This window comes from Panicum hallii, chromosome 9 (genome assembly GCF_002211085.1).
Source record: "Panicum hallii strain FIL2 chromosome 9, PHallii_v3.1, whole genome shotgun sequence".
Lineage (NCBI taxonomy): Eukaryota > Viridiplantae > Streptophyta > Magnoliopsida > Poales > Poaceae > Panicum > Panicum hallii.
Window position 1 is genome coordinate 34,110,966 of NC_038050.1, and position 72,089 is coordinate 34,183,054.

General features: G+C 49.1%; 1 pseudogene; it reads left to right on the forward strand.

The window, feature by feature from the left end:
- Positions 1 to 6,221: 6,221 nt before the first annotated feature.
- Positions 6,222 to 35,604, forward strand: LOC112873016 (annotated as a pseudogene).
- Positions 35,605 to 72,089: the final 36,485 nt, after the last annotated feature.

A 72,089-nucleotide genomic window follows, 5' to 3' on the forward strand; every position in this document is an offset into this window, starting at 1 on the left:
CCAACAAGAGTTACTGTTCTTACTCTATATGGCAGAAGGAATAAGCAGTCTCAATCTCAGTGAGAAATGGATGATTCCGAATTGAGTTTCATAACCTTGCAAGGGTAAATCTAATTCACACGCTTGGAACATCCAACGATCGTTCCAAAGCAACCGATTGCCTTTCATTCCGACTCATGGACCAGGGCCACCACAAGCGACTGTAGGACCATACGCACATCCAATGTGCAGAACATACGTCTGTAGCGCGTCTACATGATCGTAGTCCTGTCCGCTACGCGGAACGTACTCCCGCACGTCGGTGCGTGTGAAAAACCAAAATACGAGTGGTGGGAGGTATGTCCACTCCTCGGGCCGATTGGTTACTAGGCTTACCGTTTACCATATTTCGCGGTATGTGGCTAGTACTTTCAAACGCTTAACCACAGCTACCACACACTGCAACCTTAACAACTTTTATCAACAGAGACGGGGTAACCTTTCAAGTCACGATATTACACATGACCCCGTCCATCATCCTTATAGTGATTGCAGAATAGTAAACATTTAACTCCTATATCGTGCGAGTGACAGGAAATCACTCGACTTCTGCCGGTCCTATTAGCACAGCATCTATTTGATAAGGACTCAGACACAATACAAAGGTTCCTACGATTCATGCATCTAGGGTTCCATTTCAACTCCTAGACTTAATGCATATTATAGATATATAAAGATAAAACTGTATAAGTAAAGTAATTTAAAATACTAAGTTATGCATCGGGGCTTCCCTTCTTGAGTGGGGCTAGGGTCAGTGATGTCAATAACTTCCGAACTTTGGTTTGGGGCTTCAGTTATATCCTTAGCGACGTTCGCCTGGTCTTCAGAAAATCCTTGCTTGGTTTCCGGGACTAACTCGTAGTCTCCGTCGTCAAGTGTCGTTGATTCTATATGATATGCAATGATTTAAATTAGATGGCTCTTGAGTTAAGAATTTTACTTCACGATAAATTTGCAATCCAACCAATTGATAAACATATTTTCATAAAGCAGGAAGTTTGAATTCAAAGCCACCATGTGTACTTTGATTCAATTATCAAATTAATTTATTTAATTGAATTAAGTTAACAAGTTTGATTTTTATTTTGAAATCCATAAAGGCTATGGTCTTGTATTTTTCTGAGTAAGCTTATTCCTAGTGGATGAGCTTACTATGAATTTTTCACAATTTTCTGAAAATAGAAACTAAAGTGTTTGAATTAAGTTCAAATTTCAAGTTTAAATGCAAACCTTAAGCAAAACAGTGTTGTAAATTCCTAAAATATTTACTATGAACTACTCTATTGCAGAGCATCACATGGTAAAAAGATCTGAGCATGAAAACCTTAGTAACCTGCTTGAATAAATTTAAACTATTTCTAGCTTGATTTGCATAAGTTTAAATTAATTCAAACTAGGGTTCAGTACTGTACTTGAAATTTGCACACAAGCTTACTCATACCCTAAATAGGCTACATACCAAAAATCACAAACACTAGAGCTAATATGCATAAGTTATAGTCAAGATACACTTTTGCTAATCTTTATAATAACTCTAAAAATATTTTGTTTCATACTGTACTTTAGTAACAAAAGTTGTAGAGCTAAACTTCTGAAACACAACAAAACTAGTTTGGTAATTTTTGAATTTTTCTACAAATTCCTATGAATTTTACAATTTGGCTAATTTGAATTAGAGGGGGGGTACTTATTTCCTACGGAAAGGCCCCTGGAAAGATTCAAATCCTTGCAATTGGATCCTTGGCCGGGCTACACTGGTAAGCCGATCGGTGCCGATCAAATTCCGGCGAGGGGGCTCACCGGCGGCGAGGGGAAAGTGAGGGGAAAGGTTCAGGAGCTCACGGCGATCACGGGGGTGGCCTGTGTTGGGGAAGAGAAGGGCCGAGGCGGCGGGTCGTCGGTGAACAGAGACGGGCGGCGGAGCTCCGAGGGGCGGCATCAGCGTTCCGGTGGCTAGAGTGCCGGAGGGCGGCGGGGAAGTAGATGGGAAGCTTCTAAGTGATGATGTGGTGCTAGTGGTGTGCTTGGCCGGGGCTAAGAGGCAGTAGATCGTCGGGACGACGGTGAGGCCGAGCGGCGGTGGAAGCTCGAGCTCACCGGCGTCGTGGTCTGGGCGATCTAGCGCGGGAGAACGAAATTGGGCGGGCTTGTGAGCTTCAGTGGGTCGCGGTGGTGCTGCTAGAGCACTGGATCGGGGGTGGGAGGCAGTAGCGGCGGCTGTCGACGGTGAGCCGAGGCAACGGCGGGGCTCCGGCGAGGTGGGGTGCTCGGGAAAGCGAAAGGCAGTAGAAATGCACGTGTGTGAGCGCAAGAGTGAGTCCGTGGGTAGTTCCAGGACGTACTTCAAGTCGATAAAGAGGCACGGCGGGCGAGAGTCGCTGCTGGCAAGCCTGCGGCACGCGTGGAGGCTCGGGCGGCGGTAGCGCGACGTGGAGCAGCGAGGAAAGGGCCAGCGTGGGGTGGGGAGCGGCGGCGCGAGTGCTGGGGCGGCACATGGCGTAGAGGGAAGCGGCGCGGGGGCAGCTGGTGCTCGGCACATGGCCGGCGAGGGCGGCGGGGGTCGGGCAGAGAGAAAAACAGAGCAGGGGGACTGGAGGTAGACGAAGGAGGACCTGGCTGCAATTTGTCAAAAGTGCAGGGACTCCACTGTAAAGCAAGGTTAACTTTCAAACCATAGCTTAAATGAAAATATGCCCAAAATCAAAAGTGTACAGTTCAACAAGATCTATAACTTTACTTTAAGGTTCAGTTGCAAAAGAGCTAAGGATTTGAATCTACTTCAAAACCTGGCAAAGTTTTAAACTTTAAAGAAATCCTATTTAAAATCTACACTACACTTGCATCCTTTGGGTAGTTTCACCTCTATTTGTGGTTTAAACATAAGTTCTTGACTTTTTGCAAAATAACCTTCATATGTTTTGATTTTACCTCCCATTCTCACCCATGTTACACTAAAAGACCTAAATTTTCCAGAATTACACAAATACCCTTTTCCCTTTGCATTAAAGTTTTAGCACACATACATAAAATCAAACATACACACTTTATACTAGAATCTAGAGTGTTTTAACCCTAAATACCTGAATGTCGCAAAACAGCTGGCCATTGGCCATGTACAAGTACAAACAACTTAAGTGCTACCACGTAGGGTAGTGCCAAGAGTCGTTCGAGGTCTGCTTCAGCAGGGGCGCGGGGCAAAACAGACGGCTACATCACAGTCCATCCCCTAACAGCGAAGCTGTCTTGAAAGCAGGAGTGGTACGCGGTTGTCGACGCGTACATCTCGTACCACCTCGACGTGCACCTCTCCCACCGCGAGGCTACCCTGGTGACACTAACAGGGAGGATGAGGAAGAGGGAAGCCAGGTGAGGCCGTACGGCACCGAGCGGAACCGGCATTCTTGCATGAAATCATGGCAGGTGCGGCAAGGCTTGCCTCCGCCTCCCTACGGGAAGGAAGTAGGGAGGCTCGGGCAAGCCGCCACCTACCCAACAATTTCATGAAGAGTAATGAATCCGCCTCTGCCCTCATGAGGCACCGGCACCGCAACCGAGGCGATCGCCTGACGATGGCGAAGTCGAGGATCGGGACGCTCGAGTTCTCCTTCCTCACGCTCCTCCGCTTGCAGTCAATTCACTAACAGCAACCGATGAAGGATCGGGATCCAGCCCGAACGAGACAAACCGGGCTCTAGGAGGCCTAGCTCTACCACGCATTATTGGAGGTTTTGCCGGTTGGACTTGGTGAAACAATTAGGAGCCCAACGTCGCTATTTATAGCTGCGCCCGGGCAAGGCGTCGTCGTGGGGCTGGATAGGCCAAAACCAAGAGACCAGCATTAAAAAAGCTTACCTTCCCCGATTCCCATGAACGACTGCAGGTCCGAAGGGATAGCGCAGGATAAGACGAGGCGGGAAGGCACTGGCTGAGATAGGATTAGGCGGCGGGGATCCGCGAGCCCCAAAGCAAAGCAAGGATGGGTGTAGCTGAAGAACCTGCGCGAGACAATTCGACGCCTGCAAAGGCTGCTGCCGGCCACAGTCGGCAGAAACAAGACTTGACGAAGGGGCGCTCGGACCAAGGCGTCACCGCGGAGTACCCTCTAAATACGCTAGCTAACCCTCTGCACAAATCTCTGATTCGCCCAGAGGCTTGGGGGCTACACGCACTAGGTGCGCTCGCGCGCACCCACATGAGTCAAGTGGAGGGAGATCTCTCACCGGTCGCGTCAATCATAACACGGGGGCGAGCGCGCCAGCGGAACCCTCTGTGCGAATCTCTGATTCGCCCAAATGCTCAGGGGCTATAGCTAGTGAGTGCGTGCGAGCGCACCCACATGAGCCTGCAGGAAGAGGACACCCCCAACTCACGTCAACCCGGATGTGAGGCTGGGAACGCATTCGACCCGGTGTGAAAGACGATGTCCAGGTAAAACGAAGCCCCCGCACGGGTCTCAAACCCGCGCAGGGGCTCGGGGGCTACTGATGGGGGTGAACATCATGGAGCCCCCAAAGTGTGGTCTTTAGGGAGCTGATCACGGATAGGCCCTCCCAAACTGTGCAGTTCGGCCTGACCGGGCAATCACGCGGCCGCAGATGGCCCACCGGCTGGAGGAGCATTGATGGCCCAGTATCAGGCCTAGACGTGGAGCATGAGCCGCCTCGCCCGACCCCTTTGGGAAGGGCTCCGCCTCGCTCGACCCCAAGGGCGCGGGCTCGGCCTCGCCCGACCCTAAGGGCACGGGCTCGGCCGTACCCATCTCAGGGATGGGGGACCCTCAAGGTCCTGCAGGATTGAATGCTCATGTCGGAGGTCAAGCCTCTGACGCGAGAACAGGCGACCCTTGCCCCTTGGCTTATAAAAGGGAAAGGGAGGACCCCCGTAGTGGGGACCGAGCTTTGAGAGACTCACGCACTCACATAGTACTTTTCCACTAGAGACTTGGAAGCCTATTCCTTCTCTCGACCATTTGTTTCCCCTATTGCAAACTAGTGCAAGAACACGAGTAGCTCGAACTGGACGTAGGAACATTCTGCCCGAACCAGTATAAACTCTTGTGTCTTCCTTGCACACCATTCGAGCCGGAAGTGCAATAAAAAATTCACTTGCACACCATTCGAGCCGGACGTGCAATCACAAATTCACTGGTCGGCAGTTCGAAACACCGACAAGATGTGATGTATAGTCTAATAAAAAATATAATGACTGAGGTGTTATGTTCCATTTTGCTCCCATTTCCTTTTTTTTAATGGTTGGTTGATGAACAGATTGCTGGTTCATAATACAAAGTGACCTGGATTACTTCCTGGCGTTGGCTAGGGATGCAAGTTATATTTATTTTGGATTATTGGATCGATCAAAAACTTGATAAAATGAACTAGAATGGCATTGCGTGTAATTAATTTAGGAGAAAAATAAACTAGGATAGCATACCATCGTAATTATTTAGTTAAAACGCTACCCACTTTCATCCCTGGCGTTGGTGGTTCGTAACATAAAACCCACGGATGCCTGTGCAAGTTATAAAGTTACTACAGGCTCCATAATCGGCAGGGATAATGGTTATAAACTGGTAGGGGATCAATGGTTTTGTAATAGTGCTAGTTTAAAACAATGGATTACAATTTTCATGCTAAAAAAACAAATTGCTGCAAAAACTTAGGAACACCCAACAGATGGAAATGGGACAAAAAACCATGGGAAAGAAACCATGGGAGTATGAAGCAAGAATGATTCTCTTTTCACGGGCTTCAACTATGTCACTCAAACGAAACACTTGTTTTCTGCCTGATAGTTTTAATAAATCTGTTAAATAGCACAGCAACAGTAGCTATTCAAGATGTCAACTTGTCAAGTAGTTACCTGTTTCAATATTATTCATCCAAATATAAATAAGTATTAACGTTGACACACAAACATATATATGTGCCAGTTATTATACTATCCGGTTCTCCACGAGTTTGGAGCGTATCCAGGATATTGATAACCAGTGGAGTGAGATGTGGTACAATCCTATTGTTCAATTTTCTTCATGCCACGAGTACCATAACTAAGTACTAGTTATTACTTATTAGATAACTGTACTAACTTGAGAGCTTATCGGCACATAAGGTTATATACAGTTGGTTGCATCGTTTTCTTCCCCAAGAAACCAAACCTCACGAGTTAGACAATCTGCATCCATGGAGCTAAGCACAATCTCCCTCCTCTTCGTAATAATACTACCTCTCATCTCCCTGCTAATCCTTGCATCATCACATAGCCGCCGTGGCGAATCCAGAGCGGAAACCAACAAGAAAAGACGCCCCCCTGGTCCATGGGGCCTCCCCTTCGTCGGAAGCATCCACCACCTGCTCACCTCGATCGCAGCCGCAGGCAGCCCTCCGCGACCTGGCCAAGAAGCACGGCCCGGTGATGTACCTGCGGCTGGGGCAGGTCGATACCGTCGTGGTCTCCTCGCCGGAAGCGGCGCAGGAGGTGCTTCGGGCCAACGACATCAGCCTCGCGTCCCGGCCAAGCCTGCTCGCCACCGACATCATCTGCTACGGCAGCCTCGACCTGGCCTTCGCGCCCTACGGCGACTACTGGCGGGCGATGCGCAAGCTCTACACGCTCGAGCTCCTCAGCGCGCGCAAGGTGAAGCAGTTCGCGGGCATCAGGCACTGGGAGACCATGTCCCTCGTCGCCGAGGTCCAGGCCGCCGCCGGCGGCGAGCCGATGAACCTCGGCGACTTGCTGGTCTCATGTACCAACTCCATCACCGGGCTGGCGACGTTTGGTCACAGCTGCAGCGGCGAGAGGAGGAAGCAGTTCCTGTCAGCGATGAACGTGGCGCTCAGGCCTCAGGATTCTGCGTCTCGGACCTCTTCCCGTCGATCACTGGTACACAGACGCCTCCCATTCTGAGCGCTGGCGGTTGGTATCGAACGCTGCCAGTACCGGCGGCCGGCTATGGACCGCCTGCATTAATACATTTGTGCTAGCGGGTCAACCGGTTGTTTACGTGGCCCGCCAGTACAAACAGCCTATGAAAATTAGGAGAATATAAGTTGCATCTGCATGTCTGAATTCAAGTAGAAAACTGTGAAAACTATGTTCACATATCATATATGGCTCAAATCCATCCAACATAAATCAAACACGAAGTCTGCGTCAACACAAGTCTCATCCGTCGCATATACAAATAGTCCAAGTTCTACATCTCACAATTAGAATAGAAACAACAAGCCTAAAATATTAGTACAATCCAGCTACATGAGTCTAAAATAACAAGCAAAGAGGTATGCCAACACACCAGCAAGTAAATCCAAAACAACTACAAGGGTACTAATAAATACAACTCCATTCTTGTTCAAGTTATGGTTCAAGTAAGCAATATTTCGAGATGTTTTTTCATTCTGCTCTTCATTTGATATATTTCCATCCTCATATCACACATTTGCATCTTTAGGTCTTGAAAGTTCATGCTCATACTACCGGTAGTTGGTTCAACTCTTTGAGGCTGAACAAGACGCGGCTGACTAGTCCTGATGTGGCTGCTGTAGTCTGAGCATCAACTGCGCTGCATGCACGGACACTAGATCCATGGCGATTAAGCAACAATTCTGGGTGTTTTTCTACCAACCATTTCAACTAGATATTTTCATTCCACTAGTAAGACGGACAAGATATCAAATTCTTCTACCAAAATTTGAAAAATATCTAAGAATATGCTGAAATACACTAACCGGAATAATCTAACTAAACAAGCAAGTTAAGATAAATATGTAACACTAGTGAACTAGCAAAATAACCTAAGACAAATAAGACAACAAGCTCAGATAAATACCTAACATTACATTGATTAACTAGAATCTAACTTAACAAGAAAGATAAGGCAAATAAGCTTAGACCAACAACTTAAAATAAGCAACTTAAGTGATGTCAAACTAGCAAAATATGATCTTAATGCGTAAATACTCACTTTGTAGTAGTTCGGACACTTGTAGAAAATCTCGCCTGCCCTGCTCCTTAGATAAATGATCTTGGTTTGACATGACGGGTTGGGACAGTCAGGAAGGGGGAGATCCACGAACTAGGAGCTGGTCGGCGCTGTGGTTGGGTTTGCCTATGGTGCTTGCCATGTGGACCTCACCTTGAAACTCAAGTGGTGTCGATGAACTAGAGGTGGAAGAGAAGGTCGATAGGTTTGCATCGGCGGTGGCCATGGCGGCGGCGTGGTGAAGAAGAGGTGGCGGCGTGGTGGCGAGTGGCGGAGCCATGGGGAAGGGAGTGAGGAAGGAGCGGCAGCGGGGAAGCGGTGGCAAAGCGGCGAAGCGATGGAGGATGCGGCGCAGCGGCTGCGAGCGGCGGGGAAGTGGTGGCAGCAGATGGGGCGGCAATGAGCTCATACACAATAAGCTAAGAGAGGGAGTGTGTTATGCCGTTTGGACAATGAGCTCGTACACAACATGTTTTAGTTTGAATCTCACATTTGTGCTGGTGGGACCTTAAGCTGCCCGCCAGCACAATCATTTGTGCGGGCGGTTTCCATAAGCCGTCCACTAGTGCAAATCAATTGTGTTGGCGGACGGCTTAAGGACCCGCCAGCCCAAATAATTTTTAGAATAAGCATAGAAAATTATTTAATCCCTAGAAAATGATAAATAAGTTTAAAAATTATTAAATCTCCTAATCCAAGATTTATTTTCTGTAAAGTACCTGTAAAAAGTAGGTTGAAGTTCATATCACTTGAAACACTTCTAATTTAGTGTAACCTTGAATGTTTCCATTAAGGTTCATGTAACTTCAAGGGAGATGTGTCAATTTGATACACATATATGCATTGATATTTTGTAAATGAGCTTAGTATTTTTATATATGGTCATTGACCTATGAAGGTATCATGGAATGTCTTAGTTTTTTAGCATATACAAGATTTCTTATTATTTTTTCAAATTGACTTGTAAATACAAACTTGGTTTATGTTAACATTAATTTACTTATACAAATCACCTTTCTATACTATTTATATTATCTATACAAATTTTCGTGGTTCCTAGTGCGCAATCTAACAGATTGCGCGCCAGGCTGCCGATTTTTTTCCCTCCTCCAGCCCTCATCCCCACCGACCGGCCCTCATCTTCTCCGCGCTGCCATGTCCTCGTCCTCCACGCTGCCGGCCCCTCATCTTCCTATGCCGCCACGACCTCATCCTCCGCGCCACCAGCCCCTTGTCCTCCTGCGACGCGCGACCTCGTCCTCCTCCGACGCGCCGGCTCTTCTTCACCGGGTAAATTGATTTTAGTCAAGTGCACTACAATCTATCTATTCAAATGTGTCATTTTGTTTATAAATAGTGTAGAATTTTTTATTTGAATGAAATTTGATAGAATGTGTGAGTGTGACTTGATTGCAACTTGTTATTTGAATGAAATTTGATAGAATGTGTGAGTGTGACTTGATAGCAACTTGTTATTTGAATAAAATTTGATAAAATGTGTGAGTGTGACTTGATAGCAACTTGTTATTTGAATAAAATTTGATAGAATGTGTTATTGTTACTGTCAGTAGGATTCTGTTATTTGTATGAAATCTGCATAACAACCCTATAAAATTGTTCATGAATAGAAATATGGTAAGTCGTGGCTTTGGTCGTGGTAGTGTCGGTCGTGGCCTTGGTCGTGGTACGAGGTATCAGATTACCCTTTACCTGTGGCTCGCCCTCTAAGCATCATGTTCAGCAGAGTCAACCGAACTAGTCCGACTCGATTTCCCCAAGCAATCGTACCATCTCCAGGAATAGTAAGATCTTTTTTTCTTATTAAGATCATTTTAATCCTTATTAATGTTACATTACCTCTAATGCAGCGGATCAATAAGTTTACATGGCTTGCTGTAACATCCTAGTTTTCATCACTATTGAAAGAAATGCAAGGCAACCCTCTAGAACATTCTCCACTAAGCAACAGTGAGATATTTTCCATGGAGTACTCTAGAATTAGTAATAAGTAAAATTTTGAAAATGTTAGAATATTTTGGAATTCTCTAGAAGGGGGACACTTGTCCCAATACCATGGCTCCCCTTGACCTATAAATAGAGCCCCCTCCTTGCCATGGCATCCATCCATGAGCAAGGTAGATGAGTTGTGGTAGGGCTAGAAGGGTGAGTGCTAGGCTAGCCACTTAAAGGTGTGTGTTCCTTTGTAACTTTGTTGCTCCAATAAGGTAAATGTCTTTATAAGTGTTAGTCTCCTGGTTAAACTTAAGTACTTAGTGTATAAGTTGTGATCCATCGAAGGTTGGCTCTGTCACCCAGGATCACAAAAGGGTCTGGGCTTCATCGAAGGTTGGCTCTGTCACCCGGAAGCCAGCTTCATCTGTTGGTAGGCTCTACCTCCCGGAAGCAAAAGGCGGCTCTGCCGTCAAAAGGATCCGGTACACTAAGTAACTAGAAGCTGACCGACTCTGAAGTGAGTTGGTGTGTCATAGGAGTAGATCCTCAACCTAGTGGGTATTAGGACCACCTCAATTTCCAATAATCACTAAAATAAAACTTATGTTGCAATTAAACTAGTAACGTAAAATAATACTAACGTTATATGAGGTATTACATAACTACTAGGCAAACTATTTTATACTCTTGCCTTGCGTTAGTACATTCATTCCCTTCAGTAACAAGCATATGCATGCTTGCACCTACGACAAAAAAATCATCTCGTCTCTTTCCATAGAAGCCTCTCGAGTCACCGTACCACGCCATAATTCCCAGACAATCATGCCAGCGCCTACCTTCTTCGCCATAACTTCATCATCCCCTGGAAGCCACAGAGTACCCACACCATTGACCTTGAAATGACCCGTCATGGCAGCACTCGCTCCAATTCCTGGAAGCCGGCAAGAGTGCTCACAATATTAAATAATCCGTCATGCAAATATGGCGGCAACCACCTCGCCATAAATCGGGGTCGTCGCGCACAGTGCCGGCTGAGATTTTTTTTCCGCCGCACGAACCGCCTCACCTCGTCTATAAAAGAAGCCGACGCCCCATCCCTGCCGTCCTCACCCGCGCTCGCTCTCGCTCGCGCACGTGCGACACGCCGGCCCCATGAAGGGACCGCGCACTGCCGTCGGCACCACGCCGTGCCGCCCACCTCCGCGTCCCCACCTCGCCCACACCGCTGCAGCGTCCTCGCCGGCTTTGCCGCCTCGACGCTCGCGCCTTCAGCGCTGCCACTGTTCACGTTGACGACGAGCTGCCGCAGCCCACACCGTCGCCCGTCCGTACGCGACGCCGCTGCTGCTCTCCTCGCCTATAAAAGGAGCGAGGTCGTGACGAGCCCCATCATCAGCCCAAGCGCACCGAGCCGCTTCGCTCCGCTAGCTGAACCACTTCTCACGAGCCCAGCTCACTCACGAGACGAAGCTCCAACAGTTGACCCTCTTCCTCGAGCTGTTCCACGCCAAGGTGAGATGGCAGGCAGCTCCCCGACCATTAACTCCGCAATACTAATAAAGGCTCAAAACACCCACCAGGCCGTGAGCACTTAATCCAAATCATTCTATTTTCGGAATTAAATACCAACCAATACTGTAAACTCAATATCTCCTTCATATCAACTCCTTTTCATGTGACTCTTTTTTTCCTAAACTCTCCTCAAATCATATACTATCTATTGCTCCTATTTTTATCTCCATTTGAGCTTATTTTATCGCTTGCTTGTGTTTGTTTGCCGGTTGTGCCATTTTCGCCCGTAGATCACGGAGTGACCGAGGAGGAGCCTGCCAAGGAGTACGAAGGCCAGTACCGCGAGCCGGAGCCAGAAGACCCATACCGCGAGCAGGAAGCCGCCGCCACCGACGCGTACGTAAGCGAAGGCAAGTTTCATCGACCCCTACATGAGCGGTTGCATCCATGTGAGGACGTCTAGTTATAGCTCTGGTTTAGGATCGGTTACATATACTAGTACTTGAGTGATTGAATGTGCTCATAGATGCATATGAGTAGTTATGCATATCCAGAGTTGAGATTAGGATATGAAGGGATTTGGCTAAGGCTAGGGCAGCTGGGTATGCTGGAGCCGGCGCTACCGTGGTGGTAGACTGGCAGGTGAGTGCTACCGTGGTGGTAAGCTCGAGTTGACATGTTGAGGGATGGTTGCTGCCCTGGTGAACCATAAGGACCCAGTTGTTTTGACATCTCACCTAGCTTACTTTAGTACGACCACAGGTTCCGGTATGGGCCGGACTTAGCCTAATCCCACTGGTTAGCCTGACGGTCGCAGGGACGGTTTATGGGTATAGACCATTGGGGTCAGAGTCCGAGGGTTTGTGCAGCCGGGCTGGGGCGTAACTACGGCTGGGTGTCGGCTATGTCAGTTGTCCGTTCGGGCAGTCAAGCTTGTGGGTACAGTGTACAACCTCTGCAGAGTGTATAATCCATTCGAATGGTCCGTGTCCACAGTATGGACAGGCTACGGTATGGTCCTCACAACTTGTGAGCTACCTACTGTGGGTTGTGTCGGGAAGAGTTGCATACCATGAGTTGCATTGATAATGCATTGTGCTTAATGTGCATCGTGCATGTCATTCCCCTCCCGTAGGGTGAGGTGGAACTTGCTGAGTACTCTTGTACTCAACCCTTGTTGATTTTTCTCCAGAGGATCCTGACTTTGTGCTAGAGGACTGCGAGTAGATCGTGTCCGCACCCAAGCTGATCGAGTGGAGCCATGATGGATGAAGAGCTAGTCCTCCATGCCGTCATGCTAGTCGTTATCCTATGGTTGTGCTGTGTAGCTCTGTGTTGTCGCTTTACCCCTCGTGTACATGTTGAATAAAGCTCTGTATGACTCTGGACTCCACTTGATGTAACATGTATTATGCCGGAGACCTCATTCGGTAATTAATATATGGTTTAGCCTTGACCTTTGGGTCAGGGCGCTTCAGGTGGTATCAGAGCCATGCTTGGCTGTAGGACATGAACTGGTAGTAACGATGACCGTAGGAGCCCTAGGATGGTCAATCCTTGAAACCCTATTACTCCTTAAAACTTTATCCTTATTATGCTAACCCTACCTTTGTAAGTCAGATGGCGGATGACTGGACCACCACCTACTGCATCAACGAAGATGGATTCCCCAGGGTGCTTTATGCTGCCACGGTGCGACTTGGTATTCCGGAACGACCAGAGTACGTGGGTCGTGAGTTCATGGAGCATGGCACCGAAAGCTATGAGGTCACCATCCATATTGGCGCCAGTGATAAGTACTTGGAGATGCAACCCTGGAGCGTCACCGCCACTGGAGCCCGTATGCCTGACACCATTCAACTTGCAGCTCGCAAGGCACTCCGGTACCTGTGCCAGATGTTTGAATGGCACTTGGGTTCCACTCCCATGAAGTACTTTCCACCATTGGATCGTAGCCGTCCTGCTTGGGCGGCGAGGATCCGCAACCTGGAAAGTCCCGCAGGGATAGAGAAGAACCCCACAGTTGTCGCTATGTCTGGCTATTTGCTTAGCCTCGACGATTTGTGCTGGTCAACGTGTGAGAGTTTTAATCTAGCGTGCTGAGGGAGCGGAGTCCCGTTGGCGTAGGGCTAAACTGGCCGTAGCCCAGGCAGAAGCCCGAGGAGCCGAAGCTGAAAGCCGCCTTACCGTGGCCGAAGAGAACCTTAGGGAGCAGGGAGATCGCCACAGTCAGCTCCTTAGGGGTGTCTACCTAGTGGACCGTGCCAAGCGCAAGGAACGCCATCCCAGGACTACCGCGGAGCCGCCAATCCTAGAGGGAATCCCAACCACGCAGGAGGATTTGTGAATCAGTGCCGCCCATGCCTCCCGCGTCTCCCCGAGATCCCGGAAACAGTGACCCCGAAGACCGTGTTGTAGGGTTCAGTAGTCGAGTCGTCCTGGACGACCCTTAAAAGTCGAGCCGCGTTATTGTAATCCGTCGTATCCCTACTTGTTTGAATGAATGCTTGTGTGGTGCTTGAATGATTCGTTTGTGTTGTGTGCTATTATGCATATGCAAATCTACCCCAGTAATAAATTAGGAGAGCCACCTAATCTTACCTTATCCCTCCTTGACCGCAGATGTCCCATCGTTCGAGCTGAGTCCAGGGACTCCATGCTCAGGAAGACGGTGACGAGGTCAACCCGAGAAACCAGGCCCCTCTGAATGTAGCCCCAGAAGCACTAGAAAATGGACACCTACCGCCGCCACCTCCCCGTGCCCCAGCACCCATTGATCTGGCAGCCATCCTGCAGCAGCAGAACCAACTCCTTCAAGTTCTTGTGACCACTCTCACAGCTCAAGCTCAAGGCAATCTTGGCAACAATAGACCTGCAATGCATCATAATGGCAATGGCAGCAGAATTGCAGATTTCAACCGCTTGCAGCCACCTAAGTTTGGAGGATCTGATAACCCTATTGAGGCAAATGATTGGCTGCGAGAGATTGAAATGAAGCTCGAAGTGGTCCATGCAGATGACAGAGACAAGGTTTTGCTCGCAGTACAGCAGTTAAGGGGACCAGCCCTTGCTTGGTGGCAGAGTTACCGGGAAATAAATGAAAACGCTAACGAGATGGTATGGGCTGACTTTGTCAAGATCTTCAGAGAACATCACATTCCCAGCAGTGTTATGAAGCTCAAGAGGGATGAGTTCAGAAAGCTTCGTCAAGGTGGTAGGAATGTGACAGAGTATCTTCATAAGTTCACGGAGTTGTCTCGTTATGCACCAGAGGATATCAATGATGACGAAAAGAAGCAAGAAGCTTTTCTTGGTGGGCTTAACCCTGAAATCAGGACCTTGGTTGAAGTCACCACCCACAGTGACTTTAATGCCATGATCAACAGGGCTATCACCACCGAGAGAAATAGGAAGTCAGAACTCAGTGAGCACAAACGACGGTTTGAAAGCAAGAAGCCCCAGCAGATGGAGAAGTTTCAGAGGACTCAGTATCCGGCTCACTCAGGCTAGAGGAGCCAGGGTGCCTTCTCATTCAAAACGCACCCCGGTTCTTTCCAGAAGCCAGCCCAGTCAGCTCCTGTTATGAAGACCTAGAATACCTTCCACACCCAACCGACTGGTGGAAGTCAAGTGACCAATGCGAAGACCTGTTTCCACTGCCACGAAGCCGGACACTACAAGGCCAACTGTCCGTATCTCAATCAGCCCGCCCCTTCTATTTTCTCCAACTCTGTTCAAGGACCAAAGCAGCCGATGGGAGCCAACAATACAGCACCAGCTAGGACCCAGCAGCAGTCCTTTGGCAAGGCAAAGGTGAACCATGTGTATGCTGAAGAGGCAGAGGATGCACCAAGAGTGATTTTCGGTGAGTTTCTGGTCCAATCAGCTCTAGCCTCAGTGCTCTTTGATTCTGGAGCATCGCATTCCTTTATGTCCTCCCACTTTGTGGAAAAGCATGATATACCTACTATAGCCCTTAAGACACCGCTAATGACACGTTCGCCTGGAGGTCATATACCTTGCCACTTAGGTGTCTTAGATATCCCTATAAACCTAAGTGGGGTAGTATTACTTGCCAACCTAGTAGTCCTTGCTTCCAAAGGGATAGATGTCATACTCGGTATGGACTGGCTCACCAAGCACCGAGGAAACATAGCCTGTGCTGAGAGAGCAGTGATAGTCACCAACCACCAAGGGTTAACAGTCACATGCCTAATCCATTCTAGCCTATTAGACTCCATGGTGAACCACATTCAAGCAGAATCCCCAGAAGATGTGCCAATAGTTCAGGAATTCGTAGATGTGTTTCCAGATGAATTACCCAGTATGCCTCTAGGAAGAGATATAGAGTTCACTATTGACTTAGTCCCTGGAACCAAGCCTATAGCAAAGAATGCCTATCGGTTAGCAGCCCAGAGCTTGCCGAGTTGAAGAAGCAGCTTGAGGAGCTTCAACAAAAGGGATTTATTAGATCTGCTTCTTCTCCGTGGGGAGCCCTAGTGCTCTTTGTGAAGAAGAAAGATGAAAGCATGAGACTTTGTGTGGACTACCGTGACCTGAATACAGTCACCATCAAGAACAAGTACCCTCTGCCTCGGATTGATGACCTGTTTGATCAGCTGAAGGGAGCTAAGATCTTCTCCAAGATAGATCTGAGGTCAGGTTATCATCAGCTCAGAGTGCGACAAGAGGACATCTCTAAGACAGCCTTCAGGACCTGTTATGGCCAGTATGAGTTCACAGTGATGCCTTTTGGTCTAACTAATGCCCCTGCCTTTTTCATGACCCTCATGAATAAGGTGTTTATGGAGGAGTTAGATCGGTTTGTCATGGTATTCATAGATGATATACAGGTCTACTCTAAGAGTGCTGAGGAGCATGGACAACATCTCAGAGTTGTGCTGGGAAAGCTCAGAAAACACCAGTTGTATGCCAAGTTTAGTAAGTGTGAATTCTGGTTGTAGAGAGTCAGTTTTCTGGGTCATGTCTTAACAGCTGAAGGTGTTGAAGTGGACCCAGAAAAGGTCAAGGCAGTATTAGAATGGAAGCAACCAACCTTAGCCTTGGAGATCAGGAGTTTCTTGGGATTAGCCGGCTATTACCGGAGATTCATAGAAGGTTTCTCTAAGATAGCCCGGCCTATGACCGAGTTGCTCCGGAAGGACACGAAGTTTGTCTGGTCTGAAGCTTGCGAGAGAAGTTTTCAAGAGTTGAAGAGGCGACTAACTTCTGCCCCGGTGCTAGTCTTGCCAGATAATCAGAAGAGCTTTGTCGTTTATTGCGACGCATCCCGACAAGGATTGGGTTGTGTGTTTATGCAAGAAGGAAGAGTTGTAGCTTATGCCTCAAGACAGTTGAGAACACATGAGCAGAACTACCCCACCCATGACTTGGAGTTAGCCGCGGTGGTGCATTTCCTCAAGATTTGGAGACATTATCTAATCGGGAACAAGTGTGAAATCTACACGGATCATAAAAGCCTGAAGTACATTTTCACCCAGTCAGATCTCAACCTTAGACAGAGAAGATGGTTGGAGTTGATCAAAGACTATGATTTGGAAATTCATTACCACCCTGGAAAAACTAATGTGGTGGCTGATGCGCTGAGTCGTAAAGCGTATTGCCATCACCTAGTTACGCAAGCCCCAGAGCTGAGTGAAGAAATGAGGAAGTTGAACCTAAGGGTTATATGCCGCTCCTGCAACCACAATCTTAGTGTTCATCGCATCCTGGATGAGCAGATCACGGAAGCTCAGATGGAGGATGAAAGATTGGTATGGATTAAAGATCGCAACAGTGAAGGTAAAGCCCCACATTTTGGGATAGATAAGGATGGAGACTTGTGGTTCAAGAAAAGATTATGTGTGCCTAAGCAAGGTCATTTTCGCAGGACCATCTTGGATAAAGCCGATAACTCCACTTATTCCATTCACCCCGGCACTACGAAAATGTACCTGGACCTTAAGGAGAAGTATTGGTGGAATGGTATGAAGGGGGATATCGCTCGATTCGTCGCTCATTGTGATGTGTGCAAAAGGGTTAAGGCAGAGCACCAGAAACCCTGTGGATTACTTCAGCCGTTGCCAATTCCAGTATGGAAGTGGGATGAAGTTAGTATGGATTTTATCACCGGTCTACCAAGAACCCAGAGCGGCCATGACTCAGTTTGGGTAATTGTCGATCGACTCACTAAAGTGGCACACTTCATCCCAGTGTCAGACCCGGGGCCACGGGGCTGTGTACATCAAGAAGTCCATATTGGGCTAGGGGATAGGACGTGTCCTGTACCTTATTTATGTAGTATTCTACCCGCATGCGGAGTAGAACTGAAGGAAACTACTCGAGTTGTACTTGAGTATGATTCCTAAGCTAGAATCCGGCTAGGATTCATGTAACCCTGTCCTCCCGGATATATAAGGGCGGGCAGGGACCCCCTCAAAAAAAGAGATCACCAGATCAACATCAAGGCAATACAAACTATCATACAGGACGTAGGGCATTACGCATATTGCGGCCTGAACCTGTCTAAATCTTGTGTTGTCTGCACCTTCGAGTTCCTGATCTCGGCGCATCCCAACCCAAAACCTACCACCTTGGGTATACCCCTTGGTGGGCAGCCGGATAAAACCCGACAGCTGGAGCGCCAGGTAGGGGAGCGCATCAGAGATCCCCTGGAGAACTCGATGGCTTTTTTCAAGTTCCCCAGTCCCGTGCTCCCTGAGGGCACAACTTTTGTTTTTGGCTCATGGGTCTGCGTCGCCAACGGCGCAGGCGGATTCCGTCGGCACATCGTCGACGACACCATCAAGCTAAAAACACTCACCGAAAGGCTCGACAATTTCGTCGATGATCTCGACGAGTTGCCGTTTTTTGATTTTGCCAGGGAAACCGAGGCAGAGTCTGTCACTACTGTTCCTTTCCCCGCGTTGGAGAAGGACTTGGACTCTCTGCTCCAGACTGGGGGTTCCGACGCCACCGCATGTCGGGGGGCTAAGGATCACCTGGCCACTTGCGGGCTGATGATCACCACCACCTCCGAAGGATGAATCATTCATTGGAAGAGGATGGATCTGTCCGATTTACTCAGGCATGAAGACCGCTTGGTAGCCCACCTTGAACCTCTGCCCTTTCAGGAGGGCAGGGCGTTGGCTACCATCACCGAGGGCTCGACTGAACTAGTCGAAGCCCCCTCTGAAGAACTCGCAACCCGCCAGGTGCTGATGGTGGAGGAGGGGGACGATGATGCCCTCATCCCCATCGGCACGCTTGACGGGATATCAGAAGACGAAGACACTGCCGATGCTGTCGACGAGAACGACGCCGAACGCGATGCACGGCGTGCAAGGAATAGAGCTCGTGCGGTTCGTAGAAGGCGGGCCAACGAGCGCATACGTTCTGCATAGTGCGAACTCGACGCTGAATTCGCTGCTGCAGATGAACGAGGCTTCAGGACTCCTGTGGCCAACATCGCTCGGGTAACAGCGCCACTCGAGCGAAGTAATTATCCCAACGTTCGACAAGCGCTCCGTTATGCCCAACAGGCATGGGTCCAGCTGGACCAGCAGGCCCCGGCATCACTCATCGGGGACTAGCGCGTCGGAGACAGCCGGAGCCAGGCCCCAAGTCGAACAACAGGCGATCGCCCGCGACCCCAACGCAGCAATAACAACGATGGTGCGGGTGGGAGTCAAGCCACCGGAGGGAGGCGGCAGCCACCTCCGGCGAACAACCCGAGGCAGCCCAACCGCCCACGCCAACAACCGGACCTTCGCTAGAAGATCAATGAGGGGCGCGACATCCGGTTAGTCCTCGACTCGAGGCGACGGGAATATGAGGTAGCCGAGCGGGACGATGCTGACTGCAACGATCGTTTTCCTGCGTTCACTGCGAGATTCAACAGTTACAAGTACCCGGAGGGTTTCAAGCCAATCGGTATTACCAAGTATGACGGTAAGCAGGCCCCCCAACAATGGCTCCGCTGTTACTCCACTGCCATTGAGGTGGCTGGTGGCTCCAACACTACCAAAGTCATCTACTTTCCGATGGCTTTGGAGCCTGCACCGCTGACCTGGCTGGAAAGCCTCCCCAACGACTCCATCGACTCCTGGGAAGGCCTCAAGAAGGTTTTCATCGACAACTTCCAGGGGGCGATAACCCAAGCAGGAACCCGGCACGACCTCGCCCAGTGCAAGCAAGAGCGTAATGAACTCCTCCGATCCTACACCCGCCGTTTCTTCGATGTGCGGGCCACCATCGCCAACATCTCGGAGGAGGACATCATCGGCTGCTTCTACAACAGCCTAACAGACCCAGGTATATATCGTGATTTTGGGCATAAAAGGCTGAAAACGGTTGCAGGACTACGTGACATGATGCACGACTGGTCCGAACAAGAAGAAAAGATGCGCGAGAGGTTTCCAAGACGCACCGACCTCAACCAGAAGCGCAACAACGACAACCGGGCTGACAAAGGCCAGTGGGACTTTCCTGGTTCTTCCCGAAAATGCAAGCCAGATGATCTCGTCGCGGCTGTGGAATGTCCTTCGCGGGGCAAGAAGTCGACCACGCAGGAGCAGTTTGAGAAACTCCTGCAGAAGAAGTGCCCATGGTGCGTCAACTCCAAACATGCAGCGATCGACTGCTTTTAGCTCAAGCGCACCTTTGGCTCCCCTGGAAACGGCAAGAAAAACAAGTCGACGGGCAAAGAGCCCAAAGACGAGGACCAAGAAGATAAGTCTGAGACGGCCAAATTTCAGGATGCCTCCAAGACCGTCAATGTTATCTTTGGTGGTGATGAAGATTTTTGTTCCAAGCGAGAACAGAAGTTGCTGCTACGGGAAATTCTATCCATCGAGCCGGCGGTACCACGACCACTCCGATGGTCGGAGATCCCCATATCATTTTTCCATGCTAACCAATGGACCAGCTTTTCTGAGCCTGGGAAGTTTCCACTGGTACTGGACCCCGTGGTCGCAGAAGTCAAGCTCACTCGGGTTCTCATCGATGGTGGGAGCGGACTTAATCTTATCTTCGCCAGTACGCTGAAGAAGATGGGTCTGGACCTGACCAACAAGCTTACTCCGAGCAAGGCTCCTTTTTATGGTATTGTCCCTGGCAATGCCGCGCACCCGCTTGGAACGGTCGTTCTCCCAGTCACTTTTGGGACGAGGGAGAATTACCGAACCGAGTTCATCAAGCTCGAGGTGGCCAACTTCGAATCTTCCTACCACGCTATACTGGGGAGGCCGGCGCTCGCCAAGTTCATGGCGGTGCCGCATTACGTCTATTTACTTCTCAAGATGCCAGGACGCAGCGGCGTGCTCACGCTCTGAGGCACTTAAAGAAGTCCTACGATTGCAATCAAGAGGCCATCCAGTATGCATCGACTTCCCGCGTGCTAGATGCTTCCGGAGAAGTACTCGCGGCCTCACAGCAACTTTCTCAAGCCGAGCTGGACATCCCGACAAAGAAGGCGAGCCAATCAGGCCTCAAGTCGACAGGCGACGTGGCTCTCAAGTCGATCCAGCTCCAAGAAAGTGACTCATCCAAGACAGCCATCATCGGCGCGGGCTTGGGTGACAAATAGGAACTCGCGCTCGTTAGTTTCCTGCGGGCTAACTGAGACATATTCGCATGGAAACCATCGGATATGCCAGGGGTGCCCAAGGAGCTGATTGAGCATAGTCTTAATGTGTATCCACAAGCCGTACCAAAGAAGCAACGACTTCGTCGTTTTGCCCCTAATAAACGGGAGGCTATCAAACGGGAAATAGCTAAACTCCTCGCAGCCGGATTCATTAAAGAAGTAATCCACCCAGAGTGGGTAGCTAACCCTGTTCTTGTATTGAAAAAGAATAAAGAATGGAGAATGTGTGTCGATTATACCGATCTCAACAAGCATTGCCCGAAGGATCACTTTGGGCTCCCTCGCATCGATCAGGTAGTCGACTCAACCGCAGGTTGCGTACTGTTATGTTTCCTTGATTGTTATTCAGGGTACCATCAGATTGCACTCAAGGAAGAAGATCAGATCAAGACCGCGTTTATCACCCCATTTGGAACTTATGCATATAAAACCATGTCCTTCGGGTTGAAGAACGCAGGCGCTACCTATCAGCGCGCAATTCAGATGTGCTTTGCCGATCAGTTACACCTGAACATGGAGGCCTACGTGGACGATGTAGTCGTGAAGACCAGAAGTCCCGAGGGCCTGATCGCGGATCTGGAGGAAACTTTCGCCAGCCTAAGGAAATACCGATGGAAGCTCAATCCGACCAAGTGTGTTTTCGGCGTCCCATCGGGTAAATTGCTCGGGTTCATAGTCAGTAACCGAGGCATCGAGGCCAACCTTGAAAAGATCACCGCCATCACTGATATGGGGGCACCTGCCACAATCAAGGATGTGCAGAAACTTACAGTGTGCATGGCAGCTCTTAACAGATTCATCTCCCGGCTCGGGGAGAGAGGACTACCCTTTTTCAGACTCTTAAAACGCCAGGATAAGTTTCACTGGACAGAGGAAGCTGAGCAGGCCCTGCAGGATCTCAAGCAACACCTACAGTCACCTCCGATCCTCACAGCTCCATTGCCGGGTGAGACCCTCTTACTTTATATTGCGGCGACAACTCACGTTATCAGCAGTGCCATTGTCGTTGAATGCTCCAAGGAGGGCCATGCTTTTGGCGTGCAGAGGCCCGTGTACTTTGTCAGTGAAGTACTCTCAGAGTCTAAGGTGCGGTACCCGGCAGTCCAGAAGCTTCTCTACGGCATACTAATCACTTCAAGGAAATTACGCTACTACTTCGAAGAGTACCAGATCACTGTGATCATAGACTACCCGCTGGCGGATATCCTACATAACCAGGATGCCACGGGTCGTATTTCAAAGTGGGCCGTAGAACTGGGGGCTTTGTCGATCGACTTCAAGCCACGTACTGCAATCAAGTCCCAAGCTCTAGTCGACTTTATGGCAGAGTGGAGGGAAAATCAAGTTCCAAATCCAGTGGACAAGCCAGAGCATTGGACCATGTACTTCGATGGTTCTCTCAAGCTCGATGGCGGCGGCGCTGGAGTTTTATTCATTTCCCCAAGACGCGAACAACTCAAATACATTCTCCAAATCCTCTGGGAGGTATCCAACAATGAAGCCGAGTATGAAGCCTTGCTTCACGGGCTTCGTTTGGCGATATCACTAGGGATCAAACGACTACTTGTTTACGGCGATTCACTTTTGGTCGTTCAGCACGTAAACAAGGAGTGGGACTGCAACAAGGAGACTATGGAAGCCTATGTACAGGAGGTACGCAAGCTAGAAAACAAATTTTCTAGCCTAGAAGTTCATCATGTGCTGCGGGAGCACAACGTTGCCGCTGATGCCTTGTCTAAGCTGGGGTCAACCCGAGCACAAGTCCCAGCAGGGGTATTTGTACAAGAGTTGAAGCAACCGTCCATCAGCCCTTCACCACAGGTCTCCACCGGCACTGGCTCTGTACAGCCAGAACGGGAGGTTATGCTGGTTGGCGAGGACTGGAGAGGACCCTTTATCGACTACATCCGAGATCTCATATTACCGGCAGGGATGGACCCCAAGAGCGCTGTTGCCGCCCGCATCATGCGACGGAGCAAGGGGTTCGTCCTAGTCGAGAACAAACTTTATCGGCGCGGCGCACGATCTGGAGTGCTCATGAAGTGCGTCACAACAGAAGAAGGTCTGGACATATTGCGGGAGATACACGAGGGCGTGTGCGGCAACCACGCATCGTCAAAGTCACTGGTCGGCAAAGCATACAGAGCCGGTTTCTGGTGGCCCACTGCCGTGTCCAACGCCGAGGATCTGGTGCGAAGATGTTAGAACTGCCAATTCTTTGGCAAGCAAACTCATGTCCCAGCCCACACCCTCATTACTATACCGCCTTCCTGGCCGTTCGCTTGCTGGAGCCTCAACATGATTGGGCCCTTCACAACGGCGCCAGGAGGCTTTACTCATGTTTTGGTGGCTATCGACAAGTTCACCAAGTGGATCGAGTTCAAACCGATCGCCAAACTTACTCCAGACAGGGTGGTCGACTTCATCTCTGATATCTTGCATCATTTCGGCTTCCCCAACACTATTATCACTGATTTGGGTTCAAACTTCATGGCCAACCAATTCTGGGAATTCTGTGAAAATTCATCCATCGAGGTCAAGTACGTTTCGGTGGCACACCCAAGGGCAAATGGGCAAGTCGAGCGGGCAAACGGCTTGATCATTGACGGCCTCAAGAAAAGACTCTACGACTCCAATAGCAAGAAGGGTGGGAAGTGGATTCACGAGTTGCCACATGTCATCTGGGGGCTCAGGACCTAACCATCCAAAGCCACAGGGCAGACCCCGTTCTTCCTTGTCTACGGCTCCGAGGCGATTCTTCCAGCGGACATCATGTGGAAATCCCCAAGGGTCGAGATGTATAACGAAGGCGAGGCGGATGAAGCACGACAGCTGGAGCTGGATTCTGTCAAAGAGGCTCGCTGCTCTGCTCTCGTTCAGTCAGCCCGTTACCTACAAGGGATCCGGCGATATCATGATCGCAATATTAAGGAACGGTCGTTTAGCATAGGCGACCTCGTCCTTCGTCGCGTTCAGGATGAGTCGGGTTTGCACAAGCTTAACTCACGATGGGAAGGACCGTTCATCGTCAGGAGGGTTACAAGACCAGGATCTTATCGACTTCAACACCCCGACGGTCAGGATGTACCCAATTCATGGAATATTCAACACCTGCGATGGTTCTACCCCTAAGCAGACTCGTTTTCAATTCCTGTGCGTGCCAAGGGCACATTTTTTCTTTTCTGGGTCAATATGGCGGCTTTGTGCCACATGACCCGAAATGTAAATTCTTGAATACAATGCGGAGGCTTTGGCCACGCTCAAGTTTTATACAAATCGACTACTTGCTACAGGCATATGGGTCGTCGCGATGATAATCGTGTTTTTTCAAACTGCTTAGGCCCGTCTGGCTCGGGTTCTATCTAACTTGTTTGACATGTCCACATGATGGGCTATATCAACTACTCCTGAAGTCGTTGCACTCAGGGTAGTTTTTGACTGTTTGCTACGGGCATCCTAGTCGTCGCGCCACAAACCGCGCGTTCCGAGCACGTTGGATCCCCCCGGTCGGATTTTATCTAGCTTACCCGATGAGCTCAAGTGAAGAGTTATATCGACTACTCTCTGAGTCGCTGCACTCCGAGGTAGCATGTCCCTGCTACAGAGCAGACGAGGCTCTCAGACTTCATATAAGGCCACAGGAGGACTAAGGTGGTTTCTTATATTACAAATGTCATAAATACTAACGGTTCAATCCTGAACCATGTTTTCTACAATTTTTTCAGCTACTGGCCGAACCTCTAGCAAGTACTCACGGAAGTTTTCATCAGTACAATCAGCAGCTGTACCCCCTGCGAGTACTTCTAGCCGAGCCTTTGGCCAGAAGGACTTCACAAGGCCTAAAGCATGACCCACGTATGATGTGGCGGCCTCGGTGACGAAGTTGAGGATCTTTTGCGGTGCCCCGCGAAGTCGATCCAGCAGTGGTGGCTCATCTTCAGCGCCGTCTTCCCGAGGGTCCACCATCTCTACGAGTTCCTGGGCTGCTGCCTTTAAGTCGTCGAGTTCCTTCTGGCGTTGCTCCTTCTCCTCGCCTAGAGTCTTGATCTGCTGAAGGCAGTCGATGAACTGTTTCTTCGTGTCGGCCATCACCTTCCGCAGACTCTCGACTTCAGCTGCGCGGCAATTCAGCATGTTCTTCAAATCAGTAAGCAACTCCTCTTTATAATTTAAGAGTTTTTTAAGTTCTGCGGTGATAAGCAGGTTTCAGACCATGGAGTTATTGACTACGAGTACGATTTCGAGAATGAAACTCAACGTACCTTGATGGGTTTTTCGCTGCTCCTTGAGTTGGCCTTGGAGCTCGGTGATGGTCTGCTCGAAGCCGGCCCGCTCCTGCATTAGCTCGTCAATTCGCTTGGCGGACTCTTCCAGCTTCACAGCCCGCTCATCGGCGTTCCGGCTCGTATCCTGCACATTTCCGGACGTCAGAGACAGACAACTCAACCATACAGCTACCAATGGTTTCATGAAGATTTACCAGGGCAAACTTATCGATCGCCTTGATCATTTGCCGCACGCGGCTTAGGTCGTCCCTTGGGAGGCCCATCACTTGGAGTGCGTCATCGATCTCTCCTACAGGGGTTGGCAGCACAGTTGCTTCGCCAGAAGTACCCGCACCCTCCAAGACTGATGGCTGGGGGCTGGGCAAAGAAGACGAAGGATTGCAAAACAGAGTTGTTATCAGTATTCAGCAGAACAACTCGATATCTTTATAGTTTGACAAGCACTTACCCGGCGAGGTCAGCGGTGCTGGCTTTGCGTTTCCGCATCTCCCGGCGCCGCTGGGGAATTAGAGGTGCGTCGTCAGATAATTCCACGGATGATCTGGAGGAGTTGTTTGCTTGCGCCCTCTCCCCGGTCGCCCGGCTGCCCTCGGCCGACTCGTTGCCAGAAGTCTTTGCTCTTTTTGCTCCGGCCGCAGCGCTGGGCAACAAGTGATATGGTCGGGGCAGATCAGGTTGCGGCGGGTAATTCCGGTATAACGGCGTTCGATCCTGTGACAAGTTTATTAGTCAGTTATACTTCACAACATCAAAAAAGAAGTCAAGAAGTCGACTACATACTGATGGTGGCCAGTTCTGGGCTGAAAATCCTGCTGGAACGTATGGCACGGTTTCCACGTCCAGTAGAATTCGCTTGACGCAACAAGCGCTGCATCGTCTCCGAGTTCCTCTGCGCACATACGAGATGGGTCTTCAGTTCCCATGTACTCGAATCCTAATGTGTGGCGCTGTTGGATGGGTTGGATTCGGCGTTTGAAGAATGACATCATTACGGATGCCCCGGTTACCATCGCCTCCTTGTGCGCGGTGATCAACTCTAGTAGCTCCTTCACCTGGTCCATCTCTGCCTGAGCAGGCTCCAGGGTCCACTCGGGGCGCTGAACGGGAGATCTGCCTGAACGCGCAGGGAGTTGGGGGGCGTGGTTCGCAATATAGAACCATTGCTGCTTGCACCCGGGGACATTGGACGGGAATTTGTAAGATATGTATTTCTCACTGGCATGTTGCCTAAGCTGGATGCCAGCGCCCCCTATCGCAGATGGATCTTTTGAGGTGGGCTGCGGCTTCATGTGGAAAAGATAGCGGAAAAGAGCCCAATGGGGCTCAATTCCGAGGAAGGCTTCACAGAAGTGGATGAAAATGGAGATATGGCAAATTGAGTTAGGGTTGAGGTGTTGCAGCTCAATCCCGTAGAAATAAAGAAGGCCACGGAAGAACGAACAAGTGGGGAGGGCCAATCCCCGTTCAGAAAAAGAACAAAAAGAGACGATCTCGTCGACATTCTCCATGGGGAAAGGGTCACGAAAGGAAAGGCGCCAATTGATGAGATCCCTTTCCTGAAGAAGGCCACCCAACACCAGATTTGCGAGATTGTGGCGAGAACACTTACTAATTGTCCACTCGCTGGTTGCCGCTTGCGCTTCTTTCAAGTCCTTCTGGTTGGTTTTCTTCGGCGCCATTTCGAATCTGTTAAGCCACCGGTTGTTCGTACAACGCTCGGGGGCTACGGTCGCAGGCTCGAAGGATTTCGACTACGCAGGGCATTGGAGGGGTGACAGCAAGGGGAGATCTAATTGGGGTTTTGTTTTTTCTCTGGCGGCGGCGAAAGATCTGAAGGCATGGAAAAAACCCTAACTAACTGTGGGGTTAAATAACCAGCGGTCAGGCAGTGGTTTACTGTGCGAAAGGTGAAGCGTCGCACAAGGGGAATACTTGGAATACGAGCAGTTTTTTGGTGGATTTTTTGGGCAATTATTTGATTAAACCATTTTTTCAGGATTAATTATCCCGAAAAAAGAGGTTTTTCGAATTTCGAGTTCAATTTCTGCCAATTACATCATCTTGGATTATATTTTCTTAACAGGGAACATTTTTGCCACGACTCTTGGGATCCTTTTTTCCAAATTTGAGAGATTTGGATTCAAGGCTCGGGGGCTGTGAGACACGTGGCATCGACTACTTATTTTTCGAAAGTACTCGAAAAATAAGAAGAGAAGACTCAAGACTAATTTGACCCTCAGCCTGATTCTTCGATTCAACCTAAGGCTCGGGGGCTACTCCATATGAAGTGCGATTATTCATCGCACCCCATATAAAAGAAGGAATTCGAGGCATGAGCACCTCATAGCTTCGATGCAGCCAAAGGAGTACTCGAAGAAGGATTTCAATACAGAGCTTCGAAAGAAGTCGAAGACTACTTCAGAAGTATTCGAAGAGCCTGCAGTGCTCAGCTACGAAGAACTCGGGGGCTTGTCAGACCCGAGGCCACGGGGCTGTGTACATGAAGGAGTCCATATTGGGCTAGGGGATAGGACGTGTCCTGTACCTTATTTATGTTGTATTCTACCCGCATGCGGAGTAGAACTGAAGGAAACTACTCGAGTTGTACTTGAGTATGATTCCTAAACTAGAATCCGGCTAGGATTCATGTAACCTTGTCCCCCCGGATATATAAGGGCGGGCAGGGACCCCCTCAAAAAAAGAGATCACCAGATCAACATCAAGGCAATACAAACCATCATACAGGACGTAGGGCATTACGCATATTGCGGCCTGAACCTGTCTAAATCTTGTGTTGTCTGCACCTTCGAGTTCCTGATCTCGGTGCATCCCAACCCAAAACCTACCACCTTGGGTATACCCCTCGGTGGGCAGCCGGATAAAACCCGACACCCAGTGCGTACCAATTATGGAGGTGATAAATTAGCCAAGTTATATATTGAGCGTATTGTGAAGTTGCATGGAGTACCTGAGAGGATTGTGTCAGATAGAGGCACCCAGTTCACTTCGAGATTCCGGAGCAGGTTACATGAAGCACTTGGTACAAACTTGGACTTCAGTTCAGCCTATCATCCTCAGACTGATGGCCAGACCGAAAGAATTAATCAGATCCTTGAAGACATGCTAAGAGCCTATGTTCTTACTTATGGCAAAAATTGGAAAGACAGTTTGCCATATGCGGAGTTCTCTTACAACAACAGCTACCAGTCCAGTTTGAAGATGTCGCTGTTTGAAGCCCTCTACGGGAGGAAGTGTCGCACACCTCTCATGTGGACCGAAGTTGGTGACCGCATTATTGAGGGCCTAGATTTTATTAAAGAAGCAGAAGACAAGATAGCAGAAATTAGAGAGAATCTAAAGGCAGCTCAATCCTGCCAGAAAAGTTATGCTGATAAAAGAAGACGTACTCTCAGTTTCGAAGTTGGAGACTATGTGTACCTTAAAGTTTCCCCAATTCGCGGCACACGCAGATTCTAGGTACAAGGAAAGTTGGCTCCATGTTACATTGGACCTTTCCCAATTATCAGGAAAGTGGGAACGGTAGCCTATAAGCTTCAGTTGCCAGCAGAGATGTCAGATGTGCATGATGTATTCCATGTGTCCCAACTCAGAAAGTGTCTGCGAGTACCAGAAGAACAAGTGGCCCCAGAACAATCGACCTGCAGGATGATCTCAGATACCATGAAGTACCAGTAAAAATTCTAGATACTGTGACGCGAAGAACCCACATCTCAGCAGTCAAAATTTGTCGAGTCTAGTGGCGTAGACATTCGGAAGTAGAAGCAACTTGGGAGAGAGAAGACGCGCTCCGAGCCGAGTTCCCCAGTCTCTTTAGTAGTGAAGCTGAATCTCAGGGACGAGATTCAACCTAAGTGGGGTAGGTTTATAATATCCTAGTTTTCATCACTATTGAAAGAAATGCAAGGCAACCCTCTAGAACATTCTCCACTAAGCAAGAGTGAGATATTTTCCATGGAGTACTCTAGAATTAGTAATAAGTAAAATTTTGAAAATGTTAGAATATTTTGGAATTCTCTAGAAGGGGGACACTTGTCCCAATACCATGGCTCCCCTTGACCTATAAATAGAGCCCCCCTCCTTACCATGGCATCCATCCATGAGCAAGGTAGATGAGTTGTGGTAGGGCTAGAAGGGTGAGTGCTAGGCTAGCCACTTAAAGGTGTGTGTTCCTTTGTAACTTTGTTGCTCCAATAAGGTAAATGCCTTTATAAGTGTTAGTCTCCTGGTTAAACTTAAGTACTTAGTGTATAAGTTGTGATCCATCGAAGGTTGGCTCTATCACCCAGGATCGCAAAAATGTCTGGGCTTCATCGAAGGTTGGCTCTGTCACCCGGAAGCCAGCTTCATCTGTTGGTAGGCTCTACCTCCCAGAAGCAAAAGGCGGCTCTGCCGTCAAAACGATCTGGTACACTAAGTAACTAGAAGCTGACTGACTCTAAAGTGAGTTGGTGTGTCATAGGAGTAGATCCTCAACCTAGTGGGTATTAGGACCACCTCAATTTCCAATAATCACTAAAATAAAACTTATGTTGCAATTAAACTAGTAACGTAAAATAATACTAACGTTATATGAGGTATTACATAACTACTAGGCAAACTATTTTATACTCTTGCCTTGCGTTAGTACATTCATTCCCTTCAGTAACCAGCATACGCATGCTTGCACCTACGACAAAAAAAACATCTCGTCTCTTTCCATAGAAACCTCTCGAGTCACCGTACCATGCCATAATTCCCAGATAATCATGACAGCGCCTACCTTCTTTGCCATAACTTCTTCATCCCCTAGAAGCCACAGAGTACCCACACCATTGACCTTGAAATGACCCGTCATGGCAGCACTCGCTCCAATTCCTGGAAGCTGGCAAGAGTGCTCACAATATTAAATAACCCGTCATGCAAATATGGCGGCAACCACCTCGCCATAAATCGGGGTCGTCGCGCATAGTGCCGGCCGAGATTTTTTTTCCGCCGCGCGAACCGCCTCACCTCGTCTATAAAAGAAGCCGACGCCCCCTCCCTGCCATCCTCACCTGCGCTCGCTCTTGCTCGCGCACGCGCGACACGCCGGCCCCACGACGGGACCGCGCACTGCCGTCAGCACCACGCCGTGCCGCCCACCTCCGCGTCCCCACCTCGCCCACGCCGCTGCAGCGTCCTTGCCGGCTTTGCCGCCTTGACGCTCGCGCCTTCAGCGCTGCCACTGTTCGTGTTGACGACGAGCTGCCGCAGCCCACGCCGTTGCCCGTCCCTGCGCAACGCCGCTGCTGCTCTCCTCTCCTATAAAAGGAGTGAGGCCGTGACGAGCCCCATCATCAGCCCAAGCGCACCGAGCCGCTTCGCTCCGCTGGCTGAACCACTTCTCACGAGCCCAGCTCACTCACGAGACGAAGCTCCAACAGTTGACCATCTTCCTCGAGCTGTTCCACGCCAAGGTGAGATGGCAGGCAGCTCCCCAACCATTAACTCCGCAATACTAATAAAGGCCCAAAACACCCATCAGGCCGTGAGCACTTAATCCAAATCATTCTATTTTCGGAATTAAATACCAACCAATACTGTAAACTCAATATCTCCTTCATATCAACTCCTTTTCATGTAACTCTTTTTTTTTCCTAAACTCTCCTCAAATCATATACTATCTATTCCTCCTATTTTCATCTCCATTTGAGCTTATTTTATAGCTTGCTTATGTTTGTTTGCCAGTTGTGCCGTTTTTGCCCGTAGATCACAGAGTGACCGAGGAGGAGCCTGCCAAGGAGTATGAAGGCCAGTACCGCGAGCCGGAGCCAGAAGACCCATACCGCGAGCAGGAAGCCGCCGCCACCAACGCGTACTTAAGCGAAGGAAAGTTTCATCGACCCCTATGTGAGCGGTTGCATCCATGTGAGGACGTCTAGTTGTAGCTCTGGTTTAGGATCGGTTACATATACTGGTACTTGAGTGATTGAATGTGCTCATACATGCATATGAGTAGTTATGCATATCCAGAGTTGAGACTAGGATATGAAGGGATTTGGCTGAGGCTAGGGCAGCTGGGTATGCTGGAGCCGGCGCTACCGTGGTGATAGACTGGCAGGTGAGTGCTACCGTGGTGGTAAGCTCGAGTTGACATGTTGAGGGATGGTTGCTTCCCTGGTGAACCATAAGGACCGAGTTGTTTTGACATCTCACCTAGCTTACTTTAGTACGACCACAGGTTCCGGTATGGGCCGAACTTAGCCTAATCCCACTGGTTAGCCTGACGGTCGCAGGGATGGTTTACGGGTATAGACCATTGGGGTTAGGGCCCGAGGGTTTGTGTGGCCGGGCTGGGGCGTGACCACGGCTGGGTGTCGGCTATGTCGGTTGTCCGTTCGGGCAGTCGAGCTTGTGGGTACAGTGTATGACCTCTGCAGAGTGTATAATCCATTCGAATGGTCCGTGTCCACAGTATGGACAGGCTACGGTGTGGTCCTAACAACTAGTGAGCTACCTACTGTGGGTTGTGTCAGGAAGAGTTGCATACCATGAGTTGCATTGCTAATGCATTGTGCTTAATGTGCGTCGTGCATGTCATTCCCCTCCCGTAGGGTGAGGTGGAACTTGCTGAGTACTCTTGTACTCAACCCTTGTTGATTTTTCTCCAGAGGATCCTGACTTTGTGCCAGAGGACTGCGAGTAGATCGTGTCCTCACCCAAGCTGATCGAGTGGAGCCGTGATGGATGAAGAGCTAGTCCTCCATGTTGTCATGCTAGTCGTTATCCTATGGTTGTGCTGTGTAGCTCTGTGTTGTCACTTTACCCCTCGTGTACATGTTGAATAAAGCTCTGTATGACTCTGGACTCCACTTGGTGTAACATGTATTATGCCGGAGACCTCATTCGGTAATTAATATATGGTTTAGCCTTGACCTTTGGGTCGAGGTGCTTCACTTGCCGACATAGTAAACAGCTTAGGTGGTACACCTCCTCAGGTGCAAACCATGGAACGCCAACAATTCAAGAAATTAACAATCTCTTTTGTGATACCAGCAAGAGAAGATCTAGGAACCATGATTCCAATAGTGGCTAGTGGTAAAGAAACACCTATCAAGATGACTTATGAAAGAAGTGTCATGGGGGAGTGGTTGGCCTGTACGGCAAGTTGACTCCGGCGTGCATCCTTATCCGCCACACCTACTCTCGGGGCCACTGGTATGCAGGGTTCGGCTACGCGTAAGGCGGAGCCTGGTTGGGGGATCTCAGTCGGAGCCGTGGTACGGACCCAGTCCCCGTTCGTCTCCTAGGTCGGGGACGCGAGCCATGCTTTTCCCGACCGGCCGGTCGGTCGGGATCATGGCCTTGGGCGGCCTAGACGAATCTATGGCCCGCAAAGATGGGCGTTCGTTCCGGGTTCTATATTTGGGCTAGTCTGAATGTCAGCGGAAGCCGGGTCCGCTAGGATCTTGGGTCCCTAGACCCGTCAGAGACCCCCGAGCGGCTTTACAATTTGTTTAATCGTGAAGGCGCTTTTTCGTGCCGCACCGTATTTTAGCTCTGAGTGAGTAGTCGCATCGTGCTCTCCAAGTCGCAGGGAGGCACAGCGTGCGACGGGTTACCCTTTACGACCGTGGGTCAATTGAGGGTTGCTCTTGTATGTCCGTGAAATGAAGACGCTGTAGCGGCAGCGGCCGTCTGCTTTTGACATGGAATCGCGAGGCCCACCCGAGGCGGCGTGGGTGTTCAGTCGGCAGCAGATGGACTGCTCGCGGTCGTCCCCTGCCAAGGCGTCCTTGAGGGAGGGGGTGCAAGAAGAAGACTTGCGAGGAAGATATTCCTCCCAGTCTTCCCATACTTGGAGCAGCCCTCCCAAAGTTACCAGCCACCTGGTGGTGGTAACAGGTTTTTCGTACTTTGTAACGGCCATAGGCTGACTGTACTTTGTAATACTTATTCGCCAGGAATAAAGCGCGTTTATCCCGAGGTGTATTGTATCTGCCACGCCCGTCCATAAATCCGGTCGGGGGCTTGAATTTTTTCAATTTTTCTAAGTGGAAATGCGGTGCCTTGTCTCGCCGCACCTTTGCTACGAAGGAGGGCGGTCGGGTCGACGGCATCGTGTGCATATGTGTGGAGGTGGCTCCGTCGGCGGTCTCCATGACCGGAGGGGTTGAATCGGCGTCACTTGCCTCGATGGCTCGAGTCACGGGCTCAGTGAGCTCCTAACGGGTGTGCCCAGGTAAATTTTAGGCGTCCGAGTGGAATCCGGGCCCATCGTTCGTGATAGGGACGGCATAGCCCGCAGATGGCATTACACTGCTCAGCGATCCACCTCCCGGCATGGTTATCTAATTCCAGACTTGTCATGGTTCAAAATCAGAGCGCTTCAACAGAATGAACATGATATTGTTAGTCTCTGTGAGAGTACTTGCATAAGAAAACTAAAATGACATGGTATGTGAGTTTTTGCCAATTTAACAATATATGGTACTTTTTTTTATTATGTGAAGCAGTTTCTAATATTTGTCTACCATCCCTGTTATAGGATATGTTTGGTAACACCTTCACGGCGATGAGTTTCCAAAATATTTTATATCAAGTTTTAGAGAAATTAGGTTATCATTGGTACGAGTTAGGGACACCCTATACTGGTGAAGGCCTGTACCAGACTTCTATTGAGGTTCGATCTACCCCATCTTCTATTGTGGAACCAATGTTCACCATTTACGGCAAAGCACTTCCTCGTTGATGTGAAGCAAAGGACAGTGCATTTATCCGTGCTTTGATTTTTATTGATGAAAGCCTGGGGTATAAGGTTGGCGATGTTAACTATGTTCAGTACCTCTTGTTTAAGAATAATATCAACTAGATGATGTAATGTAGGCATGCAATTGGACATTTGTATCTTGGATGGAACAATTAGAATGTAATATGTATCGGGTTTATCAAATATTTCAATTGCTTTTATATTTGGGGTCATGCAGCGTGATGTGGTTGTATATGGATATCAATCTATTTATATATATTTGGGGATTGATCAAGCATTTATACTGGTGGGTTACCAACCATCAGCATATCATCTTTGTTGGTGGTCATGAACCGTCAGCACAAATGAATCATATTGGCGGGTTTGACCAACCGCCAGCAAAGATCGGTCTGTGCTAGCGGTCATGAACCGCCAGCATAATTAGCTATTTATGCTGGCAGAGAGTTCCTAGCGTATACTCGAACCGTCAGCATAATGCCAATTAGACCGTCAGCAAAAGACCTTTTATGTACTAGTAGATGTGGTTCCTGGACATCATCACTGGGATGAGACACCGGCTGCGAAGGGCGCACCGTCAGCTCGACCAAGTATCCGACGAGATCATCGAAGAGTGCGAGGCACGGTGGAGAAACGCCCAAGGAGAAGACCGTGAGGGGGAGCACGACCTCCTCGGCGTCTTGGTGAGGATACGAGAACATCAAGGCGATCATAATGGTAAGTGTTGTCGTTGCACCTTTTATTTTTGCAGGATGTTTAATATCGAAATTCTAACCGAGTTTGCATCATACGATTTTCTTGAAATGGTTTAGGATTTGTTCATAGCAGGGACGTTGACAACTTCATCCGCCGCTGAGTGGGTCATGTCAGAGAACCCGGAGATGATGGCAAAGGCGCAAGCAGAGGTGCGGCAAGCATTCGACAACAAGAACCCGTTGGACCATGAGTCCAACGCGTTAACCATCTGCACTACTTGAGCATGGTCATCAAGGAGACCATGAGGCTGCACCCACCCCTCCCGCTCCTCCTCCCTCGTCTCTGCCGGGAGACCAGCGATGTCGGTGGGTTTGAGGTGGCCAGAGGCAGCAGGGTGATCGTCAACGCATGGGCGATGGCTAGAAGCCCGGAGTATTGGAACGACGACTCTGAAGAGTTCAGTCCTGAAAGGTTCGAAAAAAGTGTGCTCGACTATAAAGGAACACAGTTTGAGTACCTGCCGTTTGGTAGTGGGAGGAGGATGTGTCCTGGTTCCGGTTTCGGGTTGGCCACCATGGAACTGATCTTGGCACGCCTCCTATACTATTTCGACTGGAGCCTTCCAGCTGGAATGCAGCCGCTAGAGCTTGACATGGACATGACAGTTGGAGCAACAGCAAGAAGAAGCAACCAATTACACCTCGTGGCATCACCTTACTACAAAGTTATTACATCGAAGAGTTGAATATCGATCTTGTGAACCAATTGAACTACATTTTACTTGATGGCTGCATTTGCAGTTTTCTTCGGTCTTGTGGGATTTTTAAGATGGTAAATAAATTTGAGTGAGCTAAGAACAACTAATGGGCCCACTGATGTAAAATTTCTAAGACTGGATTGAAGTGCATGGGGGTGTGTTCTGTTTCACAGTGACTAGTGTAAGGAATGTGTGTGCTTTGCATTGATGTTTTATTTTGCTGCTGTGAAAAAAGGTTTGTTCTGTCGATAAAAAATGGGCCCTGGCCCCCTGGCAAGTTGTTCAAGTTCAACCGTATGGTTTTCCAGGTAAGTGATCTCTCTCCAGCTCGTGAATTTGAAGTATTGGAGTAATCCATTTTAGATTGAAGTAACCATTATTTTTTTTTCAGTTGTGTCTGTTCCCCAAGGGCATCTTTGTTTGTTCCATATTCTGTTCCACCTATGGGCCACTCTTCGATGACTTCTGCAAATTGTAAACAACAGGCACTGACCAAACTGTGAATTCAAGGAGCAGCGTGCTCCGTGCATCCGGCGACAAAAAGATAAACAAAGCTTTGGAACCGTGGAACGGAGAGGCATGTGTGCATGTCTTAGGTGTAGTTGGTTTCCTAAACGAAGATAATTAAGCATTACACCTTTTACTAATCCTGTGTTGTTGACTGGACTTAGAGAGTGTATGGATGAGATCTATTGTTTGGCTTGCTGATAGAGTCAGCGTCCATGCTAGTTCATCTCGGCGTAGGGCGAAACGCCATACTAGTTCATCTCGGGCATGGCGAAACGGTGGCGGCCGAATCCTTTGCCAAAAGTTTGGCACGCCGACACGTTGGTGTGGTAGATAAGAGCATAAAGTCATGAACCAAACGGCCAGTGACTTAGCAACCGGCGGGCTTTGCAGCTTTGTGCATTGCTTTGATCTCTGTTGGTTGTATGACTTGTGCGTTTCTTCAATCTCTGTCGATTGCATGCTTTGTCTTCAGGTTGTGCGTGAGACTTTTTTTGTGTGTTTTTCTTCTGATTGTTAGAGCAACTGTTGTTTCAGGAGGGGTTTTGGTCTTTTGGCCTCCTTCCCTGGTGTCTCTCGTTCAAGGGCTGGCGTGTTCTTTTCTTCAAATTAATAGCATGTAGGCAGTAGACAGCCAGCAATTGTCCTTTCCCTGGAACGTTATTTTGTTAGGTTGATCAAAAAATTAAACCATGCTTCAACTAAAATAAAACTAACTCGGCATCTCAATGAACCATTGGTAACTTTGACTTAACAAGTTGGTCCAATTGAAAAATATCAAAGCAATATGATTTATCTAGAAAGACTGTGAACACATTAAAATAATGATTTTCTTGTGAGGCACCTCCAATTTTCATGCTTTTGAATCATGGAGGTCTAAGTGCTATTCTTTTTCATATATACTATTGAAAGCAATTATAATGAGATGACAAAAAATTATGACATGAAAGACTTCAAATACAGAAGCTGTTTTTTATTGGGCATATATCAGCATTTTAATGAAAAAAATTTCCAACAACAAAACATCTTAACCAATAGAATCAGATTTGATATATTTGTACCTTTTTTTCCTATAAGTATGAACATGAATGCAACAATACAATTCAATCTGGTATCTATTGCCAGACTCAGTGTCAAGTTATTTTGAACTTAGCTGAACACTAGATTTGGACTTGACCATAATTAGGAAGATATTGCGACCATCAGAAATGGTTAAGTGTGGGAGAAAACACACACAATGCAATGTATGTTGCTTCAGACAAAAAAGAAGTCAGATACTGAATTCAGATAGCTAGAATGTGCTTGATCCTGTATTAACAGTTGAAGGAAGGTATGCAGCCATGCAGGGATAATATAAAGACTCGTGGGTACAAAATAAATAATGCTGATTTGGTTCTGGTAGGCATGAGCTTCACGTCTAGCGATGGTTCAAATGAACAGTTAGTTGAATTTAAACTTACCCTGGCAGTTGTATTTAATTGCCTCCTAGCTGAATTTACCATGCAAATTTTCTTTTGTTGCTTTGAAAGTTATCCTAGGTATCCCTAATTCATGTTCAGGCTTGTGGCAGCAACCAACATTTATAGTTGATACGAAACTGAATAACCCCATGGCTATCCAAAACCAAGAGCAAGGTTGCAAACAATAAAACTTCTGACATCTTCCTTTTCCATGCCACCAATACGAGGGAAGTGATCAAGATTCAGAAGCACTAACAACTAGGTCAAACTCATGCAATCTTTGTGTCTGAACAAAGCAAGTGATTTCAGTATCATCAATCACACTACATGCTAATGAAAAAAAAATCAACCTCTGAAATATGGGTTTCCCATGTTCAGCTTCCAGCACATGATGTTTGAACTCAGCTCTTCTGGTTGTTGTCATCGCCACTGCTCACACTCTCAACGGGTGGAATAGTCTACAGGAGCAGAAATGAAGCAAAAAATTAGCAGGTTCTCATCTAGAAATTTTGCTGAAAAGCTGGTGTGCTGTGTGCATGACAAATTGACAATCAGTGGACAGGATAGACACCAACAGCTAACCATATCAGGTTTGTAAATGTTGTGGACAATAGAGGCACCAGCTAGGAGAGAGCCAACAATCACAAATGAAGACAATGCAAGGGAAGGAGTTCCTGTCGGTGGGCGCCCGCCGCCAAACTTCTTGCCGGAGTCCATCCTTGCTCTCATATTTAACCTCTTCTGCTTTCAGCAAGCCGTGACTGCCTGCAGGGATATGGAGCAGGGGAAGAACTAATTAATGGCAGCCTACAAGCCTCACTTGATTGCAATTAAACTGTATATATATTCTAATCAAAGTGCACACACATTAAAACAAGAACTATGGAACTAGTGTACAGTTTAACAGAAAATTGACAGAAAGAAATTGTATTCTAGCTAGATGCCTACATACATACCCAGTAAAGGAAGATTTGGGCTTAATTGTATGTTATGAATAGAATGCTCAACATAATTGGGTTATCTTGATCTTAGATACATATATAAACACAACTTTGTTTCAGAATTGCTTACAAAAATGGGCTTAGGCCTGTTTCTTACAACTTCTTTCTGAGCAGCTTTTCAGAGAAGCTGTGCATGAAGAAGCTAGATGTTTGGAAATCTTGCATTTCATAAGTTTAATTGTTTATACTGAGTGTGAAAAGACCCAGATGCCCCTGAAGGGTAGGTGCCTTTTTTGTGCTAATTTTGTGGAGGCATCACTGTCCTCATTCTTTTATTAGTATTTTTGACAAGTGAAGTGAGAATATCACACTAATAGTGACTCATCCCACACGAGTACTCCAAAGCATGGTATATATAACTCCAAAGTTTTATATGGGTGGCTCATAAGATTTTTCAGATATGAATATGAGGTTTTTTGGACATGCACATTCAGAAGTTATGGATTATAGATATACCTGTCAAAAGTTTTATATAGTCAACTGTAAAGTGTTGTATATATAACTTGAAAGCTCGAGAAAGATAGAGATTTTCAAGTCATGTAACTTAATTTTTTAACTATAAATGAATTTTTTTAAATATATGGACCATAAGATTTTCAAATATAATTATAAAGTCTTGAATATGTATATTGGAATGAGGAAGAGAATCACAGCATGAGCTGACCAGGGGAACCGGTGGGTGAAAAAATATTGCGGAGAGATAAAGTTGCTAGTGCATGGAAGCCTGAGGTTGGAACTAATACGGTGGGAGGATGATATTCACCGGTGGTGGAAGGAATTAGAAAGAAAACGTATTTGCTACCAACTATTCTGTATGCATGCCACTAGCAACAAGCAACGCTCATTCGTCGGCAGCGCGTGGCGGCAAACAATCGCCGGCTAGCGGCCCCGCAGTTAGAGATACACGAATTATCTAGCCCTTCGTCACCTCCTGTTTCCTCTTCATACTCAAGTCATGTTACTTAGGTCAATCAATTATGAGCAACCACTTCTTCAAACAAATATCTATGAAAATTTTATTTCACATTGAATCCTAAACTGCTTTGGGCTTGGTGCTCACAGCATAGAGAAAATTAGGGTGTTGCTGTCTTGTTCAGATAGCATTGTGTGCATGCCAAATAGATGCAACAGTAAATTTTATCTAATCAAAATAAAAGTTGCATATTATGAAGTTTTATTTTCCAACACTCGAAACTCATTATGGATCAACCTCCAGGAGTCTGCTTCAACAATTTGCCAACACTCAAAACCCAATGTTAGATGTCGGAACATCATCTCTGAACATTACAACCCCATGTTGCGTTCTCTGAACATGTACCATAGGTTGAACATTTTCCCAGAGCATCAATTAAATGTCATCACTGAACATATATACCAGGGAGCAGTATATGGTCGTTACCATCAATCTGTCAACCAACCCAAATACTATTCACCTAAGTCCTAAGGCCGTGACTGACGAAAACAGATCAACCCGCGCTCAGACAGCAGATCTGAGCTCAAAAATGTGAGGGGGTGTAGGTACCTCGGATTGAGGAGAGCTGCTTCCGGATGTGGCGGCGACCGCAGCACCCAAGAGCAAGCGGAACGGAATTGGCGGCGGCTGGTTACGTTAGGTGCGGCGACCGATTTGGCGTCTGGCGGCCGGAGGCCGGCAGAGGCGGAGCAGAAGCGACGTCTAGGCCGTCGGAGATGCCACCGGAGGTGGTGGAGACCGGTGGAGCGGGCGGCGAGAAGGAGCGCAGAGTCGCCTTCTCCGTCCAGTGGCGAGTCGGGGCTGCGATTGGGGAATGGAGGCGGGGCCCACGACTTAGGGTGTGTTTTGTTTTATCTTAGCCACGTGAGGGGTAAAAATTGATTGCGGATAATTTTCGAGTTTCAACTCAATCGGAATTTCACGGATACGGAGAAGAGATAAATATGAATAATCCAAATTCGATTATGTGCGGATGAGAAGTAGGATATGATATTATCAAAATTTGATGATCATAAATTATCTGATAATTGAACATAGATTATCCTAAACTTATAATAGGATATCTGATTATATTAGTGAGCCTAATACCGTACAAGTCGAGAAGCTTTGCTTAATTAAAATTTTTTATTTTATTTTATATGCTTACTCTATACAAGTCTAAAATGTCATTGTCAACTTTATGAAGTATTTTTCATACTCGTACAAACCTAATATATTCTAAATGTATCTTTTGGAAAGAAAAATATTAAATTTTCTAAGTTTTCATCCTTATGGTCCATATAAATAGAATTGTAGCAATTATACAAGGTAAATGGCTCATAAAATTATGATATATGTCAACATAAACTTAGTGTTTAGCAATTCTGATTATTTTCGGCCGATTCTCTTATTGAGTGGTAAGATGTCTGAAGTGCACCCGAGACTGATGATATCTTATTTTTTACTAAATACAAGGAGATGTCAATAATTTTTTTATTTTTTTATCTTGAATAGATATACAATACATTTATAAGAAATTAAAATAATAATTAGTAGTCAATCCATACATCAACTTTGCACTACTGGTCCATTAACATATTTAAAATCTAATGAATCTTTAACAGCACCAATAAATTACAATAATCGCATCACAAATTTTCTTGTATTGTCTGTTCAGGGAGAGTGGCTGGGAGAAAGCATTTGGGCGGGGCGAGGCGACGCCGGGGCTGGCGGGGCGGGGCGAGCCGTGGCAGGGCCGCGCCGGGCGGGGCGGGGCGGTGAGACGGGGCGGCGCGGCGCCGGGGCAAGCGGGGCGGGGTGGGGCGGGCGGCGGATAGGGCGAGGCGGCGACGGGCGGGGTGGGGCGGGTGGCGGGGGTGGGATGGGGACGGGAGTCAGACGGCTTGGGGAGATTAGAAGGAACCATTTTTTCATAACAAGTGGCAGGTGGGTAATTTTTTATTCCAAAAGCCACTGAAAGCCGGGGAAGAGATGCTTTTGCATTTGTACTAGCTGAAAACTGTTTTTGGGCAAAAACAACTAGGGCGTTTAAGCGCTTTAGTTGGCTTTTGACTTTTGCAAAATCAAAAGCAGATTGCAAAGTCCAACCAAACGCACTGCTTTGTTTCTGAGTTACCTATGGTTACACGTAAATATGTATTATTGCACTATTTTAATCTGCTTATGCTCTGATATCGACCGACTCCACGCCATTTTTTTATATTCTAAAATATGCATATTTGTAAACACATTTATGTAATATCCATTTCGCTCCATTTCCGATAAAAATAAATAGATGAGGTATGCTTCGATCTGATCCCATTTTCATCCCTAAGTGTAGGGCGAGGTCGGACGAATTGGATCATATATTTTTTCTCTCGAAGAGGAACCCACATGATTTCATATTAGATCGAGCAATATCACGGGACACTATAATCTCAATACGGCTTGGCACTACTGTTATTACAAAGGTAAAATCATCACAAATGGTGGATCCTAAGACTACCAGCTCATCAGTTCCGCTGTTATATTTTTTAGAATATACTCCTTCCGTTTCACATTATAGATCACTTTAAATTTTTAAGTACATAAATTTTATCATATACCAAGATATAGCTTATATCTAGATTTTGTTAGGTGAAGATCAGAGACACGTCATATCTTTATCCATTACTAATTTTATAATGGTATCACGGTTTGTTTTCGCGTCACTGAAACGAGTATCTCTTTTTTCCCCTCTAAATTTTACGTAGTGATGAATCCATCTCCATACGATTACGCGAGGCTGGTCGGACAACTGCACATCCTGGATAGCATCCCACAAGATCACAAACTCAGCTATTTCATTTATAGTGTTCGTGCGCCATAGACCTCTGGTCTAGTTATAGTTTGTGAAATACTTTCTCATCGTACCGTCATGTTTTTTCTCCATGCCAAAACATACTCTTGTCGTGATCACAGGTGATGAAGGGATAAAAGAATAGAAATACCTCAATCAAAACTACTTTGCGTCAAAGGACATAGTTCATCTGACTTTGACAACACCAAGCGTATTCATGATTTGACACGCAATGTCAACCTTGGAGGCCGGCTTCTCTCCTCAAGTCAACCTAGGCCCGTTTGGTGCGCATTACTACAAAAAGGATTTATAGCAACACATCGAATTTTTTTTAAGGACGGATCAAAATGTCACCCGTTTTTACACATTTGCATGGGCGGCTCACCCTCTGTAACACCCTAATGTAAATTTCCTATTTTTAGAATAAATTTAATTAGCTTTAATAAAGTTTCTAAGGTTTTTCTTTGTTTAGCTTGCATTTAATTATAATTTAATTCACAAAGAATTAAAATTTATTTTAAGTTCAACATGTTTGTGCATTCATGCTGGAGCACATGTTTTATTTGAATGAGTGCATAGGATTGAATTCAAACTTTATTTTGAATTCACATAGATTTAAGTTTGAAAACCAGGAAAGGAAATAGAAAAGGAATTGGAAAACCCAGGAAATAAGAAGGACCCAAACCGGCCCAGCTGGCTCAGCAGCCCAACCCGCAGCCTTTTCCTTTTTTTCTCTTTCCCCTCCCCACGCTCGGCCCACCTGGCCCGACTCCCTCACCCCGCCTCCCCATCAGCCCAGCCCGCGCTCTCTCCCCCTCTCTCTCTATGATCGCCCGACCCCACATGTCGGCGCCCCTTTCCTCCTTTCCTTCTTCTTCCTCACGCCGGCTCCCTCTGTTCCGCCCCGCCGTGCCGTCACTGCTCGTGGCCCCGCTTCGCCCTGCGCTCAAGCACGGACCCACTAGCCGCCACCCGAGCCCTCCCTCGTTTTGGAAGTTTCGCCGCCGAGCTCGGGATCACGCGGAACGGTTGGCGTGATCCGCTTCCACCGCGTCCAGCGCTGCCCGCGATCCTCGCCGCGATTGCGCCGTGCACGCACGCTCAGGACCCCGGCCTGCCCTTTAATTTAGCCCCACGTACTTCCCCAGGCTCTATCGCGCCACACCGCAACCGCCACCGAGCTCCAACGCCGTCGCCGCCTTGCTCTGCCGCACCGAGCCTTCTGCTCCGCCGTGGACCGGCCGCTCCGCCGCACCCCAGCCCCGGCCCAGCCCCGCATCAGCTCCACCTTGGCGCCAGGAAGCTTCCCAAGCTCTTCCCTCACGACCCCGACCCGTGTAGCGCCAGAATTCCACCCGAGGACCACCGCTGGTGAGTTGCTCCTCGCCCTTGATTCCTCGCCGCCGGTAGCCCTCCGACCCTCTTAACCCCCGTGGCACCTCCGCAGGAGCACCACGAGCCGACCTGTGGGAATCAGAAGCCCGGAGGCGCCCTGCATCGACCTCCCCCACGAGCGCTGCCCGTCCCCGCCGCTCGGACCTCACCGCCGACCACCCTGCGCTGCCTCTCCGTTCGATCCGAGCCCTCGGTGAGCACCACGTGGTCCTGCTCTTCCTGTTGCGCTAGGTCCGGTAGGCCGTAGCCCACCCTTGCGGCCGGACCACGCACGCCGGCGCTCCGCCGCCGCCGCTCCACCGGGGCGGGCCCCTCTGAAGCTCAGCACCGCCGCCACAACGCCCTGTTTGGGTTTGTCTTCGCACCACGCACGCGCTCAGCCCCGTTTGTGCCCTTCCCTGTGTCCAGATCAGCACGCACACGCGCTCGCCAGTGAGCTCCGCCATGCAGAGCCGCCGCTACCGTCGCAACCGCGTCCCCGAGCCTCGCCGAGCCCCGCTAAGGCCCTAGGTGGATTACACATATCATGCTGACCCTCTCTGATGCAAACCCGAGCCTTGTTGGCCACCGGAGTGCCGGAATCGGTGAAGTCCGGCGAGCCCGAGCCGCGCGCCGCCGCGGAAGCTGGTCTCCGGTGACTGGCATCGCCACCCCGCGCGCCCAAACCCTGTGAGCCGTCTGATCCCGAGCCAACGCCCCCGATTAGATCACAGTCCGTTTAGATCTGAGCCCCAAGATCGAGATCCAACGGATCAGATCTGTAGATACCGATTCGTGGTTTGGATTAGGTCCAAGCCGTTAGATTTAGATCCAGTGGCCCAGATTAGAAGTTACCGGTTCGCCCTGGCAGCTTTGCTAAAGAGACCCTGAGTTTCTTTGGAATCGACCCGCAGTCCACCCCCGTTCAAAAGTAATTCCAGATAAGCCTATTTTTAACGTTTAGACCCCTGAGCTCCTTGGATATAGAACCCGCCGTCCAGACCTTGAGTTTTAGCATGTTAGACCCTGCGTCTATAGTTTAATTAGGTTTAGGCCCTCGATTTTTGCACAGAAACCCCTAGAACCTTCTGTTTTCTTACAGAAAAGTCTCTAGACCTTGTTTTAGCCCTAATTTTCGCGTCTTAGCTCCGTTTTAAGTGGTTTTCACGCTCACGCGGTCGTTGTAATGCGTAGAATAGCTTTAGCTCAGTTTTGAGTGCTGTTTTATTGTATTGTTGTACTGTTCCTTATCTTTTGCTCTTATTTGCATGTATGTGCCTGTGTGGACCATGCTTGACGTTACGATCGTGAGTTGACGTTGAGCCATCGGAGGAGTATCAGGAGCCACCTTCTTCAGAGCCCTTTGAGCATCAATAGGAGAACTTTGAGGAAGGTAAGTATAACATGAACATCTTATCACTTTTAAATACAATTTCATACTGCATTTTAATACTGTATGCCTATAAGGATTTACTATCCACTTTTATCCTTTATATAAATACCTTGGGTTGCATTTTTGGTTAGTTGTGCTAGGTGCTGCGCTCTCACATTGTTTGGTCCCTTTTAATTAAATTTGATTAATGATATATGCAACTTGATTCTGAGAGTGGCCCTCTGTGCTGTGTGCTTGAGCGGCTCACGTCTCGTTAAAAGATGTTTTATTAGAAACATGGTTTAGGGGGCCAGCACGGTGCTTAGTGCTTGGTTGGCCACTCTCCCTAAGGACCGGTTCATAGAGCGACAACCTGGGACAACCGCGCAACCACAAGACTGGAATGGGGCGGTCTTGACTTATTAATTAGGTGATTTTGGTTTGGGAGTAACTTACCTGCGGGGCAAGAGGGGTGGTAAGCTTCAATGGTCCCTGCTCCTCCGGCTTGGTCTGTGCTGTGTGCTTGTACCCCCGTGAGGTGGGCCCCATCGTCGCTGATCCAGAAACCTTAGCGGTTACACCTTACTAACGTGGTCCTTTGTGACGGTCTCGTAGTGCGCTTGCTAGTCATCTCACCTAAGGAAGTGTGATGAACAACTAGCGTAGCTCACGACTTGTGGGTAAAGTTGTGCAACCTCTCGAGAGTGTAAAACTGGTATACTAGCCGTGCTCACGGTTATGAGCGGCCCAGATCCTCTGTCTGATTAGTGGGGTGTATCTTTGGTGGTTTGGTTTGGTTTTCAGTAGACCCATGTTAAATTTTAATTATTTATTTATGTAACTTGGGTTTATGGTAATTCATTCACTTGTAGTAAATAGCTTTAATAAAATTTGCCAAGATTAAAAGCTAATGCAGTTGAGTCAGCCAACCGTAGAGCCTCATAATTCGTGATATACTTGTTGAGTACAAGTTGTATACTCACACTTGCTTTCTCCACTCTTCTGTTCTCTTTGGGATATCTTCGACTGCTGCTCAGTACTAGGCGACGTGGAGGACTACATCATCGGACTTGATGATTTCTAGGCGTTTGTCTCCCAGCCGACGTCCCTGTGGCGCCCTGTTCTTCATATATTAACTTTTCGCTTCCGCACTTCTTGAACCGATTCTTGATTCGGTTGTAATAAAGATATTCATTTACAATTTATACGCTTTTGTTTCGTGAGATGTGTTGTGATATCTTGATAATTCTGTTGTACATATGTATGACTTGATCCTGGCGCATATATGATTGCTCGGTTTATGTCTTTATAAATCGGGTGTGACAGAATTGGTATCAGAGCCATGTCGACTGTAGGACGAAGGCTAAATAGAAATGGTCGAGTCTAAGGACTTCTTTTCTTTTTCCTTGCTTCTGCAAAACTCAAAAATTCATTTCTGCTTCTATTCCTTGGTCCTAAACTTCGATTTGCTAGTTCTCTCTCTTGTCTTTTCCGAGAATTAGTCTGATCTTTTCCGTAGACATTGGCCTGCAATTTTCTGTATGTCCTCATAAGCCTAGGATGCCTTGCAAAAGAAAATACGCTAGAGCGTATGGTTGTTTTAGTCGAGTGGTGTGATAAACTCGGCTAATGTTTGAATATTGGGTGTTTGTGATTGTGCAAAATGTTTGATTTGGATTTTTGGTTGACTGCATAGTTTAGAAGTTGAACTTGCTCATGCAAATTGACTTTAATGCAAACTTGAATTAAGTAATAAAAAAATTGAGATAGACCGTTGGGTGGTAAAACCGTACACTCTTTACTCTCTACTTTATACTGCCAGAGTTTTCTTTCCAGAGTCGTACAATATCTATCTTTTATAAATTTCACTCTGCTGCAAACAGATGGTGAACACCAGGAGCACCAGCACCGATTCTGGCCAGCAGGGGCAGAACAACCAGGGTACCGACCAGCTGATGCCGATGCCTCCACCTCTGACTCTGGAGCAGTTCTTCCAGCTCCAGATGCAGATGATGGCCACTCTGAACAACACTGTTCAGACGCTGCAGCAGATCCACACCCAGCCACCGCCTCCTCCACCGCAGCAGCCCCGTGACAGGTGTGCGGACTTTCTGAGGGGTCACCCGCCGACGTTCTCCCATGCGGCTGATCCACTCCAGGCAGACGACTGGCTTCGTTCGGTGGAGCGCCAGTTAGATGTCGCCCAGTGCGATGATCGGGAGCAAGTCCTATACGCGGCAGGGCAGCTGCGAGGCTCAGCTCTCGATTGGTGGGAGTCCTACCCAGCTCGGGACCGCGACGCCCTCACTTGGGTCCAGTTCCGGGAGCGCTTCAGGAACCACCACATCCCTGCTGGAGTGATGAAGATGAAGCCCAAGGAGTTCCTTGGGCTTAAGCAGGTAAATTAGAGTAAAATCTTTCCGCAATTCCTTTTTTGAGCTCAAGCCCACCCTTGTTTATCTTCGTGAAATTGGAAAATGCTGAGTAATTTCCATTTTTTTTCCCAGTACTTATCATTTCAGGAGCTATGACGGTGACCGAGTACCATGACTGTTTCCTCCAGCTCGCTCGCTACGCCCCCGCTGAGGTCGCCAATGATGGTGATAAGCAGGAGTGCTTTAGGGAGGGGCTAGAGGATCACCTTGAGTACGCGCTCATGAACCACCGCTTCGACAACTTCAACCATCTGGTTAACTCTGCCCTCAACACCGAGCGCAAGCACCAGGAGATTGAGGACAAGAAGAGGAAGATAGCTCCTGTTGCGTCTGGCAGCAACACACGGCCTTGGTACCAGCACCCGCAGCAGCAACAACAGCAGCAGAGGCCACCTCTGCCGTACCAGCCGCGACAGCAGTAGTACCCGCCTCGTCCTCAGCAGCAACAGCAGGCGGGACAGGGCCAGAGGCTTCCAACACCTCCGGCACGCTCAGCTCCACCGGCTCCACCTGCTCCGCGGCAGGGAGTGCCTACTCCTCCTGCTGGACAGCAGGCTCCAGCATTCCCATGGGCGTGCTATCACTGCAGCGAGCAGGGACACTACACCAACGCTTGTCCCCGGAAGGCGCAGTCTGGGCAGCAGGGGCGCCCAGCTCAGCCCAAGGCGCCATCACGGGCAGGGTGAACCACGTGACGGCTGAGTCGGCGGCTGAGGCTCCCAACGTGGTTATTGGTACGTTCATGGTTAATACCCACCCTGCTACAGTGCTTTTCGATACTGGTGCTACGCATTCCTTCATTACTCGGTCTTTTGTCGAGCATCATGGTATTTATACTAGCACGTTAAAAAGGTGCATGTTAGTATCTTCGCCGGGAGGGTAGTTGAGGTCTCATATCTTCTGCCCCAGAGTCAGTGTGGTCATAAGGGGGGTAGAGTTCAGTGCAAATCTGATGGTGCTAGACACCAAGGGTATCGATTTGATCTTGGGAATGGAGACCCTTGCTAGATGGGGTGTCAGGATTGATTGTGCTCAGAGGACTGTCCACTTGTCAGCACCGGATGGACAGGAAGTCACAATCGGTGCTTCGGAGCCCTCTGGATTTCTTTGTCAGATGGAGGCTAGACCCACGGATGGTATTCGCATGGTGTCTGAATTCCCGGATGTTTTTTCGGATGATTTGCCAGGTATGCCGCCTGATCACGACATTGAGTTTTCTATTGATCTCTTGCCTGGCACAGCTCCTATTGCTAAGCGGCCCTATCGTATGGCACCCGTTGAGCATGAGGAAGTTAAGAAGACCATCGACGAGTTGCTAGCCAAGGGCTATATCCGTCGCAGCTTCTCTCCTTGGGCTTTTCCTGTATTGCTTGTAGAGAAGAAGGATGGTGCGAAGAGAATGTGCGTCGATTATCAGGATCTGAATGCAGTCACCAGCAAGAACAAGCATCCATTGCCCCGTATTGAGGATCTCTTTGATCAGCTTCAGGGTGCTTGTGTATTCTCGAAGATTGATCTGTGTTCGGGTTATCACCAGCTGAAGATTCATCACGAGAATATCCCGAAGACGGCATTCACCTGCAAATATGGGCTATACGAGTATACGGTCATGTCCTTCGGCTTGACCAATGCTCCAGCTTTCTTCATGCATCTGATGAACAAGGTTTTCATGGATTATCTGGACACCTTTGTGGTGATATTCATTGATGATATCCTGGTATATTCCAAGTCAGAGGCAGAGCATGAGAAGCATCTGAAGCTCGTGTTGCAGAGGTTGAGAGAGCACAAGCTGTATGCCAAGCTCAGCAAGTGCGAATTCTGGATTGACGAGGTTCCATTCCTCGGTCATGTCATCTCCAAGGGAGGTATTGCGGTGGACCCCGGCAAAGTGAAGGATGTGCTTGACTGGGTGGTGCCCCAGACAGTGAAGGAAGTCTGCTCTTTTCTGGGCTTAGCAGGATATTATCGGAGGTTCATTGAGAATTTCTCCAAGATTGCGAAGCCTTTGATTTCCTTGCTAGAGAAGGGTGTGGATTTCTCCTGGACTGATGAGCGTCAGATGGCCTTCGAGGAGCTGAAGAAGAGGTTAACTACGGCGCCAGTCCTTACTCTGCCAGACCAGAGCAAGAGGTTCACAGTGTATTGTGATGCTTCGAGGGATGGTCTTGGTTGCGTCCTGATGCAGGAAGGCAGAGTGATAGCTTATGCCTCGCGGCAGTTGCGCCGGCACGAGCTGAATTATCCCACTCATGATCTGGAGTTAGCCGCAGTTGTGCATGCTCTGAAGATATGGAGGCATTACTTGTTTGGGCAGAGGTGTGATATTTACACCGATCACAAGAGCCTCAAGTACATTTTCACTCAGAGTGAGCTGAATATGCGGCAGAGAAGATGGCTAGAGTTAGTCAAGGATTATGACCTGGAGATTCACTATCATCCGGGCAAGGCCAATGTTGTAGCAGATGCTCTAAGCAGGAAGAGCTATGTTAACATGGCCGTGGCTTTTCAGATGCCTCAGGAGTTATGCGAGGAGTTTGAGCAGTTGAGTCTGGGTTTCTTGCATCACACCTCGAGTGCATCATTCGAGGTAGAACCCACTCTAGAGGCAGAGATCAGGCAGCAGCAGAAAGAGGATAGGAAGCTGCAGGAGATCCATGAACTGCTCAAGATTGGTAAGGCACCTCATTTCAGAGAGGATGATCAGGGTACCTTGTGGTACAAGGGCCGGATATGTGTGCTAGATGTAAAGGATCTCAGGAAGCTGATTTTGAGTGAAGCTCATGATACAACATATTCCATTCATCCAGGCAGCACGAAGATGTATTATGACCTCAAGGAACGATTCTGGTGGTATGGGATGAAGCGTTCCGTTGCAGAGTACGTGGCTATCTGTGACACTTGTCAGCGTGTCAAGGCAGAGCATCAGAGGCCAGCAGGTCTGTTGCAGCCGCTGAAGATTCCAGAGTGGAAGTGGGAGGAGATCACTATGGACTTCATTGTTGGATTGCCTCGTACTCAGAAAGGGTACAACTCTATATGGGTGGTAGTGGATCGGTTGACGAAGGTTGCCCACTTCATCCCGGTGAACACTACTTACTCTGGTGCTAGACTCGCAGAGTTGTACATCTCCAGGATCGTCTGTCTGCATGGTGTTCCGAAGAAGATCATATCTAATCGAGGATCTCAGCTCACTTCACGGTTCTGGGAGCAGTTGCATGATTCGCTGGATATGAAGCTACGCTTCAGTACCGCCTATCATCCTTAGAGAGATGGGCAGACAGAGAGAACCAACCAAGTGTTGGAGGATATGCTTCGCGCCTGCGCTATTCAGTATGGTACCAGCTGGGATAAATGCCTGCTGTTTGCAGAGTTTTCATACAACAACAGCTATCAGGCCAGTCTGAAGAAATCTCCTTTCGAGGCCTTGTACGGGCGGAAGTGCAGGACTCCGCTGTATTGGGATCAGATTGGTGAAAGACAGGTGTTCGGTCCGGATATTATTGAGGATGCAGAACAGCTAGTACAGCAGGTACGAGAGAACCTGAGGGTCGCTCAGACTCGTCAGAAGAGCTATGCGGATGTGCATCGTCGGGATCTGACCTTTGCGGTGGATGATCATGTGTATCTGAAGGTCTCGCCGATGAGAGGAATCCGCAGGTTTAACGTGAAGGGGAAGTTAGCCCCTAGATACATTGGTCCGTTCAAGGTGTTGGAACGGAAGGGTGAGGTAGCCTACCGTTTGGAGTTACCTCCAAATCTTTCAGGAGTGCATGATGTCTTCCATGTATCTTAGCCAAAGAAGTGCTTGAGAGTGCCGAAAGAGCAAGCACCGTTGGAAGGGTTGGAAGTGCAGGAGGATCTGACCTACACCGAGCATCCGGTGAAGATTCTGGAGACGTCTGAGAGGGTTACTAGAAATAAGAGGATCAAGATGTGCCATGTTCAGTGGAGTCATCACACAGAGGATGAGACTACTTGGGAGCGAGAAGATGAACTGAGGAAGACATACCCCGATCTCCTTGCTAGCTAGCCTATCTGAATCTCGGGACGAGATTCCTGAAGGGGGGTAGGTTTGTAACACCCTAATGTAAATTTCCTATTTTTATGATAAATTTAATTGGCTTTAATAAAGTTTCTAAGGTTTTTCTTTGTTTAGCTTGCATTTAATTACAATTTAATTCACAAAGAATTACAATTTATTTTAGTTTAAACATGTTTGTGCATTCATGCTGGAGCACATGTTTTATTTGAATGAGTGCATAGGGTTGAATTCAAACTTTATTTTTAATTCACATAGATTTAAGTTTGAAAACTAGGAAAGGAAATAGAAAAGGAATTGGAAAACCCAGGAAATAAGAAGGACCCAAACCGGCCCTGCTGGCTCAGAAGCCCAACTCGCAGCCTTTTCCTTTTTTTCTCTTTCCCCTCCCCATGCTCGGCCCACCTGGCCCGACTCCCTCACCCCGCCTCCCTATCAGCCCAGCCCGCGCTCTCTCCCCCTCTCTCTCTCTCTAATCGCCTGACCCCACATGTCGGCGCCCCTTTCCTCCTTTCCTTCTTCTTCCTCAAGCTGGCTCCCTCTGTTCCACCCCGCCGTGCCGTCGCTGCCCATGGCCCCGCTTCGCCCTGCGCTCGAGCACGGACCCACTGGCCGCCACCCGAGCCCTCCCTCCTTCTGGAAGTTTCGCCGCCAAGCTCGGGATCACGCGGAATGGTTGGCGTGATCCGCTTCCACCGCATCCAGCGCCGCCCGCGATCCTCGCCGCGATTGCACCGTGCACGCACGCTCAGGACCCCGGCCTGTCCTTTAATTTAGCCCCACGTACTTCCCCGGGCTCTATCGCGCCACACCGCAGCCACCACCGAGCTCCAACACCATCGGCGCCTTGCTCCGCCGCACCGAGCCTTCTGCTCCGCCGTGGACCGGCCGCTCCGCCGCACCCCAGCCCAGGCCAAGCCCCGCATCAGCTCCACCTTGGTGCTAGGAAGCTTCCCAAGCTCTTCCCTCACGACCCCGACCCGTGTAGCGCCGGAATTCCACCCGAGGACCACCGCCGGTGAGTTGCTCCTCGCCCTCGATTCCTCACCGCCGGTAGCCCTCCGACCCTCTTAACCCCCATGGCACCTCCGCAGGAGCACCACGAGCCGACCCGTGGGGATCAGAAGCCCGGAGGTGCCCTGCATTGACCTCCCCCACGAGCGCCGCCCGTCCCCGCCGCTCGGACCTCGCCGCCGACCACCCTGCGCTGCCTCTCCAGTCGATCCGAGCCCTCGGTGAGCACCACGTGGTCCTGCTCTTCCTGTTGCGCTAGGTTCGGTAGGCCGTAGCCCACCGTTGCGGCCGGACCACGCACGCCGGTGCTTCGCCACCGCCGCTCCACCGGGGGGGGGGGGCCTCTGCAGCTCAGCACCGCCGCCACAACGCCCTGTTTGGGTTTGTCTTCGCTCCGCGCACGCTCTCGGCCCTTTTTGCGCCCTTCCCTGTGTCCAGATCAGCACGCACGCACGCTCGCCGGGGAGCTCCGCCATGCCGAGCAACCGCTACCGTCGCAACCGCATCCCCGAGCCTCGCCGAGCCCCGCTAAGGCCCTAGGTGGATTACACATGTCGCGTTGACCCTCTCTGATGCAAACCCGAGTCTTGTTGGCCACCGGAGCGCCGGAATTGGTGAAGTCCTGCGAGCTCGAGCCGCGCGCCGCCGTGGAAGCTGGTCTCCGGTGACCGGCACCGCCACCCCGCGCGCCCAAACCCTGTGAGCCGTCTGATCCTGAGCCAACGCCCCCGATTAGATCATGATCCACCGGTTCATGGTTTGGATTAGGTCCGAGCCGTTAGATTTAGATCCAGTGGCCCAGATTAGAAGTTACCGGTTTGCCCTGGCAGCTTTGCTAAAGAGACCCTGAGTTTCTTTGAAATCGACCTGCAGTCCACCCCCGTTCAAAAGTAATTCCAGATAAGCCCTGTTTTTAACGTTTAGACCCGTGAGCTCCTTGGATATAGAACCCGCCGTCCAGACCTTGAGTTTTAGCATGTTAGACCCTGCTTCTATAGTTTAATTAGGTTTAGGCCCTCGATTTTTGCACAGAAACCCCTAGAACCTTCTGTTTTCTTACAGAAAAGTCTCTAGACCTTGTTTTAGCCCTAATTTTCGCGTCTTAGCTCCGTTTTAAGTGGTTTTCACGCTCACGCGGTCGTTGTAACGCGTAGAATAGCTTTAGCTCAGTTTTGAGTGCTGTTTTATTGTATTGTTGTACTGTTCCTTATCTTTTGCTCTTATTTGCATGTATGTGCCTGTGTGGACCATGCTTGACGTTACGATCGTGAGTTGACGTTGAGCCATCGGAGGAGTATCAGGAGCCACCTTCTTCAGAGCCCTTTGAGCATCAATAGGAGAACTTTGAGGAAGGTAAGTATAACATGAACATCTTATCACTTTTAAATACAATTTCATACTGCATTTTAATACTGTATGCCTATAAGGATTTACTATCCACTTTTATCCTTTATATAAATACCTTGGGTTGCATTTTTGGTTAGTTGTGCTAGGTGCTGCGCTCTCACATTGTTTGGTCCCTTTTAATTAAATTTGATTAATGATATATGCAACTTGATTCTGAGAGTGGCCCTCTGTGCTGTGTGCTTGAGCGGCTCACGTCTCGTTAAAAGATGTTTTATTAGAAACATGGTTTAGGGGGCCAGCACGGTGCTTAGTGCTTGGTTGGCCACTCTCCCTAAGGACCGGTTCATAGAGCGACAACCTGGGACAACCGCGCAACCACAAGACTGGAATGGGGCGGTCTTGACTTACTAATTTGGTCATTTTGGTTTGGGAGTAACTTACCTGCGGGGCAAGAGGGGTGGTAAGCTTCAATGGTCCCTGCTCCTCCGGCTTGGTCTGTGCTGTGTGCTTGTACCCCCGTGAGGTGGGCCCCATCGTCGCTGATCCAGAAACCTTAGCGGTTACACCTTACTAACGTGGTCCTTTGTGACGGTCTCGTAGTGCGCTTGCTAGTCATCTCACCTAAGGAAGTGTGATGAACAACTAGCGTAGCTCACGACTTGTGGGTAAAGTTGTGCAACCTCTTGAGAGTGTAAAATTGGTATACTAGCCGTGCTCACGGTTATGAGCGGCCCAGATCCTCCGTCTGATTAGTGGGGTGTATCTTTGGTGGTTTGGTTTGGTTTTCAGTAGACCCATGATAAATTTTAATTATTTTTTTATGTAACTTGGGTTCATGGTAATTCATTCACTTGTAGTAAATAGCTTTAATAAAATTTGTCCAGATTAAAAGCTAATGCAGTTGAGTCAGCCAACCGTAGAGCCTCATAATTCGTGATATACTTGTTGAGTACAAGTTATGTACTCACACTTGCTTTCTCCACTCTTCTGTTCTCTTTGGGATATCTTCGACTGCTGCTCAGTACCAGGCGACGTGGAGGACTACATCAGCAGACTTGACGATTTCTAGGCGTTTGTCTCCCAGCCGACGTCCCTATGGCGCCCTGTTCTTCATATATTTACTTTTCGCTTCCGCACTTTTTGAACCGATTCTTGATTCGGTTGTAATAAAGATATTCATTTATAATTTATACGCTTTTGTTTCATGAGATGTGTGGTGATAATCTTGATAATTCTATTGTATATATGTGTGACTTGATCCTGGCGCATATATGATTGCTTGGTTTATGTCTTTATAAATCGGGTGTGACACCCTCTCAGCCGACCCTACAAATAGGCGCCATTTTCAGTGGCGGGTGGGGGGGGGAGCCGCCCCTAAAAATACTATTTGTAGGGGCGGCTCACCCCCTCAGCCGCCCCTACAAATGCAGGGCTGTCGGTGTTTTACCGGCTGCCCACCATGGGGTATACATAAGGTGGTAAGTTTAGGTTGGGAGACACCAAGATCGGGAACTCGAAGGTACAACGAATACAAGATTTAGACAGGTTCGGGCCGCGATGTGCGTAATACCCTATGTCCTGTATGGTGGTTTGTATTGCCTTGGGTGTAGATATTATGTTTTGAGTGGGTCTCTGAGGCGTCCCCTCATCCGAGGAGACTTAAATGTGATATACAAATCAGTCCCAGGAGGCTGATACACATTTATTACATCAGATGGTACATTACCGTACAAACCTCCGAGGAGGCGGGCACTCGATACAGACGATAACTAGTAATAAAATAGCTATGGTAATACACCAAAGCGTGACCCACGTGGGATCCAGCTCGGGCTCAGAGTAACACGCTAGCAGAAGCATCTTGCGGAGGGCCAACACCACAGGCAGAGTTGGGCGCGGACACAACCCTTATTCGTCGTTTCCGATCACGTAGTCCGGGTCTTCCTCTGAGAAAACCACATATATATACAGGGTGAGTACAAAGGTACTCAACAAGTCCAACCACACCCACGGAGGGGGGTGATAACAGAGATCATGCACGGTTATATCAAGGGTGGGGTTAGGGTTTATTTGCGATAAAGCAAGATTTTTCACATGCAAGGGTTTATTTAACAAAAGCACTCTCTCAAAACATTTTTATAGTAATCGAATCTTAAGTAGTGTTGATCCTGCACGAAGGATCCAAGTTTTAGTGTCATCGGACTCGACGTCCACAGTAGCTTACTGCACAACTGCCGAGTATTTTCAAAACAACCTATGCCACAAAACCAATCATCCCGAACATCTATTGAAGTGACCATGCCGTAACGCGCCCAATACCGTGGACACGGCTATTCGAATAGGTTTTACACTCTGCAGAGGTTGTACACTTTACCCACAAGTAGGGTACCGCGCTACGAACACCTTAATGTCGCGGCGGATCCTAACATAGCCATTACCCACCTTAGCTGAATCTAACTAGCCAACACGGAAGCTACCATGGGGTTAATGACCCATCCATGAAGTCATAACCGGAATATCACTCACACAGATTGTATCCCTTCTCCATGGTCTCCCGTTACTCACCCGCTCTCCTTTTTGGCTAGTAGAACAACTAGTGGGGTTTATGCTAAGCCGTTGCCCACACAACGGTCGAGTGGTTGTACGATAAATGAGTTAGGCAAGATGACACCCCAGTTCATCCTTATACTGACCATACGGACATCTCCCGACCATGCTCAACCACAAAGGTAACAAGCACACTAGCGGCATTTCACACAGAAAACGCCCTCCATCTCGTCGGATTATATCTCTCTTTTATTTTCCCAAAATCCCGTTTTAGCTTTTAAAACACTCGTACCCTTACTTTTGGTAAAGCACTTGTGGTCGTGGTTCAAAATATAATAAAGGGAATAACAGGTATTAGGCATCTCTAGCAGTAGTTAGCGTCTAGCAGAGCGATCCTAGGTCATCAAGGAGTAGTCGTAGCAATCAAAGGGTGGCTATCCAACCATGTCTTGCAATAAAACGATGCATTTTATAAAACAGGCCAACAGGTTGTATTTATAAATCTAGGATAAATATGCATCAAAGGATGGGATTGGACTTGCCATTCACAAAGCCTTCCGGGAAGTCCTGATCGAGGTACTGTCCTTCAGGTTCTGGCTCACGGCACTGGTTCTCGGACTCTTGCTCGTAGTACTGCTCGTCGACGGGCTCTCCCTCGGTCACCTCGTGATCTACGGCGCACACAAACAAACATTCAATAAAGAAAAGAGGTAAAGGTTTTATCTACAAGTCCGAATCGGAAATAACTTAAGAAACAATGGTAGAAAGAATATTTTCGGGGGATTTCTTGATGGCACGGCCGTCATTATGCTAGAAATGCCGTGGTAAAGTTTCAGGGCAAACGGGGGATTTTTGGCGCATAAAATAATAGGCCGAACGGGGTTTTAGGGAAGGGGTAAGGGTCTAAGGACCTATTCGTAATTACTGTTGGGAGGGGAGGGCTTGATTGGAATTTCCGGGAATACCTAGGGTACTCTAAAAAGGGTCAGGGACTTATTCGTAATTATCTTGTGTAGTGGAGGGGTTCATTTCCTAAATGGAATGAGCAGGGGGTTTTATTTGTAAAGAGGGGGTAAAAGGGGGGTGGGGTCTTAAGGGGATAAGCAAAAGGGGCAGGGGGTTCAGGGCAAAAGTGCCCTTCTTCCTCCTCCCGTTACCAGAGGCAGGGGAGGGGATGGGGGCCGGCGGCGCCACCAATCCCGGTGGCCCTAGGGCACGGCGGCGCCCGGGGACGGGGCTACACGGAGAGGGGAGTGAGGGGGATCCATTCCACCATTCACCTTGTGTCGGGGCGGCGTGGGGCGTGCTGCCCACGAGGGCCAGGGGCGGCGGGCGGAGGTCCTGGCGGCGGCGGTGGAGCAAGGCCGGGGAGGGGCTGGGAGTTGCGGGGGAAGCTTGTGGTGGTGGAGAGGCGCGTCGTGGGGGGTATTTGTAGGCCGGCGAGGGCTGGAAGGAGGGGGGTACGGTGGAGGTCGGTGGCGGCCAGTAATGGCAGTGGGGGCAGGGTCGCCGCTGCGCAGGGCGGCCGGTGGCGCTGGTCGTCGCTGCGCAGGGTGGGGGTTGGCGCGTAGCGGGGAGGGACGGCCTGGGGGCATGCGGCACAGGGGCAAGCGGCCAGTGGCGCGACGACGCGCGGCAGCCGGCTCTGCTCGGTGCCGTGCTGCGCGTGCAGGGGAGCGAAGGAAGGAGCAGGAAAGGAGAAAAGAGAGAGGGAAAAAGAAGAAGGGGGAAAGAGAGAAGCAGGGGAGAAAAAGGAAGGAGGGGGAGGGTCCTGCGTCGGCGGGATTCGCGGCGAGGTCGCGAGCGTGCGACGCGACGCGCGAGGGGAAAGTGCTGCGTCGGCGGGATTCGCGGCGACGGTCGCGAGTGCGGAGTTAAGCACGCGGCACGTCGCGGGGGTCGAGGAAAAGAGAAAGGCTGGCGGTCAATGTCGGATGTCAGACGGCGAAAGGTCGAGGGATGTTTTGGGCGGTAAGGGTTTAGGAACGATCCGAGCTTGATGACGGAAAAGTTTTGAAAATTATTTTTAGCGAGTAATTTGTACTGTAATTTAGACAGGGTAAAAACGCGGGCGTTACAGTCTCTGCCCCCCTTATATATCCGGGAGGATAGGATTACATGAATCCTAGTCCAATACTAGACAAGGAATCGTACTCGAGTACAACTCGAGTAGTTTCCTTCTGTACCGACTAGTTCTACTCTCATACGAGTAGAGAACAACATAAATAAGAGATAAGACAAGCCTTATCTCCTAATCCTGTTTGAACTATGTTATGTACATATTCCCGTAGCCCTGGATCTGACAAGCCCCCCGAGCTCTTCGTAGCTGAGTACTGCAGGCTTCTCGAGTACTTTTGAATTAGTCTTCGGCTTCTTTTGAAGCTCCGTCTTGAAGTTTTTCTTCGAGTACTTTCTTGGCTGCATCGAAGCTATGAGGTGCTCATGCCCCGAATTACTTCTTTGGTATGGTGTGCGATTGAAAAATCGCACTCCATATGGAGTAGCCCCCGAGCCTTAGGTTGAATTGGAGAATCAGACTGAGGGTCACATTAGTCTTGAACCTTCCTTACTTACTTTTCAAATAAATTTTAAAAAATAAGTAGTCGATGCCACGTATCCCGCAGCCCCCGAGCCTTGAATCCAAATCTCTCAGGTTTGGAAATAAGGATCCAAAGGATGTGGCATGCAATGAAAAAATGTTCCCATGATAAATAATTAGTGTGATGGTGCAGATGATGAAAATTAGATGTGGAATTCAAAAAACCCCTTTTTTTCGGAACAATTAACCCTGAAAATGATTAATCGAATATTTTATCTAAAAATCCACCAAACGACCCCTCACCTTCGAAATATTCCCTGAGATGACACCTCAACTTCGAAACAGTAAACCTGTAACCGGCCGCTGGTTATTTAACCCCGCGGTAACACCAGGTAAAGTCCGTGCTTCCAATCTGCAATCCGCCAAGAAATTTCCAAATCCCCCAATCAGATCCGCACTCCGCCTTCACTCCCTTGAAAAAGCCCCAATCTAGCCAAATCTCTCCACCCCTTTCTCTGCAGCCCTCGAGCAACTTGTGGCGAGCAGATCTAGAAATGGCGCCCAAGAGATCCAACAAGAAGGATGGGAAGGGGAAGGAGTCGCAGCCGCCGTGTGGGGAATGGACTCACAGTAAGTGCTCCAACAATGATCTCATGAATCTTGTTTCCGAGAGTTTGCTTTAGGAAAAAAGTCTTGTCAACTGGCGCACCTCTTTTTGCGAACCAGTTCCTATGGAAAATGTGGATGAAATCGTCACATTTTACCATTTTGCCGAATGAGGTCTGGCCCTCCCCTCTTGCTCTTTCTTCCGGGGCCTTCTTTTCTACTACGGGCTTGAGCTCCATCACCTCAACCCGAATTCGATTTGCCGCATTGCCATCTTCATTCACTTTTGCGAAGCTTTTCTTGGAATTGAACCCCATTAGGATCTGTTTCGATTTCTTTTCCGAGGAAAGTCGCAACCCACCTCCAAAAATCCATCCGTTGTAGGGGGTGCCGGCATCCAGCTTAGACAGCAAGCCGGCGATAAATACCTTTCCTACAAATTCCCTTCCAACATTCCCGGGTGGAAAAATCATTAGTTGTACATCGGAAATCATGCCCCCCAACTCCTAGAAAGGTCAAATAAACCACTTTTTGTGAGGCCGGAATGGAATATCAAACTTTCCAGGGGGGCATGGATCAAGTCGATGAGTTGCTAGACACCATAGCAGCTCATAAGGAAATAGGAGTGACTGGCGCATCCGTAATGATGTCCTTCTTCAAACGCCGGGTCCAGCCGATCCAACAGCGTCATACTCTAGGCTTCGAGTACATGGGCGCTGAAGATCCATCTCAAATGTGCGCAGAGGAGCTAACGGATGAAGCCGCACTCATCCGAGTCAAGCGAGTGCTAATGGACGTGAACGCAGTTCCCTACGTCCCAGGGTTGTTTTCTGCACAGATTCCTCCAAAACCGGTAAGTGTTCGACTAGTTTCAAAATAAATTCCGTTGCGCTGCAACTGCTAACCGAAAATCCTCTGCAGGGACACATAGAGTTATACTGGAGCTATCCACCACAACCCGACATCCCCCGATTAGACCACCTTCTTCCCAGCACCACGGCAGAAGCAAAAATGGCTCAAGCATCCAAAGCTCAACCAAGTGACGAAACAACCGAAAGAGAGAGCCCCCTGGCGGAAAGGGAAACTGAAGGAAAGGCGAGAAGGAACAACTCCCCCGGACCATCCGTGGAGTTGACCGAAACTCTGCCTTTGGTCCCGCGGTGTCGTCGAGTAGTGTGCAAACGGAAAGCGCATGTAGTTGAATCCTCCAGGTATGAAGTTGCTGCCTTGTTGAATTGTCAAATATCGGAATTGTTGCATGCTAACACTGTCTTTTTTGCAGCCCTTCTACTTCTTCTCCCGACCCCAAGCGCCAAGAGGTGGTCGAGACCGGACTCACTGGGAATGATGTTCCAGCAGATGAAGCCGCAAAAACTGCTGGGACGGACCCATCGACTAATTTAGTAGGGACGGTTACCTCGCCGTGGTGGGCACCGCGCAATCAGCTGGTGTGACCCCACCACCAGCAACGAGTATTGAGGTTGAAATACCTCGGGCCTTAAGAATAAAGAAAGCTGTCATGAAGAAATCTTCACTGTAAGTGTAGATCTTTCGTGAATAATGCATATCCTGTTCTTTTCGTCTTGTGTAGTAATATAACTGATTCTGCTTCATTAGGTCTGTAACTGACATGAGGTATAAGCCAAAGCCCACCACGGCTACTCCAGCCCCCGATCCGCCAGCCCCTGAGGAGCCAGCCCCTGAGGAACCAGCCCCTGAGGAGGACACGACACTGCCGACCCAACACCCCCCGAGCCCCAGCAACCCGAAGCCGGAGCTGGTGGTGAAGAACAAGTCGAGGCCACTGATGCCACTCCTACAGATGACACAAGTAAGAGTCTGACCTCCCATGGCTAATTGCTTAGACCACAAACATCTACTGAGCGTGTCCTGACTTGAAGGGGCCCAACAACCAACTACTGAAGAAGCTGCAGGGACCTCAAGGAGCCCTGGAGATCTGCTGGTGGCCGGACGCGGATACCAGAACATCATCACCATAGATCTAGTGGATGATCTGATCCTGACGGACAACAACATACGATACTTCAAGAAGATCTCCAAAGAGATGTACAATTTTACCCTGGTAAGGCATGATTACTCTTCTGCCATTATACTTTCTCGAGTTGCTTGTCTTAATCTTTCCCCTTATGCAGGATGTGATCAAGCTCTCGCAACAGAAATCCAAAAAAGTGAAGAATATGCTGTATCGCCGTACAGATGATGTCGAGAGGCTGCAGAAGGTAATCGCCGATACTGAACAACAGTTCACCAACTGCCTTCAGCAGATCAAGACGCTGGGCGAAGAGAAGGAGCAGCGACAAAAGGAGCTGGAGGACCTCAAGGGAGCCGCCCAAAAGCTTGTGGATATTGTGGACCCATAAGAAGGAGGCAAAGTAGACGGGCGGTCCTTGCTGGAGTGACTCCTCGGAGCGCCGCAGAAGGTCCTCAGCTTCCTTACCGAAGCCCCCATCGCATGTGTCAGCCATGCTCTTAGCTTCGTAAAGTCCTTTTGGCCGGAGGCTCGACTAGAGGCATTCGCGCAGGGTGTGGTTGCAGAATGCTCTGAAGAACAATTCAACGAGTACCTCCAAAAAGCCCAACCTATAGCAGAAAAGATAGTAAAAAGTGTACTACAGGATTGAGATGTCGGAAAAACAAGTACTCTTCTCCTTGTACATATTTGTCTTTGATGTCTCCACTTGTATGTGCCTTATGACTTTTGAATTGTCATCCAAGTTCAAAGGCTAAGTAGTAGACACTACTGCGGGTGCAGCGAGCTTGAAAGTAGTTGAAGTAGCTCCGAGTAGGAACCCATCCAACAAGTTAGATATAACCCAATCAAGCAGGTCTAACCAGTTAGGAAAGAACGCGAGCATCATCGCGTGACTGCCGTGCTTATGGTGAGAAGTCAAAACTACCCCGAGTGCAATGACTCTGGGCGTAGTCGAAATAGCTCCTCATGTGAGCCCGTCCAACAAGTTAGATATAATCAGATCGAACGGATCTAACTTGTTGGAAAAAACGCGATCGTCGTCGCAAACGACCATCAAAGCTCATGCGAGAAGTCGATTCATATAAAACATGAACGTGGCTGTAGCCTCTGTCAAAACTCATGGCAAGAAGTCGATTCATATAAAACACGAACATGGCTACAGCCACCGTATGTTAACAGAAAAATTTACATTCCGAATTTTCTGACGCGTAGCCTCCAAATTGATTTGGAAGAAAAAGGCCGCCTAGGCGCCCAGAGAACAGCTATCCCCGCATGTCTTCTCATGGGTAGAACTTGTGCAGGTTCTGAATGTTCCAAGAATTTGGGACGTCTTGGCCCTCGGGGTATTGTAGTCGATACGACCCCGGTCTTTTAACCTGCTTGACGATGAACGGTCGTTGCCACCTCGAGTTGAGCTTGTGTAGGCTGGACTCGTCTTGGATGTGGCGTAGGACCAAATCGCCTATACTGAACGACCGTTCCCTCACGTTGCGATCGTGATATTGCCGGATCCCCTGCAGGTATTGTGCTGACTGAACAAGAGCGGTGCAGCGAGCCTCTTCGACAGAGTCGAGCTCTAACTGCCTTGCTTCGTCTACCTCACCTTCATTGTACATTTCAACCCTTGGGGATTTCTACATGATGTCGGCCGGTAAGATAGCTTCAGAGCCGTAGACAAGGAAGAACGGTGTTTGTCCTGTGGCTTTGGACGGCTGAGTCCTGAGCCCCCAGATGACATGTGGCAACTCATGTATCCACTTTCCTCCTTTCTTTCTATTTTCATCATAGAGTCTTTTCTTGAGGCCCTCGATTATCATGCCGTTCGCCCTCTCGACTTGACCATTGGCCCTTGGATGTGCAACAGAGACATATTTGACCTCGATGCACGCATTTTCACAGAACTCCCAGAACTGGTTGGCCGTGAAATTTGATCCCAGGTCCGTGATGATGGTGTTCGGGAAGCCGAAGCGATGCAAGATATTGGAGATGAAGTCAACGACTCGATCTGGTGTGAGCCTGGCTATCGGCTTGTACTCGATCTACTTGGTAAACTTGTCGATAGCCACCAATACATGGGTGAAACCTCCTAGCGCCGTTGTGAAGGGGCCAATCATATCAAGGCTCCAGCAAGCGAACGGCCAGGATGGCGGTATGGAGATGAGACTATGAGCTGGGACGTGAGATTGCTTGCCAAAGAATTGGCAGTTTTGGCATCTCCGCATAAGGTCCTCAGCATCGGAAACTACGGTGGGCCACCAGAAACCAGCTCTGTATGCTTTCCCCACCAGCATTCGTGAAGCTGCGTGGTTGCCGCAAATGCCCTCATGTATCTCCCGCAGTATGTCGCAGCCATCTTCTCTCGTGACGCACTTCATGAGCACACCTGATCGTGTGCCACGCCGGTAGAGTTTACTGTCAACTAGGATGAAACCCTTACTTCTGCGCATGACACGAGCTGTCTCTGCGCTTCTTGCATCTATCCCCGCTGGTAGTGTTTGATCCTGGATGAAGTTGATATAAGCCTCTCTCTAGTCCTCTCCAAGCAGCATAACCTCCCGATCAGGCTGTTGAAGGCCAGCATCAGTGGTTACCTGAGGTGAGGGCTTGATGGATGGCTGTTTCAGCTCCTGGTTGAAAAATCCTTCTAGAACTTGTGCACGGGTGGATCCTAGCTTGGATAATACATCTGCGCCAACATTATGCTCCCGTACCACATGATGAACCTCCAGGCCGGAAAATTTATTTTCCAGCTTGCGCACTTCTTGTACATAAGCGTCCATCATCTCCTTGTTGTAGTCCCACTCTTTGTTGACTTGCTGAACCACAAGAAGTGAATCACCGTATACAAGTAGTCACTTGATGCCTAGTGATATCGCCAAATGTAGCCCGTGAAGTAAGGCTTCATACTCGGCTTCATTATTGGATACCTCCCAAAGGATCTGGAGGACATACTTCAGCTGTTTGCCCCGTGGAGAAATAAATAGGACTCTACCGCCGCTGCCATCGAGCTTAAGGGACCCATCGAAGTACATGGTCTAGTGCTCTGGCTTGTCGACTAGAGTTGGGACTTGGTTCTCTCGCCACTCGCCATAAAATCGACTAGAGCTTGAGACTTGATTGCAGTGCGTGGCTTAAAGTCGATGGACAAAGCCTCCAGTTGCACTGCCCACTTTGATATATGCCCCGTGGCATCTTGATTGTGAAGCATATCTGCTAACGGAAAATCCGTAATCACAGTGATCTTGTACTCGTCGAAGTAATGGTGCAACTTTCTCGATGTAATCAGTATGGCATATATAAGTTTTTGAACTGCCAGGTATCATACCTTAGATTCGGAGAGTACCTCACTGACGAAGTACACGGGCCTCTGCACTCCAAACGCATGGCCCTCCTCGCTGCGCTCCACTACAATGGCGCTGCTGACAACATGAGTTGTCGCCGCAATGTAGAGTAGTAGATCTTCTCCCGACAATGGTGCTGTAAGGACCGGGGGAGACTGAAGGTGATATTTCAGATCTTGTAGGGCCCGCTCGGCCTCCTCCGTCCACTGGAACTTGTCTTGGTGTTTCAGGAGCTTGAAGAAGGGTAGTCCTCTCTCCCCGAGTTGGGAGATGAATCTGTTCAGGGCTGCCATACAGCCTGTTAGCTTCTGCACATCTTTGATTGTGTTCGGAGCCCCCATAGCAGTAATGGCCGTAATCTTCACAGGATTGGCTTCAATTCCCTGAGCAATTTCCCTGATAGTACTCCAAAAATGCATATAGTTGGGTTGAGCTTCCACCGAAACCTACGTAGGATGCTGAACGTCTCTTCCAAGTCTGCAATCAGGTCATCGGGATTCCTGATCTTGATGACCATATCATCCACGTAGGCTTCAACGTTCCAATGCAGCTGATCAGCAAAGCACATCTGAATCGCACGCTGATAGGTTGCTCTTGCGTTTTTCAACCCGAAAGACATAGTTTTGTAAGCGTATGTCCCGAACGGGGTGATGAACATGGTTTTGATTTGATCTTCCTCCTTGAGCGCAATCTGGTGATATCCTGAATAGCAATCAAGGAAGCAGAAGAGTGCACAACCCGCTGTCGAGTCGACGACTTGATCAATGCGCGGTAGCCCGAAGTGATCCTTTGGGCAATGCTTGTTGAGATCGGTGTAATCAACGCACATTCTCCATTTATTATTCTTTTTTCCTTACAAGAATGGGATTAGCTACCCACTCTGGATGGATTACTTCTTTAATGAAGCCAGCCGCGAGGAGTTTAGCTATTTCCCGTTTAATTGCCTCACGCTTGTCGTGAGCAAATCTTCGAAGGCGTTGCTTTTTGGGCACAGCCTGTGGGTGTTCATTCAGACTATGCTCGATCAGTTTCCTAGGCACCCCTGGCATATCCGTTGGTTTCCAGGCGAATATGTCTCGGTTAGCTCGAAGGAAACTAACGAGCGCGAGTTCCTATTTCTCATCTAAGCCTGCGCCGATAACGGCGGTCTTTGATGAGTCACCCTCCTAAAGCTGGATCGACTTGAGGGCCACGTCGCCGGTCGACTGGATGCTCGACTTGCTGGCCTTTCTCAAAGGGATCTCCAGCCCAGCTTGGGAGAGCTGCTGCGCGGCCGCGAGTACTTCCCCTGAAGCATCTGGCACACGCGTAGTCGAAGCATACTGGATCTCCTCCTGGTTGCAATCATATGACTTCTTCAAGTCACCTCGGAGAGTGAGTACACTTTGTTCTGGCATCTTGAGAAGCAACTAAACATAATGCGGCACTGCCATCAATTTGGCGAGTGCCGATCGGCCCAGTATGGCATGATAAGAAGATTCGAAGTTAGCAACTTCGAATTTAATGAACTCGGTGCGGTAGTTCTCCCTCGTGCCGAAGGTGACTGGAAGAACCACCATGCCAAGTGGGTGCGCCGCATTACCTGGGACAATGCCGTAGAAAGGAGACTTGCTTGGAACCGACATGTCCGTGAAGTCCAGACCCATCTTTCTCAAAGTGCTGGCGAAGATGAGGTCGAGACCACTCCCGCTGTCGATGAGCACCTTGGTAAGCCTGACTTCTGACACCACCAGATCCAGGACTAGGGGACACTTACTGGGCTCCGAGAAGCTTGTCCACTGATTGTCGCGGGAGAACGAGATGGGGACCTCTGACCAACGGAGTGGTCGTGGTGCCGCCGGCTCGACAGACATGATCTCCGTGAGAAGCAGTTTCTGTTCCCGCCTGGAACCGAAGTCTCCATCTCTCCCAAAGATGATGTTGACAGTCTTTGAGGCATCCTAGAACTTCGCGTTGTGCGATTTGTCCCCTTGGTCATCTTCTTCGGGTTCTTTGTCCGCTGGCTTGTTCTTCTTGCCACCACCGGGATTGCTAAATGTCCTTCGGAGGTGGTAGCAATCAATTGCCGCATGATTGGCACCTGGATGCCATGGGCATTTCTTTTGTAGGAGCTTTTCGAAATCCTCCTGCGTCGTTGTCTTCTTGCCTCGCGAAGGACGATCCACAGCCGCGACGAGATCGTCTGGCTTGCGCTTTCGGGATGGACCCGAGTAGTCCCGCTGGCTCTTGTCGTTGCGGTTGTCATTTGGACGCCTCAGATTGCTATCGTTGCGCCTCGGGAACCGCTCCCACATCTTTTCTTCCTGCTCGAACCAGTTGTGCATCATGGCACGAAGCCCTGCAACAGTTTTCGGTCTGTTCCACCCAAAGTCTCTGTAGATGCCTAGGTCGGTGATGCTGTTGTAGAAGCAGTCGATGATGTCTTCCTCCGAAATATTTACAATGGTAGCACGGACGTCGAAAAAACGGCGTGTATAGGACCATAGGAGCTCGTTATGTTCCTGTTGACATTGAGCAAGATCATGATGAGTACATGCGCGAGTGATCGCCCCCTGGAAGTTGTCGATGAAGACCTTCTTGAGCCGCTCCCAGGAGTCGATCGAGTTGTTGCTGAGGCTCTCCAACCACGTGAGCGGTGCAGGGTCCAAAGCCATCGGGAAGTAGACAATCTTGGTGATGTTGGAGCCCCCCGCGACTTCAATGGCGGTGGAGTAGCAACGTAACCATTGCTGAGGAGCTTGCTTGCCATCATACTTGGTTATCCCGATCGGCTTGAAGCCCTCAGGGTACTTGTAACTGCTGAACCATGCAGAGAAGGCTGGAAAACGGTCGCTGCAGTCAATACCCTCTGTCTCGGCTACTTCACGCTCTCTGCACTTGGAATCGATTACGACCGCGCATCGCGTCCTTCATTGATTCGCTGGCGCAGGTCTTCTGGAGGAGGCCGATGATTGGCCTATCGCGGGTTACCCCCTGGAGGTGGCTGCTGCCTCCCGCCAGGGGCCTGACTCCCACGGGCGTTGTCGTTGATGTTGCTGCGCTGAGGTCGAGGACGGCCGCCTGCTGTTTGACTGTGAGCGTAGCTCCGGCTTTCGCCCATGCGCTCCTCCGTGACGGTAGACACCGGGCTTTGTTGATCAAGCTAAATCTAAGCCCTCTGTGCGTAACGAAGTGCTTAACGCACGTTTGGATCATTACTGCGCTCAAGTATAGCCGTTACCCTAGCGATGTTGGCCACCGGAGTCCTGAAGCCCTGCTCACTTACGGCAGCGAATTCGGCGTCAAGCTCGCGATGCATAGATCGCATGCGCTCATTGACTCTCCTTCGGCAGGTTGCGAGAGCTCTGTTCCTGGTCCTCCGTGCCTCACAATCGGCGTCGTTTTCATCGTTGGTGTTGGCTGTGGCCTCATATTCAGATACCACATCAAATTTGATGATTGGCAAGTCGCCATCATCCTCGCCTTCTTCCACGATCAGCACCTGGCATGAGATGAGCTCATTAGAGCTCATGTCGACTAGCTCGGTCGACTCCTCTACCACGGTGGCTAATGGCCTGCCCTCCTGAAAAGGCAAGGGCTCGAGGTGTGCCACAAGTCGGTCTTCGGCCTCGAGTAGATCAGAAAGTTTCATGCCCTTCCAATGCATGAAACACCCCTCCGGAGTGGAGGTGATCATCAGACCGTTGGCACCAAAACAACCTGAAGCCCCCCGACGTGCGGTGGCTTTCGGGCTTTCCGAGTTGGAGTAAAGAGTCCATGTCTTTCTCCAATATGGAGAGGGACTCGGAGATGTTGGCCTTCTGAAAATCAGTGGCCAAATTGTGTAGACCGAGTCGTGATCGGCTACGCGAGACCTCAGATTGGAACGGGTCCAATCCAAGCAAGGTTGTTGCAGCGCTGGATGGAGTCGCGCCGAAAGTAGACTCCTCCTCGGTCCTCATAGCGGATCCATGGATTGACAAGTCATCGAGATTATCGACGAACTTGTCGAGGTCGCTATGAAAACTCGCCGTGGGAGTTTTCAGCTTCATGTCGACGAGGAATCGACGGAAACTGCCCGCACCATCTGCGATGCAGACCCACGTCATGCCCTGAGAGGGTACTGACCTGGTGAACTGGAACGATGCCATCAAGTTCGCCGGTGGATCTTCGATGCGCTCCCCTACCTGGCACGCCAGCTGTCGGTGTTTTACCAGCTGCCCACCGAGGGGTATACCCAAGGTGGTAAGTTTAGGTTGGGAGACACCAAGATCAGGAACTCGAAGGTACAAGGAACACAAGATTTAGACAGGTTCGGGCCACGATGTACGTAATACCCTACCTCCTGTATGGTGGTTTTATATTGCCTTGGATGTAGATGTTATGTTTTGAGGGGGTCCCTGCCCCTCTTATATATTCGGAAGGACAGGGTTACATAAATCCTAGTCCAATACTAGCCAAGAAATCGTACTCGAGGGACGTCTGCCGGGTGCGGCCAGAACGTCGTAGAGCTGGTGACTGAGTGCCCTGCCCCTGTGACTGCTCGGACTCCGCTGTCTCTGTATCTGAATCCGACTCTGCAGCTGAAGGTGACTCATCTGACTCTGCTGCTGCTGCTGTCGTGGCTCTGGTGGCCCTGGCACCTCTGACTCGGCCCATGCCTCTGCCTCTGCCTCTGCCCCTGGCTGGCGTGTCCCTGATGGCGAACGGACGAGCACGGCCTGATGCCTGCTCCTCGGCGGCCTTAGCCACCATCTCGGCCCTCTCGGCCTCTCTCGCTGCGCGAGTCCGCTTGCGAGCGGGCTCCTCGACCACGATGTCCTTACCCTTCCTCTTGTCACGACCCATCTCGATCACCTGACAGTGACAAGAATGCGGCGCTGCGAACTAGGGCTAGCGAAAGGGAGCGCGGCGTGAATGCGTGAGAATGGTGCAATGCGCGTGTGCGGTGGCACGGTGGAGGTGCAGTGCAGTGGTTACGCACGGGCGCAGGCGGCGGCGGCGGCTGCGTGAAAAACGATGACGGCGGCGGCGTGGAAGGCGGTGACTGTGGCGCCGGGCGACTGAAGGTGAACGAGCAATGCAATGTGGGAGAAACAGTGCGGGCGCAAGCGGCGGCGGCGCAGAAAGCGGTGGCGGTGGCGCGATGGGCGGCGCAAAAATGCAGCTGCGCGCGGGCGTTGCAGGGCGAGGTCGGCGGCACGGCGGTGGTGGTGAGCAGGTGGCGGACATCGACACGCACGGGCGGCGAGCGGGCGGCGCACGGCGGTGGTGTGTAGGAGACGGCGAAGGCGAGGGGTCGAGCGGGTAACGAAAGCGAGTGAGGGGTTGAGAGCGGTCAAGAGAGTAATATGACATGTGGACCCCGCAGATTTTCTTATCGCCGGTTGATCCGACGCTTAGGTTTTGAACGTCGGTTGATTGCGTCGGTGTAGTTTACCAGGAACCCTGCCAAATCTGTATCTGTACGCCGGTTGCACCGATGTTTCCACAAATGAACTCGTCGGTTGAACGATGCAAATAACAGTTGATTTTCAGGTCAAATTTGTGATCTGTTCACCGATTGATCCGATGCTGCAAACTTTGTATACACCGGTTGAACGCTTGAAATGTCTGAGCTGAACCTGAAACTTAGTAACGCCGGTTAAAACGATGGGTGTAGATCCATTGAACGTCGGTTTAACCGGTGAACCCAAAAACACTCTCTCAGCTCTCTCTTCTATGCTAAGTCCAATGAACTTATAAAATTCAAATAAACTCAAGTTAATGGACTTGCATAGGCGACTCTACCCCTCAAAATAAATAAGATAGCTTGCTAGCTTAAATAATTTTTCTTTTCAAAATCAAGGAGAAGTCGCAAGAGTGACAAAGCGCCAAATTAAAATGTATGAGCTATGTCGTAGGAATATTGAAGAAAGAAAGCTTCAAACTCACCATGACATTGCTCACTAGGCAATAACGCACCTAACACTTTACTCTTTTCACTTCTCATGAATTAAGATCTTGCACGTAAAACAAGTCTCATTTTCATCAAGTGATCTCCTTTGTGACCCTTACGCATGCAATGATAATGCAAGCTACAACCACATGCAAAGGAAAGGTAAACATGAAGTGCACATCTATATGACAAGAAATGCATAGCGAGAATTTAAGTTCTACTTGTCAAGTTTGATCCCATGGAAAGCTTCATCATGATGAGCCTTTCTACAAGCCTAGAGGAAAACAAGTGGACCACCACCTCTAGCTAAACCCTTGCTCATCACTATCTTACCATGGTTAGACAAGTGTCCTATATGTATGCATTTTTCTATATGACATGGCAAATTACATGACGTTTGCCGCATCTAACACATTAAGCTCATTTCTTAGCTTAACAAAGGTACTCTCATCTAAAGGTTTTGTGAAAATATCCGCCAATTGCTCCTCGGATCTCACACCTTGAAGGGAAATATCCCCCTTGAACCGGATTCTTGGCAATTTTTACGGCACTTTCATTGTCACAAAGGAGTGGTATCCTGTCTAGTTTCACACCATAGTCCAAAAGGGTTTGCTTCATATATAGAATTTGGGCACAACATGCACCGGCTGCTATATATTCTGCTTCCACGGTGGACAAAGCCACGGAATTTTGCTTCTTACTCGACCAAGAAACTAGAGAACGCCCAAGCAAGTGGCAACCCCCGGAGGTACTCTTGCGATCCACACGGCTTCCGGCAAAGTCCGAATCCGAGTATCCCAAGAGATCTAAGCTAGCGCCTTTGGGGTACCACAAGCCTATGCTAGGAGTGTGCTTGAGATACCGAAGGATTCTATTCACAGCCGAAAGGTGTGATTCCTTAGGGTTAGCTTGAAAACGGGCACACAAGCACACACTAAACATTATATCGGGCCTAGATGCGGTAAGGTAAAGCAAAGACCCTATCATAGAACGATAGAGGGATTGATCAACTGGTTTACCGTCCACATCCAAGTCAAGATGCCCATTTGTAGCCATAGGTGTCTTAATTGGCTTGCATTCATCCATCTTGAACTTCTTCAAGATATCTTTAGTATATTTTTCTTGATAGATGAATGTCCCTTCCTTCATTTGTTTGACTTGAAAACCAAGGAAGAAAGTCAATTCGCCAATCA